The sequence below is a fragment of the Labeo rohita genome, chromosome 7, assembly GCF_022985175.1.
Source record: "Labeo rohita strain BAU-BD-2019 chromosome 7, IGBB_LRoh.1.0, whole genome shotgun sequence".
NCBI classification, from domain to species: Eukaryota; Metazoa; Chordata; class Actinopteri; order Cypriniformes; family Cyprinidae; genus Labeo; species Labeo rohita.
Genome location: NC_066875.1, coordinates 19,147,405 through 19,208,352, shown reverse-complemented (window position 1 = coordinate 19,208,352; position 60,948 = coordinate 19,147,405). Strand labels below are relative to the sequence as shown.

Genomic DNA, 60,948 nt, shown 5'->3' with positions numbered 1-60,948 from the left:
GATACAATTCTAAATAATTCTAATTAGGTTTTGAAGAAGGTGTTTGAACTAAAGCAATATTACGTTGCATTATTCAGAAGGGAACATTACATCATGTAAATATAGGAAAAGGGTTCCGTTGTTCCGTCCGATGATGTTTTATGCTCAAAACGGATCAAGAGTACTGTCGACATAAATATCGTCAGGATTTGCGCATGTTAACCGCAAAAGTTTTGGAGGCTCTGTGTATAGCCATACAAATTACATCATACGTGGAAATTTTATGTGCGCCTTTACTCCACCTCTTATTCCCTAGCCCACCTTCCAGCTCCTGTTCGGTTAAAGTATTTCCCCTGTGAGGAGAGTTTCTTTCTGCATCTCAGTCTCCTGCCAGAAGCGCCTCTGAACTTTACTGCACACTCGACACTTTTATTACGGGTTTGGATTGAGAGACGCGTGTGCCATCAGAGAGCTGAAAACATCTGCAATCAAGGACTATAAGACATTCAGAGGGACACTGCATCATACAGGTGATGTACAGTTTGAATTTATGTTGTGTTTTCGCTGGCTATACAGGTGAGCACTGTCACAGCATCTCTGGCTCAATTATGTGAATCCAAATGTTCAGGGCAGATTTATTTGTTAAAGTATCGTTAAAGTATTGTGAGATTGCAAAATTCAAGCTAAAGGTTGTGAACTCATTCACTCATTCTCTCACACTGTGCTGATATTAGACATTTATATGTCTGTCAGTGTTACAGGAGCGTATATTTTAGCTTATTGTGGTCACAGGATGTTGATAAGAATGTGAAAAATCGTAATACATATATCTAGTAACTTATATTCTGGATAATTACTCAGAGTGGTTTTGTAATAAGACAGATACTTTTGACTTAGGTTGAGATGAATTGAAGATAATTTTGTTGCTCTTACATATCAATTAACTGATTATATTTACATTAATGTGTTATGATGCTGATGTTTTTATTTCCAATCTTCCTAACCTAAAGTCATAAATGCCTAAACTCAGACCTGTTTGTTCAGGTCAGAAAGCTCATAGTCAATACAGTTCCTTTACTAATGTGTTACTTTTACTGAAATGTACACTTTAGGCACTAATAAGTACCATTTGGGTGTAAATAAGGTGCAAAGATGTACCTTTTGTACCTTTGGGTACTGTTCTAGTGACAGCTTTGTACCTTTTTTCCTGAGAGTGTTCTTGTGCCTATACAAGGATCCCCACTTAAACTTTTTTCTTTTACTGTTATTCAAACGTTTGCTACTGTTGTAACATTGCAGATGAATTACACCTTATCAGCTATTTTTTTCTTTTCTTTCTGACTTGAGCCATTTTCAGCATGTGTATCAAAAGATGCTTTTTCATTTCCGTTGACTCCTGTAATATTGCTGGCTATGTAAAATGATTACATGAGATGCATCAAAATGTGCTATTTTTTGTACAATGCTCACAAACTGTAAGTGATCAGGCACATAGTAAAATATTGCACACTATAGTGACAACTTAGTTTGTTCATACTGTATACTTACGGAGGATTAATTGTCCTATCAGAGCATTTTTCAAGTTAGTTTGTCTGTAATTAATTTGCATTACAAACTAGGGTTATTATGTTGGACTTGATAATTGCAAGACCTTAAACTTTAGTTTAGTTGTTGACCCTTTGTCATCCACATGATGGCACATGTTGTCCAATTGTTACTTATTATTCACTAGCTTGTTTCTGTATGAGGGGATTACATTGAGATTAACTGTTGCAAAATTAAGTGATTCTCTCATTTAACTCAAAGTTGTATCTGCACCATACAGTACGCTTATTATTAAAATAATGCCATTTTTAATCCCTGTTTTACATGCAGTCCACTGAGTTTGACACAAACAGAACACAAACAGCTTCTAATATTTCACATTTGGTTATACACGCAGTGGTTATTATTTTCATCGGTCTTTTATCTTTCCATGTTTTCTAAATCTTGAATGATTTCCATTTAGGCTTAAACTGGGAGAAACACTGTGCTTAGAAGGACTTAAAAGGAAAAAATTAAGACCAACACATAAGCCACTAAGCCTTTTTCCCATGAAACCAACTTTGGCATCTGATTTTATCTTATCAGTCTTTTCCCTTCTGCATTCTCTAAACACAGTCCAGAACACTATAACACTGCACACTGCACACATTTTCCAAATAGCTTAATTGTTTTACTGTGCTTTATATAAAATGACATATTATTTCTAAATAGCTTCACCTAATTTGTTTTACTATAATAATTTTAGGGACCTCATACATTAAAAAAAGACCTGTTTAGAGGTCAGAGAGTGTTGGCATGTTTGCATGCTTTCTCGGATATTTTTATGTTGTTTGCTTTATAAGATTAGATTTGGATTGGACTAGAAGGAGTGGTGGGTGAGGACAAACTCGATATGGAATAGTGTATAAAAAGCTCTAGTTTAACTAGCTATGAATAAGTGGCTTTCTGCCCTAGCAGTATGTGTAGATAAGTCTGTAAAGGAAGCACTGTTGAATGCTTTGCAGCAAGTCAAATAAATATAGCGTCACTCCTTAAAGCTGGCCAACACTGGCAGAGATTTATAAATGTTGTATGTTTGTCAAGTAACAGCAAACCTTTTAAGCTCTTTCCCCCAAAAACTCAGTGAACAGCACATCTCTCTCTATCCATGCATGGCAGACATTGAGTAATTAATGGTAAGTTAATTCCCAAACCGCCCGGTACAGATATGACCAGCTTATACTGGCATGAAAACTGTACTGTTCCTGTGGTAAATTTGGGAACGGAAAATTACATGTTGGTTTTTCTCTCTCAAAAGCCTCTTATTTTACCAAACTTTTGTTATGAAATCCACATTTTGTCCATTTGGTCCAAGTCATGAGCAAGGCACATTATATACACTGGCATGCGAAAGTTCAGAAACCCCTTGCAGAATCTGTGAAAATGTGAATAATTTTAACAAAATAAGAGAGATCATACAAACTGCTGAACTCCAAAAATCATTTCAAAATCATCTTACATCACTGCAGAAGTACTGAACCAGTCTTTGCAAAGTGAACATGCAAAGAAGCTCAAACACCCTTAACAAAAAAGGTAAAACAGCGATATAGGACGATTTTAAAGTTGAGGGAGAACATGAGATGAGAGTTTTTTTGACGTACCCTAACTGTCATGAACCAGAAAAAAAACAGTCCAGGCAGAGTAACACAAGATGAGCGTTTGACATTAAAAAGTATATAAATTTGTTCGTTCGATCGTTTCGCTAGGGGAGAAAAAAGCTGAAATGTTTTCCTCAAAAAAACATAATTGCTTTATGACTGAAGAAAGAAACACATGAACATCTTGGATGACAAGGGGGTGAGCACGTTATCTGTAAATCTTTGTTCTGGAAGTGGACTTCTCATTTAAGATCCAAGGGTTCCCAAACATTTGAAGGGGGTTATTTAAAAAATTTCAGCTATTTTTTGTCTTGTAGACTATATGTAAACATTTTCACAGATTCTGCAAGGGGTTCCCAAACTTTCGCATACCACTGTAAGTAAAAAGAGAAAATTCTAGTTGTCGCTGAATATATGTGCAAATGTGATGGTAATAACTTTCTTTTTAACCTGTAGGTGAACGATGCTGTCCTTGCTTTTGCTGAGCATGTGCTTCTGGGTTTTCTCAGCCACAGCGTCTTTCGATTATTTTTACAGTGGTGCGTATTCATTGTGTAAAATGCATATTCAAATTGTTAGTCTTCTTGAAAACCTCCTTAACCTGTACATGTCATTACAGAGCCTGAAAGCATACTGAGTGTCAGCATACCCAATGAACTTCCTCTCCAGCCTCTGATGGGTGACACATTAGTTCTGCCCTGCTACTTCCTGGACAACACAATCAATGACCCTGGTGCCCCCACCATTGCCCCTCTGTCTCACCGGATCAAATGGAGTCTGGTCACCAAAGAAAAGACCACAAACATTTTAGTGGCATCTGAAGGAGTAGTTAGCATTGACAAAAGGTATCTTGATAGAGTCACCATGGTTGGATACCCAATGACACCCACAGACGCTTCCATAAAGATCTCTGAGCTCCATTCCAATGACTCGGGAGTGTACCGCTGTGAGGTCATGCATGGGATAGAGGACGGTCATGATATCGTTCACGTTCAAGTTCAAGGTACTGCTACTAGAAAATAGTTCATCATGACTGTATATGTGTGTTTTTTTCTTGCAGAAATATGAAATACATGTGCTTATTTTGTTTAGGTATTGTTTTCCACTATCGTGCAATCACCACGCGATATACCCTTAATTTTGAGAAGGCCAAGGCAGCCTGTATTCAAAACAGTGCAGTGATTGCTACTCCAGAGCAACTTCAAGCAGCGTACGATGAGGGATTTCACCAGTGTGATGCTGGCTGGCTTGCAGATCAGACCGTCAGGTCAGTTACCTTCTATGTAAAAAAATAACCAAACCCATAAGACCTTTGTTCATCTTCGGTTTTTCCACAAATTAAGGTATTTTTAATGAAATCCAAGAGCTTTTTTGACCCTGCATAGACAGCAACACAACTACAGTTTTCAATGTGAGTTCACAAGAGTACCACAACACCAGTACGAGCTTCATAAAATTACGGCCAAACCACTGATGTCACATGGACTATTTTAACGATGTCCTTACTACCTTTCTGTGCCTTAAACGTGTCGGTTGCGTTGCTGTCTATGGAGGGCCAGAAAGCTCTCGGATTTCATCAAAAATATCTTAATTTGTGTTCTGAAGATGAATGAAGGTCTTATGGGTTAGAAACAATATGAATGTATATAATTAATGACGGAATTTACATTTTTGGGTGAACTATAAAAAAATATGACACATGTTGATAATAATAACAGAAAATGTAACAAAACACTGTAGTTTACATGACTGATAATAACATAAAAGGAAGCAAATTCATGTAAAATATAATGTTAATAAATACTAAATATAATTGTTATGTGTGATGCAGGTTCTTCTGGGAATGTCCTTTTACTGTTTTTCTCTAAATTATACTGTCATGGTTTTTTACTTTTAAAAATTCTAAATTTTACAGTAAAATGACATTAAATGACACATAATTCACAGTTTTTTACCATATACTGTATAGCATAGTAATTTAGAGTTAAAAAATGAACAGCTTTACTGTAGCTTTTTTATTAGTTAATGCTTCATAGTTCTGTTTGAAAATATAATGGAAATATCTGTTTTTGTAAAAAAGGTACCCTATTCATGATCCTCGCGAGGCGTGCTATGGAGACAAGTACGAGTTTCCTGGAGTGAGGACATACGGAGTAAGAGACGTAAATGAGACGTATGATGTCTACTGCTTTGCTGAGAAAATGACAGGTACGTGTTTGAGATGGCAATAAACTAAATGCCTTCTTTGAAAAACATTGAAATGCTAAAAAAACATTCTGTTTCGTCTTACAGGGAAAGTGTACCACACTACTTCCCCTAACAAATTCACTTTTGAGGAGGCAGAAGCTGAGTGTGCAAAGCTGGGTGCCAAGTTGGCCACCACAGGACAGCTGTACCTGGCATGGAAGGGTGGTATGGATGTTTGTAATGCAGGCTGGTTGGCAGACCGGAGTGTCCGCTATCCCATCAACATCGCCCGACCGCAGTGTGGGGGTGGCCTGCTGGGAGTGCGTACCGTCTATCGGTTTCTCAATCAGACTGGCTACCCTCTCCCAGACTCCCGCTATGATGCATTTTGCTACTCTGGTACAAAATTCACTTATTTCGCTATTCCTTCTTTATCATTTATGATTGTCTATACACCTGTTTTTGTGATTGATCCATTAATCCTCAATGATGCAAATTAATTAGGTACTGACAGGTGTATTGTTCATATATTTTTTCATTTAGAAACGGGTGAGGAGGGTTCCGGCTTATTTCCATTTGACCCAGAGGTTGGAAGTGGTGTCCTGAGTGTGCACACAGTCACAGTTACCCCCCAGGTCTTTTTAAATCCCACCTCCACAAACAGTGAAGGGAAGGGAGAAGTTGTAACATACAAACCCTCAGTGACCACTAGTGTCGAGTTCCCACATACTGCACTAAATATTTCCCAGCAGCCCCTTTCACCACCTCCCAGCTCTACTGAGGTGGTTACAGACATTGATCTTGGGTCTGATTTTTCCCGTTTGAATGAAACCGATGCTATCATGTCTGCCACAGGTATGTATCAATAGAAATATACAGTAAAAAAGTATGTGTTAAGCATTGTTATATTGTTCTCAGTTAAGTGTTTCAGTTTTATAGCTCTGCTAGTTCAATAAATCTGTTGACAGTCATTATTACTAATTCCCTCCACAGGGATGGTCTTCCATTATCGTGCAAGCTCTGGTCGTTATGCCTTTGACTTTGTCGAGGCTCAGCTGGCATGTCAAAGCATCAGTGCAGTCATTGCCAGTGCAAGGCAACTGCAGGCAGCCTATGAGTCTGGTTATCATCATTGTGATGCTGGTTGGCTGTCAGATCAGACTGTCAGGTATGATTCGTTGCAGTGTTGTAACATTATGATAAACTCTTCAATTTTCTTTAAACTGTTTGTGTGTCTAGTTTTATTTCTACTTCATAAATGATAATGTTTATATATTATATTTACTTAAGTAAATATAAGTCTTAAGTAACATGGGAATATTTTTAGCAATAACCAACAATACATTGTATGGGTCAAAATGAGTTTTCTTTTATGCCAAAAATCATTAGGATATTAAGTAAGGATCATGTTCAATGAAGATATTTTGTAAATTTCCTATTGTAAACCGTTTGATTAGTAATATGCATTGGTAAGAACCTGATTTGGACAACTTTAAAGGCGATTTTCTCAATATTTAGATTTTTTTGCACCCTCAGATTCCAGATTTTCATATAGTTGTATCTTGGCCAAATGTTGTTCTATCCTAACAATGTATAATGATGACGATGTATAAATGGCAGGGTTGATGGCAATTCTAGAATGATCTGCCTCATACTGTAAGAATATATATTTACAAATGTGTGTAAATGTTGGTTATGCAGATATCCCATTGTGTCTCCACGTGAGAAATGCTCTGGTGATTTGGAGCATGTTCCTGGTGTGAGATCTTATGGACTGCGTTCCACCGATGAACGCTATGATGTATACTGCTATGTGGATAAATTACGGGGTAAGAGAGTGTACATGAAAATATAAAAGTTGTTATGTGGACAGTGGGTAGGTATATAAGTATAAATGACCTGAGACTGAAACAAAGCAAAATTTTAAAAAGCTAGATTCTCTTGTGGGATACAGAATTACTCTCTGAATCATGCTGTGTAGCTTGAGTTTTAAAGTGAATGTTCACATTTTCAGGGGAAGTTTTCCATGGAAGTTCATTTGAGGGATTCACTTATGATGAGGCAGTGGCTTACTGCCAGGGCAAGAATGCCTCTTTGGCTTCTACAGGAGACCTGTATGCCGCTTGGAAGCGAGGCTTTGATAAGTGCCGTGCTGGCTGGCTTCTTGACCGCACTGTACGTTACTCCATCAATAAGCCTCGGCAGCAGTGTGGCGGAGGGAATGCTGGAGTTCACACAGTTTACAAGTTTCCTAACCAGACTGGCTCTCCTGACCTGCACTCTAAATTTGATGCATACTGCATCAAGGGTAAGTACATCTACAGTATAGTTAAATACAGACCATAAATTGTAGATGTTTTTAAATGTAAAGCATTGATTCTGTTAAGTGTTAATATAACATACATTATTCTTTACATGTTTGTCATTTTTATATTTATAGTGGGTCTGGATCTGTCTCTGAATGAAAGTGAACCAAATATGACGGTGACAGAGGAAGAGATAATGAGCGTGACATCGCTCCCTTCTCTTCTCAAACCTGGTATATTGTATTTCAGAATAAATTGTAAATTGTTTAAAATGTACAACATTAAGTCTGTTGAGTGTTTACACAACATGTGTTATTCTTTACATATTTGTCTTTTTTATATATAGTGGATCTGGATCAGTCTCTGAATGAAAGTGAACCGAATATGACAGTGACGGAGGAAAATATAGTGAGCGTGACATCGCTCCCTGCTCTTCTCAAACCTGGTAATATATTGTATCTCAGAATACGTAAATAAGTCGGTGACCAAAAAAATAAAGAAATATGCACAAATCATACATAAATTATGTCTCTAAATAATTGTTTTAAAAATAAATTCATGCATATGATTAGGTTTTGAGGAATCACATCCTGTGACATTTTACAACCTAAATTAGTGTTGCCTTACGATAAAAAGTGAAATAAAAGTCAAATTGTCTGATCAGTGAACACTTATTGACCTTGAAACACAATTGATAAGGATCTGCAGGGGTCCTCTCATTTACTGTTTAAGTGAAAATATGAAATATGAAAACATTTCTTTTATCATTTACTCTCATCTGATACCCTCATCTGATTCCAAGTCTGTATGACACACAAAAAAAAGATATTTTGAAGAACGTTAGTAACTAGTAACTTCCATTTCATGTCCATCTTTTGGCATTAAAATAGTAACGTCAGGATTTACTAAAGATGCGCAGTGAAGAATTAGCGCTGAAAAGGCATGAACACAGTTATTTTTGTGGCTGCATATTGAATATGCATTTGTAGGAGTATCTCTTTCAGACGCAAAATTTATGGGAGGACAGTATTAAAATGAATCAAGCAACACTGTTTGCTTATATTTACGCTTGTCAAATTACTGGTATTTATGCCATTACTTAACGGCCAAAAAAAGCATGTCTTAAATTAGGCGGTAATTTCCGCTGCTCTTGGTAGATTGTGCTGGTCATTATGGAAATTATCTGTCTGCGTCTGTGTTCCTTAATATGCGCATTGTCAGTAAATCACACGCAGAATTTTTCCCTCCCATCGGCACTTTTCTGGAATTGCACTCTAACACTGATTTGCCCTGTTTAGTAAATCTGGCCCTTAATGTATTTAATGCGTGATGAGAGTTAACTTTAGTGCAGTACCTTAGATTCTGTGTGTGTCTGTGTATCCTCAGAAGGAACTACTCCTACTGCTAGCCCTATGGAACCTACTGGATCTGGCACATCTGGAGCTAGTGGCACTGATGATCTGTTGAGTGGGAGTGGGGATCAGCCGAGTGGATCACCTGTTTCAAGTGGAGAAACTTCTGGGGCTAGTGGCACCGATGATCTGTCAAGCAGTGGAAGTGGGGATCAGCCAAGTGGATCACCTGTTTCAAGTGGAGACTCTTCTGGGGCCAGTGGCACAGATGAACTGTCATTCAGTGGAAGCGGGGATCAGCTGAGTGGGTCACCTGTTTCAAGTGGAGACTCTTCTGGTGCCAGTGGCACAGATGATCTGTCAAGCAGTGGAAGTGGGGATCAGCCGAGTGGGTCTTTTTCAAGTGGAGACTTTTCTGGAGCCAGTGGCACTGACAGTCTGTTGGGCAGTGGGAGCGGGGATCAGCAGAGTGGATCATTTTTGTCAAGTGGAGACTACTCTGGGGCCAGTGAGAGCAGGGATCTGCCAAGCGGGTCTGGAGGCTCTTCAGGATCTGGCAGTGGCTTAGATATCCAAGTGACCTTTTCAGGAAGTGTCTCTGTTTTATCAGAATTTGAATCAGCTTCAAGGACGACCCCAGGAGGCAGGCACACAGATCCTCACCTTCCCCTTTGGTCAAGGTTCAGGCCTCTTCGGAATGGACACCTCTGGATCGGGATCAGGGAGTGGATCAGGGTATAGCTCTGAAGAGAGTGGATCTACCTCAGACTTTTCCAGCAGCTCAGGAGAAAGCGACGAGAGTGGAGACCTTTCTGGCATCTCCTCAGGATCAGGTTCCAGTGAGGAGTCCTCAGGATTCAGTGGTTCCGCATCAGGAATTTTTCCCTCTGGAGGATCTAGTGGCATTTCATTCATTGATGGCAGTGATGTCATCATGGTGGATAGCCCCTGGGTGAAGGCGTCTACTGTTCCACATTTAACAAAACAAGAGCTGGGTGGAAGCCATGTGGAGTTCAGCGGATCAGGACATATCTCAGGGTCTGGGATGAGTGGTGATATCTCTGGGATGAGTGGTGATATCCTTGAAATAAGCGGTGATATCTCTGGGATGAGTGGTGATACCTCTGGGATGAGTGGTGATATATCTGGAGTTAGTGGTGTCCACAGTGGCTCTGGGAGTGGTTCGGAGTTTTCTGGTATGACATTTTTGGGGTCGGCATCTATTGATCTCACAGAACAACCTCGTGAGCAGGAAGTTTCCGGACTTTTGATATTCGGGTCTGGTGAGAGAAGTGGATTTACATCTGGAGGCTATGCCACTGAATCAGGAGAAAGATCACGGGAATCAGCTAGCGGTGATATCATCTTCTTCTCCAATAATGCAATGGAAATGCCCAAAACGCCCATCCAAGGCATGGAGTTAGGAAGGGGGGAGGTGGAGTACAGTGGTACTGACAGGTTCTCCTCAGGAAGTGGAGACGACCAAAGTGCCTATGCTAGTGAAAGATCAGGGGAATCAGCTAGCGGTGATATTATCGTCTTCTCCAATAATGCCATGGTGGAAAAATCCAACACGCCTATCAAAGGCATGGAGCTGGGAAGGGGGGAGGTGGAGTACAGTGGCACCGTCAGGTTGTCCTCAGGGAGTGGAGACGACCAAAGTGCCTATGCTAGTGGAGAAGAATGGATCCCAGTCACTGAGGATCACCCCACACCAACAGTGAACTCCAGCGATGCTCCCTCAGCTGCTCAAGGGCCATCTGGCCTGTACAGTGATGCTGCAGGACCTCCAGTGCCTTATTCAGAACCAGAGGGGATCACAAGTAAACCTGACACTGTTACTTCAGCAGCTTTGTCTTCTACCACAGAACCTACATCTTTACAGAGCCCTTCAGTCACGGAAGGACTTGTTGGGAATGGTGAGATTCTTTTCAATTTGTGTAAATTTGTCTAAATATCGAATAGAGATACATGACATATCAGTATCTGTCACTGGCAAGTATTAAAGGATTAGTTCACTTCCATAATAAAAATGTACTTACCCCATTGTCATCCAAGATGTTAATGTCTTTTAGTCAAAAAGAAATTAAGGTTTTTGAGGAAAACATTTCAGGATTTTTCTCCATATGGCGGACTTCATTGAGGATCAGCAAGTTGAAGGTCCAAATTGCAATTTCGATGCAGCTTCAAAGGCCTCTACACAATCCAAACCGAGAAATAAGGATTGTATGTAGCAAAGTAGATTGGTCTTTTTTTACTTTTAAACACAAATGCTAGTATTGCACAAAACAAGACCCTTATTTCTTGGCTGGGATCGTGTAGAGCTCTTTGAAGCTGCATTGAAACTGCAATTTAGACTTTCAACCCATTGGCCACCATTGAAGTTCTCTATATAGAGGAAAATCCTCAAATGTTTACCTTAAAAATAATGGCTAGTTCTTTAGTGCATCATAATATGGAAATCTATTTCTTCTCACTGCTTGAGACAAAACTGCTCCTTTTCATCATGTTTTTTTCATCATTTGTTGCTCTTTTCATAGCTTCTCTTGACCCATGTGAACCAAACCCGTGTGGAGCTGGGGTGTGTTCGGTGAAGGATGGGGTAGGCATTTGTCAGTGCCCACCTGGACTGCATGGAGACAAGTGCCAGTTTGGTGAGTCGGACCGAATTGACTCAGCTATTGAATCCGTCACGTAAATTACGGTTACTTTTATTTTGGACATAAACATTTTTATTTCGAACAGCCGTCCCGTTTGTCTTTAACAGCTATTGTTTTTTTCAGGCTGATATTTGTGTTCAGATGAATCAGATGATTGTCTCTAAGTGCCTCCGTTTTGTGAATTAACTTCTGTTCAGTTTGCTCTTGCCTGATTCATGTCCTCACAGTCCATTTTACAGGTTATGTGGCATGTGTGTGTGGTTAAGTACTTACTCAGCTCTTGTGTCCAGATGTCTTTTCAGTGACTGTTCACCTGTGTTGTTTTTGCTCAGCTGTGCCTTTGCTGCAGTCTGGTTTAATCAGCACGCCTGCTAACACCTGGTACATGCTTATACTTCTCGTCCATCTTCATATGAATCTGAACTCTAAAATTCTGCTTCTGTTTCTGGGACTGTAAGAGTGCTGATCTGCTCTCCTCACCTCACGAGAGGCACAAAAACAGATCCCAGGTCAGCCCTCTTACGGTAACTACAACTGACTCTGATCTCTCCTTCAATTTACCACAATTCAGCTTTTCAGCTTGTCAGAATATTGATGGTATAATTATTCAAGAGATTTGTTTAGAAGCAACTCCAAGAGTTCTGATTCAATGATGCTCTCTGCTAAGCTTGGCCTTCCTTAGGGCTTCTTCATAGTAGTTGGCTTTAATCGCTAAACCTTTATTTGCAGAGGTTGATGTTTGCCATTCAAATCCTTGCGCCAATGGAGCCACCTGTGTGGAGGTGGAGGACAGTTTCAAATGCTTATGTCTGCCCAGCTACGAAGGAGACCGCTGTGAGATTGGTATGAGGCTGCTTCAGCTAATTCTACTAACGGTCTTTCAAAAACAACCTTAAAGGTGACACACAACTCTAGATGTTGCTGTAGTGGAATGAAAGTCCTGGAAACAGGGCGTATTTGTGTGTCAAGTAGGGATTGGTGAGTGAGGTTTGCCTGTCCATTTATGGAAATCTGTTGCCGTTAAACATCAGTGATGCAATTGCAGGTACTGTAAAATATAGCAAGAAACTACAACCCTTTTAGTAACTCAGACAGGAAGGTCCTAAGGTAAACAGAAAGTGTCCAGTTCATATTTTCCATCTGAGCAGCAACTAGAAATATCTCATTAGTTCATTTTCAGCTGGATGTTTCTCTTGGCTTGATATATGGAATTTAATCGTCAGTCTTCTGGAGTACTTACGATTGTGGAAAATCACTTTATCTGATAAGCTGATATTATGCCATGTTAAAGGCATCTGTCGCTTATTTAAAACACTGGTTTTAAACACTGAAAGATAAAGTGACTTTATCCGAATCCCTCAGCACATTCCATTACATGTTTGACATTTGTTTCTCATTTGCATGTACAGCAAGTATTAAAGGGATAGTTCACCCAAAAATGAACTATCATCATTTACTCACCCTCATCTTGTCCTAATCCCATAAGATTTTTGTTCATCTTTGAAACACAAATTAACATATTTTTAATGAAATCTGAGAGAATTCTGTGAAGGTTGAGCTTCTGTTGATAAGTATTTACACAGTATTTATACAGTTGAAGTCAAAAGTTTAAATACACCTTGCAGATTCTGCAAAAAGTTAATTATTTTACCAAAATGCATGTAATTTTTTATTTAGTACTGACCTTAATAAGATATTTCACATAAAAGATATTTAAATATAGTCCACAAGAGAAAACAATAGTTGAATGTATAAAAATGACCCTGTTCAAATTCTTAATACTGTGTTGTTCATGAGTACCTTGTTTGCCCTGAACAGTTCAACTACCCGCTGACTTCAGAAAAGTCTTTCAGGTCCCACAGATTCTTTGTTTTTTTTAGCATTTTTGTGAATTTTAACTCTTTTCAACGACTGTATGATTTTGAGATCCATCTTTTCACACTGAGGACAACTGAGAGACTCATATGCAACTATTACAAAAGGTTCAAATGCTTACTGATGCTTCAGAAGGAAAAATTATGCATTAAGAGCCAGGGACGAAATGAGAATGTGTACATTTTTCTTATTTTGCCTAAATATCCTATTTTTTTCATTTAGTACTGTCCTTCAGAAGCTACAGAAGTTACTTCCCAGAAGACAAAATAAGTTACATTTACCTTGATCTTCAAATTTCAAAAGTTTTCACCCCCCGGCTCTTAATGCATTGTTGTTGTTTTTTTCATTTTGGCCCATCAGTAAGCGTTTAAACCTTCTGTAATAGTTGCATATGAGTCCCTCAGTTGTCCTCATTGTGAAAAGATGGATCTCAAAATCATACAGTCATTAAACTAAATCTGTTCATCAAACAAAGCAATTGTGTCTCTTCAGAAGACTTGGTTTAGTTTAGTTTGATGGTATGGACACAACTCTCTCTTTGTGTTTCAGTGAACAAAAACTTACAGGTTTAGGATAAGTAAATGAAGGCAATTTTTTCATTTTGGGGTGAACTAACCCTTTAAGCCTCATCTTGTACCTTAAATACATCTTGCGATAAAGGTCTAAGAGGATATTTGGTGAACCTATGGTAAATATGCCATGTGATGTTGCTTCAGATGTGCACAGCTGTGAGGAGGGCTGGTCTAAGTTTCAGGGCAACTGCTACTTGCATTTCTCGGCGAGAGAGACCTGGCTTGATGCGGAGCAGCACTGTCGAAACTTAAACGCTCACCTGGTGAGCATTATCACTCCGGAGGAGCAAGCCTTCATTAACTGTGAGTGTGTGTCTTTGTACATGTATTTAAGCTTTTAGGTATCTGTGTTGTTTTTCTGATTACAAACAATTGCCCTTTTGTAACAGCATACGCACAGGACTATCAGTGGATTGGACTGAATGATAAAACGGTGGAAAATGACTTCCGCTGGTCAGATGGGACTCCGCTGGTAGGCTTGACCCTTGCTGAGAAGCTGAAAAGCTATTTGATTGAGATACAATACAATGCTTGATTTTTCTTTTCCTATCCTTAGCAATATGAGAACTGGAGGCCTAACCAACCCGACAATTATTTTAACTCTGGTGAAGACTGTGTTGTAATGATCTGGCATGAAAATGGCCAATGGAATGACGTGCCCTGCAACTACCACTTGCCTTTCACATGCAAAACAGGTCCAGGTATGTACACCACCAAACACAAACAAATGTCTTCACTAGTGATTCGGTTTCAATTTGACTTCCCCCTTTTTCAGTGACATGCGACCAGCCTCCTAAAGTGGAGAATGCCAGGATGTTTGGAAACAAGAAAGATCGTTACCTAGTGAATTCGATAGTCAGATACCAGTGCAGTGAAAACTTCACACAGCGCCACCAACCTGTGATCCGCTGCATGCCAGATGGACAGTGGGAGAAGCCGCAAGTGCAGTGCATAGCCAGTAAGCTACTCAAGCATTACCAAAAACAATAGCATTACACCTTTACAGTAATTATACAGTATTTGAAACAACTGCTTTCTATTTTCATATACACTGTCGTTCAAAAGTTTGGGATTGGTAAAATACGTTTTATGTTTTTTAAAGTTTCTTATGCTCATCAAGGCTGCATTTATTTGATCAAAAATCCAGAAAAAAACTCTAATATCATGAAATATTTTTTCAATGTAAAATAACTGTTTTCTATGTGAATATATTTAGAACTGTAATTTATTCCTGTGATGCAAAGCTGAGTTTTCAGCAATGATTTTCCAGTCTTCAGAGTCACGTGATCCTTTAGAAATCATTATAATATGCTGATTTATTATCAGTGTTGGAAACAGTTGTGCAGCTTAGTATTTATTTGGAAACTGTGATACTTTTTTCAGGATTCTGAAGTCAGAAGTTCAAAAGAACAGCGTTTATTTAAAACTGAATGTTTATAACAATATAAACAACCATTTAAAAGTTTGCGATCGGTAAATTTTTATTCTCTTTTTTTGAAAAAAAAAAACAAACAAAAAAAAACTTTAATTCAGCAAGGATGTGTTAAGCTGATAAAAAGTGATAGCAAAGACTTGTAAAAAATATTTTAAAAAGATTTTTTATTTTGAATGAATAAATGTTCTTTTTAACTTTTTATTCATCAAAGAATCCTGAAAGGATTAAAATTAATAAATCAGCATATTAGAATGATTTCTGAAGGAACATGTGACACTGAAGACTGGAGTAACAGCTGATGAAAATTCAGCTTTGCATCGTATGAATAAATTATATTTTTAAATATATTAAAATAGAAAACCATTATTTTACACTGTAATAATATTTAATGATATTACTGTGTTGTCTGTATTTTTGATAAAGTAAATGCAGCCTTGATAAGCATAAGAGAATTTATTAAAAAACATTACAAATCTTTCTGTCGCTTGTGATCAATTTTAATGTGTCATGGATAGCAACATATTAAAATATATTTCTAAAAATATTTCTATAAAATATCTGTAAAATTTTATAAAATATCTATTTCTAAAAAATATAAAACTTATTTCTAAAAAAAGTACTGATCCCAAACATTTTAATATATATGATGTCATATTTCAATTATATAAGATTTCTTTGTATATGTTTTAAACATGTATTTCATACACTACTATGTAAAAGGTACTGACATGATTTTTTTTTTCTTTTTTTTTTCTAGAGTTCAAATCTGGACTGCATAAGGAATCTCCTGTTCATCACTCTCATAAACCTAGTACAACAACATCAGAGAAGCATCTCTAAGGAGATCTGAAGCGCTAGAGATTTGTTTTTAAATCAGTACGAGTTTTATATTTATTTTCCAAGACACTGAATTAAGAAGCATTTGTGATTAAAAAGTGTAATTTTCAAGATAAGTGCCCATCTTGTATATTGCTGCCCCTTATACATCAGTAACTGGCCATCAGCCATGATGCAGTGATTCATCTCATCCCTGCAGCGAAAGATCAGAGACCAAAAGATCAAAGACCAGCAGCATTCTTAAAGATGTCTGTAAATATTTGCAGAAGGTTTTCCTTTTAAACCAGCTAGTGTTTTATGTTAAAAGTTACGGAGCGAAGAGCTAGATGTACCTAAAGTTTTTCCTCTGTGAAGGACACAAAAACGTTTTTGTCTTTCTCTGCCAGCAAGCCAAACTGTAGGTACATGCACAACGTAAATGATGTGATGAAATGTGAAGTATTATTTTCATCTAGTTCATGGAGAGGAGATGTAAACCTAGAAACGTTTATAGCCATAAAAGACGTTTACAAAAAATCTTATTTATTTCTAATACCTAACCAGACAGATTAAGAAAGCAACTTGCACAAGGATGTCATTAATTTGTTATGTCTGAGTTGAACAACATAATGTGAAATGAGATCTATTTATTGATTTCTCACAGCATAACGCATAGTACATCCATCTTTGACTGGGTGTGTCTGTCTATTTCCTCACAAAAGCCATATATAATTAAAGGAAGAGCTCACTCAAAAACGAAAAATTGCTGAAAATGTCCTAACCCTTCAGCCGTTCAAGATGTACATGAGTTTGTTTCTTCATCAGAACAGATTTGGATAAATTTACCATTGCAGTGAATGGGTGCCGTCAGATTGAGAGTCCAAACTGCTGATAAAAACATGACAATAATCCACAGACACGACTCCAGTCCATCAATTAATGTTTTGTGAAGTGAAAAGCTGTGTATTCGTAAGAAACAAATCCATTATTAAGAGGTTTTAACTTTAAAGATATGCGTCTAGCCACAATACCAGTCTATAATCCACTACCTGTTGTCTTTTCATATTAAAATCCACCAATTAGTTTATTTATAACTGTTTTGGACTGCTTTCGCTTATAAGCAGTGCTTGATCTGTGCATATTTCTCTCCTGATTCAGACACAATGATGGATTGAGGACTTAAAAAGACCTTAAAGATGGTTTTGTTATTACGAATACACCGCTTTTCACTTCACAAGATGTTCTTGAGCTGTGTGAATTATTGTTAAGTTTTTAACAGCTGTTTGAACTCTCATTCTGACGGCACCCATTCACTGCAAAGGATCTATTGGTGAGCAAGTGATACAGTTTCTACAAATCTACATCTCAGATGGCCTGGAAGTGAGCGAATTTCTTTTTTAAGTGAACTGTTTCTTTAAACAAACATCAGACAGAGATGGCCAAATCCAGTCAGATTATGAATGTAAACCCAACAATGAAAATGTACTTGTTTGTTAGTTGTTACCTGTCGCCCAAGACTGTGCAGGGCATAGTACTACATGGGGACAAGAATGACCCTGGATCAGCTAACAGCTTTTATTTTATACCAGTAGTTCAGATAGAACTGTTAATGACAAGTGCCTTGTGAATATTTTACATTTTGCCTGTTTCTGTGATGAGACTGCTTACTTAGTACAAGAGGCTGTGCCTCTTTTCTCCCAAAGGCAGCGGGAGCTCTCTTTTATACAGCATAGCTTTATTTTCATCTGATACAGCTGAAATGACGAATGCAGCATGAACTGCAGAAGATGCACAAACGTTCTTGAAAAGCATTTTTTTTCTCATGAATTGCAAGCAGTTTGATACTCTATGGCATAGAAACCCTATCATTTCTTTAATTGAGATGTATGAGTGTCCAGAGTCAGCAGTGAAAACGTGGGAAAATATGAGACGATACTGTCGTTGTGATAATCTGTTGTCTTCTAAAGTAGGAGAATTGAAATTTTTCCAGGAATGTCTTCAGATGAACTTTGTTTTTGAATAACTGTATTACAGCAAATGCAACAACGTGCCATTAAAACATTCCATACGTCATGTTTAATACAGGACTGATTTGTGTGTTGGAATGAAGCAAGTACTCAGAGAGGTTATTTACAATGTACAGGTAATGGAAAGGAAACAGTTTTTACCTCACCCAGCCTAGTCTAGAAATGTATTTTAAAACAGATAATGTTTGCCCAATTGGGTTGAGTGGAAGGAATGAACTTCCCTGTGACTGAAAGGACCCCTTTTTAGGCTGTTTGTGATGCCCTAACCTGTTTCTCCCATGTCGCCTAGAGAGCCTTGTTGTAGAGGCTGAAGTGTGGAGGCTAATGCCTACTGCCATCTTCTGGTTGGTTTAAAGCATGACATTTTCTCTGGTAGATCTGTGTTTTTAACAAATGGCAGAATAAATCATTTACATATGGAAATCAGCACTTCACATTAAAATGTACAAATGATTTGTGACCCTGGACCACAAAACCAGTCTTGAGTAGCACGGGTATATTTGTCGCAATAGCCAGCAATACATGGTATGGGTCAAAATGATCGATTTTTCATTTATGCCAAAAATCATTAGGATATTAAGTAAAGATCATGTTCCATGAAGATATTTGTAAATTTCCTACTGTAAATATACCAAAACTTGGTATATTTTCTCAGTATTGATTTTCTCAGTATTTTCCCTTTTTTTTTTTTTTTTGCACCTTCAGATTCCAGTTTTTCAAATAGTTGTATCTCGACCAAATAGTGTCCTAATAAACCATACATCAATGGAAAGCTTATTTATTCAACTTTTAGATGATGTTTAAATCTCTGCTTCAAAAATTGACCCTTTTGACTGGTTTTGTGGTCCGGTGTCACATTTATGTCACGTGCGTTAAACAATATAATATACTAACTAAAAATACATTTATTTAAATTCTTTTCATAATACTACTGAAGCTGTGCTCCCATTTCTGTCAGGTTTTTACAAGATTACAAGACTAATCACCTAGACTCACACACTTTCTTATTTTGGACAAAGCACACTGAATTTCTGCTTCGATTTAATCCGCATGTAAGGAAAAGCACAAATTTTTAACATGTTTATTAATATTGTTAAAGACAATGTGTTTTACAAAAGATAAAAATATTCAATATTTGCACAATTGTACAATTCTGTTTGAATTCGGTTGTTTGTATTGACTCAAATGCAAAAACTGAGTTATAAAATATATAAACTGTAGTATAAAGTGTAGAGCAACTGCAGTGCAAACAGGTCAACAGATTCGAGCACCTCTACCATGCTTATTTTAAACCTTTACAGTGAGAACAAAGATTTCCCTGGAGGATAATAGTTTTTTTATTTTATTTCTAATTTACAGCACTGTTTCTGACTGATGATTATTAAAGGGAAAAAAGAGAGACTTTTTTCCATTACAAATCAGTGCTGTACATGTGCTAGAAGGCAGACAGGTTGAATCACAGATTGGTCACCAAAGATGAGGAATAACATTAAAAGAGTTTGTATATTTCATTGTAAACTAGGACATGCATTTTGAAATACAAAGAATGGTCAGTGGTTATGAGATTTACAATTTTAGTAAGAATTAGAATTAGTCTATTTTTTCCTTACAGGTTAACGATTCTTCAAATTTTGTAATATTCTCTGAAACCTACACTGCCCTCCAAAAGTTTGGAAACGCCCTAGAAAAGTGGGGTTTTGGACAATATTGGCATGAATCCTTTTTAATTTGTGATAATTTTGCACTGATAAGGGACAACACAAACTACGAAAACATTACATAAACAGTTTATACATAGAAAAAAACATAATTTTTTAATTCATCAAAATATCCACCATTAGCAGCTATTACAGCTCTGCATAATCTGGGTCTAATTGTATTCTAAACTTAATTGGCAATCAATTGTTGAAGCTATTAAGGTGTACTGACCCAAAAATCTTTTAAAAACCTGGGCCAAGTTTAAACCAGTAACCAGGCATCACAGCTGGCAAAGCGGCATGTCTGATTTTTTCATGTATATATTGCCATTATTATGTAATCAAAATTAAAATTATTATTGCTGGTCTTCAATGATAATGTCAAGTTACTTAAATGTATTTGCTCCAAAAAATGATAAGGATTTATGCTGATATCGTCCAAAACCACACTTTTCAAACTTTTGGAGGGCAGTGTATTTAAAGGGATAGTTCACCCAAAAATGAAAATTCTGTATTAGTTTCTTTCAGTTGTTGAGCACAAAAGAAGATATTTTAAAGAATGTTCGTAACCAAACAGTTTGTGGTAGTCGCTGACTTCCATAGTATGGAAACAAATATTATGAAAGTCGATGGCTACCTTCAGCTGTGCATTCTTCAAAATATTTTCTTTTTGTGTGACCTATCCATCTTACTTTTCCTGTAAGAGCAGGTGCAGCTATTTGTACATTTTCTGGGTCTGGCTTCCAGTCTCATCTGTGTCCAGCCATTTTTAGTTGTATGAAACAGCTCATTTTTCTGCTTGATACTGAAATTGGTATGTCTTACCATATTATTTTAATGGGTTATCTTAATTAAGAACACACTGGTTTGTAGTGCAAACAGTTTTACTGTTTGCTGCACGTTTTATATTCTTGTTATTTCCCTATAGTGGCTAAGGAACCGGAAGTCTTGCCCATAGGTTTACTTCCACATTGAAGAATAAGGTCGATACCTTTAAAGGGTGATTTCATAAAGTCATAACTTTGCCCAAAGGCTTTGAAAATTCGATCAACTGAGCCTTTCAAAGTACATCAAAATAATGGCATTGATACAATAAAATACAAAGCAATGCAGATGAAGCTAATGGACACACTGAAACAAAATATCACCTACAACCAGCAGACACACTTCAGGTGAAACCAGTGCAGAGAGAGGCAGTGTGCAGCCTTCAGCGCGTCCGTCCACTAGTCATCACAGCCCAGCAGCTCCATGCGTACAGTTATCCGCTCATGCCACTCCCAGGGCAGAAACCGCACAAATCGAGCGTAGAAGGGGAGCTCGAACAAATTCTTTTTGTGTGTGTTGTTGTCTTTGTTGCCTTGAAAAATCTGCAGGAAGAAAGCATTTCAGTTAGTCAGATGAAATGACTATAAACTTAGTGTAAGATCTATGTGCTTTGAGGGTTTTGTTATATATAAATAACTAAAGCTGAGTTATTAGATTATTATTCTTTAATTTCCTCTGAGTGTTACACAGAGAGATTTACTGTACCAAGTAAACAAAACCATGTGATATTGCACCCTACACCCAACTCAAAACACTAAGAAAAAAAAAAAAACCATTCAAACGTTTGGGGACATTTGCTCTTTTTTTTTTTTTTTTTTTAAAGAAATTAACAATTTCATTCAGCAAGGATAAGTTGATCCTTTCAAATTGTTAGAAAAATATATATTTCAAATAAATACTGTCCTTTTGAACCTTCTTTTCAGCAAATAATCCTCAAAACATTTATCTTAGTTTACACAAAACTATTAAGCAGCACAGTTTTGAAAACTTTTCAAACTGATTATAATCAGCACCAAATCAGCATGATTGAAGCTTGATTCAGAATGATTTCCGAAAGATCATGTGACACATGTGACGTTTAAAAAAGTGCTCAGGACTTTTTTGAAAACACGGTTTACTCCATAGGATTATAATGTAAAACAGACACTGGCAGTTTCAAAAAAGACGCCAAGTGTGAACATAGCCTAACTTTCTCCAGCTTAATGAGGACAAATCAGAAATAATTGCTTTTGGCCCTCCAAAATTGAGCAGTGGTCTCATTAAGGAGCTGGGAAATCATTTCCCCTCAATTTCCTCCCAAGTTAGAAACCCTGGTATCATCACCCTGGAGAATTATGTTAACCCAAACAAATCAATTCTGTTGTTAAGAACAGTTTTTATTAACTGCTGATTATTTCTAAAATTAAACTGTTTTTGCATTTTCAAGACCTGCAGAAACAGCGTTGCCAAGTCTGCGGTTTTCCCGTGGAATTGGGCTACTTTAACACGGTTGACGCAGGGTGTTTTTCACTTCTGCGGGTTGAAGCAACCCCAAAAATTTAATATTTAGCCCCTGGAATGGTGATTTTACCAAGGGAACACCAACAAAAGGTTAATTTTACACCCTGGAATGCGATTTTTAAGGGGTGGGGGGGGTGGAATTGGGCTACTTTTGGGCTAGTTTTGAGTAGCAATTGGGCGGGTTTTGCTGTGAAAGCCTGGCAACTCTGTGGAGAAGGTTATTCATGTTTTTATTACCTCAAGTTTAGAAGTTGTAATTCATTGTATTTGGCTCATTGTTGCTTACAAGCCTCCAGATGGTAAAATGCAGCTGCAAAGCTGTTGACCAAGGTGAAGAAATATGACCATGTCACCTCAATTTTAGCTTTGCTTCATTGGCTCCCAGTCAGAACTCAGTTTAAAATCTTGTTTGTTTTTAAAGCTCTTAATGATCAAGCTCTAGCCTATCTTAAAGACCTTCTTACTTCTCTGTCATCTACTAGACTTTTAAGATCTTCTGATAGTGCTCTTTTATCGGTCCCTCGTTCATGTTTAACTGAGTCTATGCTTTTTCTGTTGCCGCCCGTGTCTGTGGATCCAACTGCCTCTGAACATCTGTTAAACAAACTTGACATTGTTTTATTGCCTGTTTTGTTTGGTTTTACTCTGTCTTTATTTAACTTTAGATAGCTTTGTTTTGTTTAAAAGTGCTGCGTACTTACTTACTAAAACAGTCTTAAAACCCCAACCTTTTGAACAGAAGTGTATATTTAAAATAAAGATATTTTATAAATAAAGTTGTCATTGCTGTAACCTTATCTGTTCTTGTTATTTGATCCTTCACAATGCTCCAAGATTGTCCATCATCACTGTATGCAATCTTAAAGGCTGAAACAAACTGCACAACTCCAAAGTCTTTTGCTCCTTGAGTGATGATGCCTGTGATTCTTTTAGGTTTCTCCAAATCCAGCTGTGATGTGAGAAAAAACACATTAAAACATCAGAGACAAACCTCAGACTGCAGTCCAAAATTACCAAAATAAAAAAAAACAGGATGATGTATACTACTAATTTTAATACGTTATTATTGTCTTTAGATTGATCTACTGTATGCATGTCATGTTATGATGGGTTTATAGCATAACTGAATTATTATGATTTAAAGACCAATTTTTGAGAACTTTGTAAAAAAAAAATAGACACAGCGTCTCACAGTCTCACCTGGAGCCACTCTGAGCGGTTGTTGTGTGCTGCCGCCCAAGCATTAGTCTTGCCTTGTTTGTCCAGGCGAGCGTAGAAGGGGTACCAGGTCAAGGCATCTATACCCCAGGTGCGGAAGCTGCTAGATGCTGTAAGCTGCACGTCAGAGATGAGACGGGACTTCATGCCCAGCGGATCAGTGCAACCGATTGTGCTGGAGTGCACTGTCATGTTAAAAAAATGAGAGTGCTAAATGGCTAAGAATGATTTAAAAAAAGTTTTAATATAAATATAATGATTCATAGTTAATTCAACTGAAATTACCATTAAGTTCACACCCCACAAGTTCCATGCGGAGAGTACACGCTTTACGGCACACCACGGGAATGATGCGAATATACTGGCCCACAATGGGAGGGTCAAACATGTTTGTCTTAGTTCCATCGTTATCTGTATTTCCTGCAAACATCTGAATAATAAGAGTCATAAGTATAAACATAATGCTTTTAGCATATGACGAAAGTTTTAACACATACGGAGGACAAGATTTGTAATGTTTCTTACTTTGTCTTTTCTCTGGCCATCCGCTTTGTACACCGAGTATGATTTACCATCAAAGCTGGAAGCCACCTTGAAAGCCTTGACAAATTCTGCTGTCCCCATGCGGCTAGCTCCTTGGGTGATGATTCCAGTGAGACGCATCTTCTTTTGCATGTTAACCTAAAATGAGAAAATCATGGATAGGAAGTGTAAACATCTGAATCACTTTGTCCTATTTTGTTGATAATTACTTGTCTACAACCACTCACACCAAAGATGATAACAATAACTATAAGTTTTAAGAATCTTTCCAAAATTATGAGAATAGGAAAGTTCACACCACAACTATAACAATAATGGCACAGAGGGATGATAGTAATCACTTTCAGAACATTGACAACCAAACCGATACAGTGTTAAGGAGCTTGAGTATTTAAAGCAGCAGACGACATAACTGTAGCACGCACTTATAATAAACAGAACATTATTATCCGTTAGCGTGGCTGTGTAAGTTGAAATAGTTATCTTTATAGTTACTGTTCTTGGTGTGAAATGGCCCATACTGTACACATACATGATGGCAATAAAATCGAGTGATTACTTTAAAAATTACAATAAAAGCATCTTTTTAAAATACTTTTTTCTGGTATGATGCACCTTTAAAAACATCCACAACTCAAACATTTTAAAACACTTACAGTGAAGAGTTTCTTGTTTGTTATGGGGAATTGTTTTACTTACGTTTAAAGTGTGTGGCACTTGAACGGATATGAATTTAGTAAATATAGATGCAACACTGCAGCCTCTATCGAGAATAACAGTGCCTTGCGAAAACATTAGCTTTAGCTAAGTACTGAGTTAAGGGTATGAATACTTATGGAATATACTTATTTCAGTTTTTTTATTTTTAATAAATTTATAAAGTTGTAACAATTCTGTTTTTGGTTCGTCATGGTGTATGGAGTGTAGATGTGGGGAAAAATGTCATTTAAACCAGTTTAACATAAGGCTGCAACATAACAAAACATAAAATAATGAAGGGGTATGAATATCTTCGCAAGGCACTGTATATATCTTATGTTTGTTTTTGTATTATCCTTTATCAAGTATCAACCTTGTTTTTAAAATTTTCTTGAAGGGATAATTCACCCAAAATTGAAAATTACACCATGTTTTAATCACCCTCAAGCTATCTTTGGTGTATATGACTTTCTTCTTTCAGACGAACACAAATGGTCTACATTTTGAAGCAAAATAAAGTGTGTCCATCCACCATAGGAAGGACTCCACATGGCTCCAGGGGGGTTAAAAAGGCCTTCTGAAGTGAATCAATGCGCTTGTTTAACTTTATAAACCATAATCTTGAGAGAGTGGAGTTACAGCAGATGGCACACACACACATACTGTTAGACTTAAATCTGTGCATGTAACATGAGTTGATCTGTGGAATGCGTAGTGAATGTTTTGACTGACTGTGTTTTTTTCACAGGCTTTTGGCTGCTTTATTTTTTACTAACCTGTTTTCGACACACACGCAAAGCTTCAAATCTTTTCCCGAAACAGTCAGAGGAAAATGTCAGTGCTTCACGAGGCTTCATTTGCTCATCACTACTGTCAACTGTTGAATGAATGACTGTCATGTCCTGCTTGTTTACTTTGAATCGGACGACACTCCCACTTTTGACGCAAGGCCTCATGGGGTGTAGAAAACTTGTGGATGAAGCTTGGAAGAGCCAGAACGTTTTTTAAAATAACTCCGGTTGTATTCGTATGTGAGAAGGTGGTCACACACCTAAGATGGCTTGAGGGTGAGCAAATCATGGGGTAATTTTAATTTTGGGGTGTGTTTTTACCATCAAAGTTTCAATTCTCAGACAAATATTTCAAAAGGATTTTCAAAACCATTTTTTTCGGATTATTTTCTCGTAATAAAGTGGTCCATTTTATGAAATAACATTCAGTAAATGGGCTGACTGGCAAACCTCAATCCAGGGGTTCTTGTCTTGGGGTGCGGAGCTCCAGGCGTTAACAAGGCCCTGGTTGTTGAGGCGTGCGAGCTCCGGTCCCCAGTGCTGCAGCCCTAGAATGCCAGAGTGTACAGAGGAAGCCGAGATCTGGGACTCTACGATTCCACCTTCCTCCATCCCCAACAGAGATGTACAGCCTGCACCATAATATAGTGTGAGTATGATTTAATAGGGCATAAAGTCTACATTATATTGTCTTGCCCAGCTTACTGCTACTTGGTTTATTACAGTCGTTAAGCAGTTGTACACTCAACACTTAAAGGAGTAGTTCACTTCCAAAACAAAAATTTAAAGATAATGTACTCACCCCCTCGTCATTTAAAATATTCATGTCTTTCTTTCTTCAGTCGTAAAGAAATGTTTTTTGATTAAAACATTTCAGGATTTTTCTCCATATAATGAACTGACATGATAAGTTTGAACTTCCAAAATGCAGTTTAAATGCAGCTTCAAAGGGATCTAAGTTGAAGTTGGAGGAGAAAACGAGAGGTTTCAGAGTTTTTTGACATACCCTAACAGTATTGAACCAGAATACACAGAGTTCACGCAGAGCATGGAGAGAAAACCTGAAAAGTTTTCCTCAAAAACATAATTTCTTTATGACTGAAGAAAGAAAGACGTGAGCATCTTGGATGACAAGGGGGTGAGTACATTATCTGTAAACTTTTGTTCTGGTAGTGAACTATTCCTTTAATATTTAGGGTCATCATTAAAGCATCTTAAAATGTACATTATAGCAAGTAAAACTGAGGCTAAATTATAAAGTGTCACCAGGAAACCACTGGCTGTATATAAAAACTCACGTAGCTGGCATTGCTTTCCAACGTATGGAGAAGGGCACTGGCAGGTGTAGTCCCCATCCAGATCACGACACAGGCCTCCGTTCTTACAAGGCTGGTTTGCACAGTCATTTACATCTGTGTAAGAACACCAAAAATAATACAGTAAGTATACAGTAATTTGGAAATGTTGTAATGGGACACTTCCCTGCAGAGGAAGGGAGATGTCATGTAACTGCAGCTGAAGTATGTATAATTATAAGTGTGGTGACTGAGGTGTGGGGTGGCACAATGCTCTGCCTGTGCGCTCACTCAGGTGGCTACAGGATCTCTAAATTTCCTCAAAAGGGACAGAGAGTTCTGTGTGGAGCACGGGGTGGGATGGTCTGCATTTCCAGTAAACTGCTGCAAACTGCATGTACAGCACATTTACAAGATGTTTGCTTGTACAATTTTTTTAACTATTAAAGATAATTTTTAAATTAAAATTAAAACTGACTTACTGCAGTTATTATAAATCTTCACTAGGGGGCAAACTTCTCAGAAATATATGGTATATAGATGATATAAAATGTAAGAGGAATATAATTCTTTACTTTATACACTAGCATTCAAAGATTTGGGGTCAGTAATTTTATTCATTTATTTATAATTAACTATTATTAATAATTAATTTATATTTTATTTTATAATTAATTTATGAATTTGTAATTAATACATTTGTTCAGCAATGATGCATTAAATTTCTCTTTGAATTTTACATTTACTAAAGAATGCTGAAAAAAAAAGTATTACAGAAGTACAATTGCTTTCAACATTGTTATTAACAAGAAATGTTTCTTGAGGACCAAATCAGCATATTAGAATGATTTCTGAAGGACCATGTGACACTGAAAACTGGAGTAATGATGCTTTAAAATGTAACTTTCAGCATCACAGGAACAAATTACATGATATAAAATATCATGTAAAATCATGTTAAACTATACTCAAATAGAAACCAGTTATTTTAAATTATAATAGCATTTCACAATATTACCGCTTTTACAGTATTTTGAAAAAAAGAAATAAAATAATTAAAAAGAGAACTTTTCAGTGGGCTGCTTCTTACCCTGTTTGTTCCAGTAAAAGTACTAACAGCCTAATAACTCTTGCTGATACATGCAGATCCACTGTTTTTATCCTTTTGTTCAGAAAATAACACAGAAAGGCTATAACAGAAAAGAAAACACCATATTCACGTCCCAACAACAGAACAGAAGTTGTTTTGCTCCTAAACTGTTAAGAGGATTGAAGAACACAAAGAAACATCATTCTGCTTAAGGCCTGGATTCACACATGGCACACAAGCACACGCACATGCATTTACACAAGCAAACATCTAGGTCAGATGTGCTGCTGAAGAAACTGTCATGAGTCAAAGTTTTTTGGGAGCTGTGAACTTATATAATATTAGAGCATCATCTATTCTGAACTAAATACTAAATGACTTGGAAAGAAGGATTCAATTCAAAAGCAACTTCACAGTCTGCCGAATAATTCAAACTAAACATGTAAAATACCAAATTAAATTTAATTTTAGTGTCAGTTGCTTTGCTTTTCAACTTTTAATGAGTGTTTGAATTGGGCCAGGACATTAGATGGAAATGTTTTGCCCACAGGCTGGTTGGTACTGTTCTTCTTAAGTTTAAAACCTCTTAGGCTTGATTAAGGCTTGCCTAATTGTACTGAAGCTGTCTGTCAGGAATGTTCCTGGCTGCATTCGAAGGCCTTTCAGTGCCAATGCTAGTCTAATATCTGTAAAATCAGTATTTTTTACTTTGGATTTCATCCGCTTAGACGTATGAATTATTAAATACCAAACATTTTTTCCCTAATGCTTCTTTTTACTTCAAAACAAGAACATAAATATTCCCAGTATCCTTTTTAATTTTATAAAATTATGTATTATGCATTGGTCCACTGCAATTTCAGATGTGTGTGGTGAATCACACTTTCATAAGACGTTTTGAATTAGTCCCAACCACAATGCCATATAAAGAGAACAGTTGCTGTGTTCACGCCATGTCGTAATTATCATAATTACTAGATTAGACTATGAATTATGCATTTCTATGGCAACACTGTAAACTATTAACTACAACAACAAGTAACAGTTGTTTGTTTAGCTTTATTTAACTCATAGCTACTTTTGTTTATTTTCAGATAAATCCTACATTAAGATATTACCAACATTATACCAACCACTTAACTACATTTTATGGGTTAAATCCGCTGCTATTTTTGAACATTTCCACATGACGCTGCCATGGTCAGTTTTAATACAAGTCAGAATCTTTATTACGGTAATTCTGGCATAGAATGAACGCACCTAGTTATGTAAAATTACAAATATGGATTCTTTGAACCAGCCATGGTGTTCTGGATATAACATCATTATCTGAACAGTTAAAAATGGCATTACTACATGTGTCCACTATAGAGGACCTCAGGCAGCAGAGAGTTAAATCATACATGGTGAGACTTGTGTGGACTGGAAAATTTTAACAAAGCCTATTTAAAACTCACTATGGTTACAGCTCTTTTTAACCACTACTGACTGCTCAACATCCTGGGTGTGTCTGGTGTTTACACCAGTGCCATTGTATGTACAGTACATTTATCAGCATGGATCAATGAAACAAAGTGGAACAACTGATACAGCATGAAGTAACTAAAATCTAGTCTCTTTTCAAAGGGCCTGCAGCCACAAGATGATTCGTCATATAGGAGAAAAGTTAACCACAAAATGCATCATAGGAACTCCATGTATTTCACAACAGGGTACAAATGAGTCTCAGTTTGTGCGTAAGCAGTTAAAAACTGGGACAAAGAACTAGTGTTATTGTATATTTACAAAGAACTTTGTTCTTCTACTTTTTATGAATAAGGCCCAATGTGTGTGCTTGTTCAGTTTTGATCAAATTTAAGTTTTCCTTTTAATACAAACATCCCTCTAAACACGTTATTTGGCCCTGTTGGAGCGATTTTAATGGAGTTTTAATTAGTGCGACAGGTACTGACGGTCTGATGTAAATGTGAAATAAGAGGTTCAAAACTTACTGATATGGCAGTGTGCACCTTCGAACCCAGATTGGCATTTGCACACATATTCATTAAAGACATCTCCTCTTCTGGAGTTAGAGATCACCTCACATGTGCCATCATTTTTACAAGGGTTTGGACTGCAAGGACCTGCAGTGAAAAAACAGTTAAAAGTTCTGATGTTAGTATCACAATAAAAAAAAATTATATATATATATTTTGCATGTGAGATGTGGCCTGGTTCTATGGTGGTGCCACCCTCAGACGAATGCAATATCACCCTCAGTTGAAGCTGTAATAATAGGATATTGGCAAAATGTAGTGCGTATTTGTGTTTGCATCAAAAGTTTCTATTTCTAATGTGTTTTTGCAGTGTCGAGTAATGTAGCTAATCACACACTATGGCTTGGCAATAATGCAGAAATTAAAATCTCAATTTTTTCAGAACATTTGACAGATTTTTTTTTTTTTTTTTTTTTTTTTTTTTACGATTTTTTAACTAGTCAACTTGAAAACGTAAATTGAAAATGAAAATGTATAAGAAATAATACGAAGAAAATGCTTTTTTAAAAAAATCTAAAAAGTCAAGGTAATTCAAATTCAAAATGACTTAAGGTATAACACCAGTCAACTAATATATATATATATATATATAATGATTAAAAACATGAAAAATGAGACATACAGTAGTAGCTCTTCACAGGTATTTCATTCGATTACTCTGCTTTTCCACTGTTAACATGGACGTGTCTGACTGTTGCACTTGCGTCGCTTGCAGCATCTTATGCATCATGTGCGCTGACGTGCGGTTGGATCGTTCTTTTCTCTTTACTGTTATCATTGGCATATTGTCAGTGTCTAATCCTAACGGTTGGATCGTTCTTTTCTCTTTACTGTTATCATTGGCATATTGTCAGTGTCTAATCCTAACGTTTGGTAATACTTCTATTCAAAATCGTGATTCTTTGATTTCTAAACAATAAAATTGTGGCAAAACATTAAATTCGAATTAATCAATAAAATTGGAAAAATCACCCAGCACTAAAACACACATATCTGCTGATTTTTTTAACTCAATGGTCAATCAGAGGTGTTTAAGTCAGATAGAATCCTGCTCAAAATGTTATGCATGCTCATGAATCATCTCATTGTAACAAACAAAGTGTTAACCTGATGTAAATAAGATATTCCCTTTCACATAGTAACAGCAGTAAAACTACTGGAACGACTTTACCGGTAAATACAAAAATGTGCTGTTCACACAGGCAATGACATTCAGTCTTTTTACCGGTAAAGCACCATTCATCAGTTTTAAAACATCAGTTTTAAAATACCAGTAAATTCTGTGACATCATTTGTAACCATGGAGGGGTATACGCAGTCAGTATTTTTGTTGACATTTTAATTTTTGTTATGATTGGCCAAGAGTAGACGTCAGCGCGTTTTAAACTCATGTGCTCATACTGGTAACCTCATTCTGAATTCACACAGAGCACATTACATAATTTACTAGTAATGTTACAACTTCTCATACCGGTAAATTTCCAGAACAAATGTACCGTTATTTCTGAAAAGGTCTGGTTCACACATTATCTCTTAATGGTAATTTTCCGGTAATTTATATTATGTGTTAAAGGGGCTAGAACTGTGCAGTCGAGAGAGCTCCATTAATTATAATGGAATTCTTTGTGAGATCACAGTAAACTAAGATGAGTGTCAACTTTTTTGTGATTATAAGGGGGTGCTCTTTGCGCACTTTCTAGACTACATATAATAAAATCATAATTTAAATTTAAAGTTTTGTTCTTCATGCTGCTAACAGGACCAATGGCCTCACTGCAGAGTTTCAGGTGTGACATCCACATATAAATAAAGGATTCACTCATAATTGCAAGTAACATAGCAATGAATGGGACAAAAATACAATGTCAGAAAAGATCTTCATTAAGGCTAGAGAACCCTCACTAATTTTAGAAGCACCCTCAGTGATTTGTTTCTGGATCCTTCCCTACTTGAGATCTTTTGAATTGTTCTTCCTAGATGGCAATGAGATTTAAAGGAAATCAAATAGAAGCTAATTCCCACGTGTCTCATATTTTTCTTTAAACAAAAGAATAATCTGAAGTGTCTCCTTGTTTCAGAAGAGATCTCAGCAAGGTTTTAAACTGTGTTCATATGCACACCAAAGTCTGCAATCGAAAATCAGATTTAAGCATTTTTGCCAACTCTATGCTATGCTACCCGCATTATTATTTTTTCAAATTTTATTTGAACCAACATTAATTATCAAATTAAATAACTGAGAGCCTCATTAAATAAGCAATGAAAGAGCATTCAATAAGGTTTTCCACAGGGAACAGGGTGATCCATGTAAACCTAATCTAAAATTTAAATGAGCGTTAAATTGGGAAAATGCAAACAAACAAGATTTCTGACCATTCTCAGTGGCATTGCAAGTATCTCCAGCAAATCCTTCAGCACAGATGCAGAAGAAGGGCTCTTCTCCAATGCCAGTCACACACGTCCCTCCATTATGACACAGGTTCACCTTGCAGTAATCTCCTATACAGACACACATAAGCAGGAGTGAATGGAATTACAAAGATTAGACTGGAATTAGATCTTATGTTATAATTCGGCAATGGACAGAGTGGTCCTGCATATTAAGCTTCACGAGATACAAAGGAGCAAAAAGGGAAGGAACGCTTTTCACACTTCTCAACAGGATCAGGAGAGCACAAAAGATAAGAGATGTGAGCAGCATAGCCAATGCACATGGTGAACTTTCGAAAGCAGATGTATACTTTTCGAAGGTAGGAAAGGTTCTGTGATATTTCTAGATAAGTGAACAAGAAAAAGAGCTTATATTGTGTTATCGTAAATAAAGGCATCACAAAATATACCAGAAATTTCGCAAATAACACAAAACAGACACCTAATTAAATGCTGCTCATGTTTTGTTTGAGAAGCATCAGCATTCACTGCGCTTCATTCATTCCAACATGACAGAAAAGGCATGAACAGAATGTAAGAACATCAAATGCTCTTAGGCGCACATTTCTAAGATGAGTGAAACGTTACACAACGTGCTTTCTATAAAGCTGGGAGATTTGTGCCGTGTTTACCCTCTGAGCTCCTTAAGATTACATGTAGAGTTCTCACATTTAGGTTCTTTGACTATGCTTTAGCAAGAAATTAAAGGCACTTTCCCATACAACTTTGCACTAATTTGCTTTCCAGAATTTTGTAATGAGTCATATTATCCAGTAGAGTGCAAATCTCTTTCCCTTTCCCTGGACTAAATTTGTTTTGTCCTCACAATGGTCCAGACATCTCTGTATCATCTTACTGAGATCCACTATATATTAAATCCATCTGCATTTCATTTAACAGGATAACCTAATTATTTGGATAAAATAAAAAAAGATACAATGAATGATACCATTAATTTATGTAATTATTTTTACTGTTAACAGTATGCTAATTTAACAATACAAACACAGATGACTTTACTTCATCAAAACTCAGTCCTACTTTGAAATGAACAGTAAGACACTATTTTGAACTAATACAAGATAGTCTAAACTACACTGAGGGGAAAAAAGACACACTAAATAAAGTACTAATCTGTGAAATGTTCATTAACCACAAATAAAGTCCTTCCCACAGTAATAAAAATTCACTATTTAAGTACTGTAATACTTAAAGCATAATTTCCTTGTGTTTTCTATAACAGATGTCAATAACATAAAAAAAAAATCAAAAGCTCAAAACTAGTTTTACCACAGTGAAGCAGTGACAAACAGTACTTTTATGAAGGTTCAACTGGAAAAAGCATTAAAAAATAACTACTTAGAATTTAAGATGTTACTCACCATTCACTGTACAAATACTGCAAATGATTAAACTGACAAAAACTATTACACAGGACCGAGTGAGGCTCCGGGTCTTCATATTGGTACTCTACTGTCTGTTTGTCTCTAAAGTCCCTGAGCGTTTTCTGTACCGCTAGGTCTCCTGACGTCATCCTCAAACGTGGAGCAGCTAGACGCTCTCCAGCACAAGGCGCGCGCACTGTTCGCGTGCACGGCTCGGCTATTTCAAGATCTGTAACGAATCAATACTATTGATAGCCTAGGCTTTAAAAAAATTACTAACGGTATTATGTAATTAGAGGTGTTTTCCGCATGTGGCGTTTAACTGAAATGTATCTGCACTACGCATCATTTTTGGGTAGTCAGTATCAGCTGCATTAGAATTCTTCTAATATTGACCAGTTCAGTAATCCTATTAACGTTACCTATTGAAAGTCATCAGTAAAACGCTGTGGGAGTGTTGTAAACATGCTTTGTTTTTGTGGTCGTATTGTCTCATTGTAAAGAAATTTATACAGCAGGCAGAACGTCCACTCAGCCTTCACTTCCGTGCTCCGCACGCGGTGAATCACGTGTTCCTTTTATGTTCTCCGATTGGTTGCTTCCGACATTTCTCAAAAGATCCACTTGGAAGATGAAGGTCAAACCCTAATCTCTAATAATAATAATCTAAGGTATCTGATAATAATATTAAATAAATAACCCATTTGCACGCAATTTCGACATTTTGTAAGTACAGCGTTTAGCTAAATGTTCAGAGAAGAGTGGACAAGCTATATTTGTCTAGTGGTCTGTTGTTAAAGTAACAGTTGGTGAGGAAAAATCTAGCAAGATAAACGTTGTTATCCTGACTTGGATTTACGGCGCTATTTTATCGAATGTATGCCGGATTGTACAGTTAATTTGATCAAGTTTGCAGGTCTGACAAGGAGAATAAATAATCAAAAGACGGTAAGTCTAGCATATGGCGGTTTGACATGACAAATTCGTCATCGCGGACGTAAATAACAGTCCACCCGGTTAGCCTTAGCTCACTATGTAAACACACACATATAGATAACACATCCAGATCGTGTTTGTATTCAGCAGAGCCCGGTTCAGAGGATTTTGCGAGCCATTTACGTTACGATTATATTGTCTCTTTGCCTGTATTAAATCACGTGATTTAGTGCTTGATAGATACATAAAGAAACAGACAGGCACCTCATCAGGTCAGTATGCATCGCTATGTGCAATTACATCTGCAACTTTCTATATAAATAGTTGTTTTTAAAAACTCTGCATTGTCGAACTAGTCTTCTTAATATGTAATAAGCCGGTGTGATTTGAATATGAACTTGAATGGGTCAGCCAATGATGTAGTTTTCAGCCATGTCAGCTTTAGAAATATTAATGACTTTATTAAGATTTGGAAGTTAGAGTATTGTGCTTGTATGAGTTAAAAATGAAGCTAAGCAAGTAATTAAGTATCAGTTGGTCTTTGGTTGTCATTTATTAGCAGCTGAAATATGGTTTATGTATGTTGCTATAATTTGTACTTTAAGTCACTTCATGTATCTTGTATTGAAGAGTGTTGTTATTTACAGAATTATTAGCTGTGATCCAGTATGGCAGAAGCTCATCAGGCTGTGGCCTTCCAGTTCACTGTTGGCCCTGATGGCATTGACCTTCAGCTCAGTCATGAGGCTCTTCGGCAGGTCTACCTCTCTGGACTTCACTCCTGGAAGAAGAAATTCATTCGCTTTAAGGTACTAGGATTGTGTTTCCTACACTTTCTCTGGAAGTGTCCTTTTCAAGATAATTTGCATAATTAATATGATTTTTTTATTGTGCCCACAGAATGGGATTTTGAATGGGGTTTACCCAGGGAGCGCACCAGGGTTTGTGCTGGTGTTGGCAGGGTACTTGGGAAGAGCACATTATTTAAAAGTGGACCCTTCCCTAGGCCTGCTCGTCAAACTAGGCAAACATGTCCCAGTCGGGTATGTCTGATTTATTATATCTGCTGTGTATTATTCCATAATGCAATAAAGTGCCTGTGGAATGATATTTTTAATTACGTTAGTGTGCATCAGAGGTTTTTCTCAGTAAGGCTCCTCTGAATACACTACACTACTTTTGTGCAGTGTTGTATGTATAAGCAGTGTATGATTGCTTCCAGTAGAGGTACATCAAACATGTTTAATATTTTGAAGTGATTTTGAACAGGTTGCAAGTCTGGTAGTGTGTGATTTACTGTATGATGTGCAGGTTTTCTCTGGAACCATTTATAAAGTCGGCAAGTGTATGATTCCTTGTGTTCTTAAAGTCGTGTTGTTTATTCTAGTCTGTATGCTTCTCTTTTTGCAGTAGGTACATGTCTGGACAGAACCAGATGTTAGTTGGGGGAGTCATGGTGGGCACAGGTCTGTGGATTGCCATCATATTCAGCATGAGGACTGTCCTGAAGGGTCTTCTGTCCTGGCACGGCTGGATGTTTGCTCCCCATGGCAAAATGACCTGGCAAATTCGCCTATGGCTGGTGTGTATTTGTGATAACACTTTGGAACGGTTTATGCTTACTAATCCATTCTTGGTTGTTTGGACCTCTTCTGTTTGTTCTCTGACGTTGCAGGTGCTAGTGAAGATATTTTCTGGCATGCAAACACCAATGCTATACAGCTTCCAGAACTCTCTCCCTCAATTACCTGTGCCATCTGTGAAGGACACCATGAAAAGAGTAAGTTATTCATCTTTTTACAACAACCAGATCAAAACTCTTCTTCAGTTTAATACTGTTTTTATTTGAGCTGTTTTCTAAATGTTTGATTGGTAAGCCAGGAATAGGTGTACTTCATTTAGTTTTTTTCAATGTGAATTTTGGTCACTTGTTTTCAGAGCTAACTTGCTCAGGTGATTATCTACTGATTTTGCAGGTAGGTAGCACAGCGTGGATGAAGTGAGTTAACGTACTAAAACATGCACGCTGTTCAGAATGGTACTAGAAATACAAAACTAGCTTAGTCTTGATTTGTACTTATAAAGCATCAGTTGCTGGCATTCATTATGAATATGCTTGGATTTAAGTTGATACTAATGTTTTTTTGACAGCCTAGCAAGTGAGATTTTGCTTTTAGATGTGAATTTTAGCTGTGCTTTCTTGTTTTCTTGAAATGTTGGATCTGTAGTATCTTGAATCAGTTCAGCCACTGCTGAGCGATGAGGAACACCAAAGAATGCAGAGCCTTGCCCTTGATTTTGAGAAGAACCTTGGGCCAAAACTTCAGTGGTACCTCAAACTGAAGTCTTGGTGGGCCACCAATTATGTAAGTAAAACGTTACATTTCTAATATCAGTGACTTTTCAATGAAGAACTGCAGCAAGAGTTTATGATCTTGCATTTTGTTGTGTTATATGCATCACGTTTCAGCAAAGTTTGTAAATACTGACAAAATATTTCAGGATTTTAAAATTTGACAAATTTCATGTGATTTGTGCATATCTGAGTAGTTCATTCTAATTTACAACTATGTTATAATATATAATATAATACATTTTCCATCTTTAAAATGGCAATTTTACTGTTTTAAAAATAGATATGACCATTTTATTAAATACCAAATGTCAAATTGGACATTTAAGACTCACTCATTCATATTTATTGAAAGGGGCAGAGAAACCAGTTTGTGACTTCTGAACAAATTTTTTGAGTATAAAACATTTTAATAGAATGTCCAATTTAAATGATTTTAGACAAGGTTTTTTTTAACTCAGAAAATATACTAAAAGACATTTTATCTCCAGGATGAATGTTAAAATTTGTATCATTGAGTAAAGTGAAAGATTGTTACTTGTATGTTCTTATATAGTGATTGCTTCTTAAGAAAATGTTACATTATTGTAAATGATGTATTGAAATGATACTGATAATGTTGCCATAAATATAGCCATTGTTGCTGATATCGCATTAAAACAAACAAACATGCATACATACATTAAATTAAAAAAACAAACAAAACAAAACAAATGGCAATCTTCATCTTTTATTCTATATACTAAGACACACATTACTATTCAAAAGCTTAAGGTCAGTATTTGTATTTTATTTTATTATTATTTTTTTTTTCATAGAGTGACAGTAAAGACATTTACATTGTTACACATATATATTTATTAAATAAATGCTGTTCTTTTGAACTTTCTATCTTTAAAGAATCCTGAAAAAAATGATTGTGGTTTGCACAAAAAATATATTGAGCAGGATAGCTGTTTTTAGGTGTGGTGATATTTGTGACCCTGGACCACAAAGCCAGTCTTATATAGCACAGGTATAGTTCTATTGTATAGGTCAAAATTATTATTATAATTTTATTTATTTTTTTTTTTTCTATTTTATGCCAAATATCATTAGGATATTATGGTCATGTTCCATAACGATATTTTGTAAATTTCCTACTGTAAATATATCAATACTTAATTTTTGATTAGTGAAATGCATTGCTAAGAACTTAATTTTGACAATTTTAAAAGCAATTTCCTCAATTTTTTTTTTTTTTTTTTTTTTTTTTTGGCACCCGCAGATTCCATATTTTCAAATAGTTGTATCTCGGAAATATTATGCTATCCTAACAAACCATACATCAATAGAAAGCTTAATAATTCAGCTTTCAGATGATGTATAAATTTCAGTTTCAAAAAATGGACTCTTATGACTGGTTTTGTGGTCCAGGGTCGCATTGAATTTTTAAGCTTTAGATTTTAAAGTAATTGGGTTACACTTTATTTTAAGTGTCATTGTTAGTTTTAGTACCGAGTAACATTAACTACCATCTCTCTATAAGGTTAGGGTTAGAAAAAGGGTTTGGTCTAAGGTTAGTTGCATGTAATTATGCATAATTGACTGTTATTACTATAGTAAGTAATGTAACATTTATCAAGGTCACTGTAAAACAGTGGGTCGCAACTCCAGTCCGGGGGATTTACTGCTCTGCACATTTTGTATGTCAGCCTTAATTAACACAAATGATTTAGCTTGTTAGGAAAAAGCTAAGTGTCTCTGATAAAAGAGACATACAAAGAAAAGTAAATCTTAACTGAGCTTCAGCGTTAGAACGGCGGCGTACATGGTACTCACACATTTATTAGGCAAACTCAAACTTTTATTTTGTATGCGATTAATCACGATTAATAGTTTGACAGCCCTAGTGGGGTCCTGGAAATTTATCATCCTTTTCATCTGAGTTTGCATCGCTGTGTGTGTTTCAGGTCAGTGACTGGTGGGAAGAATACATCTACTTGAGAGGGCGTGGGCCAATCATGGTTAACAGCAACTATTATGTGATGGTAAATAGTACTTGCCAGCTTCACATGCACATGCAGCCACAAGGTGCAATATAGCACCTAGATATATATAATCCACTAATCCACAACTTAGGTCACATTCTAGCAGTATGCAGAGTGTGGCTAGATCATAATTTAGTTTGATCTCAGATTATACATGTATTCTCAGTTTCTAAAACCTTTTTCCTTTGAACAGGACTTTCTTAATGCCTTTCCTACACATCTGCAAGCAGCAAGAGCCGGCAACGTCATTCATGCAATCATGCTTTACAGGAGGAAGCTGGACCGGGCTCAAATCAAGCCGGTTAGACAAGCTACCATATTTTTACAACATCTTTACTGTAAAATAAATTGTTCTACAGACTTTATTTGCCATTTTGTCTCATAATCAAGAAGTAAAAGAAGAGTTTTAGACTTCTAATGGCCCAACACTGTAATACTTTTGCTTCACAAACGTATGATTAGTCCTATATAACCTTAGGCCTGTTGTATGGAGATTGATCCCTTTATTTAATGCTGTGAATGTTTCTATATTTCATGCCTCCTGATCATATGGTCAAAATGGTGCAGCTTTTTGCACTATTGAACAGCGTTCCACTCTGTTCTGCCCAGTGGGAGCGGCTATTTAATACAAGCCGCATCCCAGGCCAGGAGACGGGTAAGAATAGCCAGTCTGTGCACCATAGACCAGCTTCTGCCTACTCCCCTGGCCATGTGTCATCAGTTCATTTTGATTAGCAGTATAGTAGACATGTTCATTGGCAGTTCCATTGACAGTTTGTTCTTATGCACAAAAATTGAATGACTTGAATGAATCTAATGACAAGCTGGTGACACAGGGCTGTGCTGCTTAAAATCCCTCTCCATTCATTCCATTCCTTTCCATTGGTTTTATAACAATTTTTCCAACTAGGACCCCAGTCAGTCTTCTTATATCCTAATGATTGTGTCATTCTCTCTCCAGAGTGTCCAGTAGTGATTTGTGACTTATTTCTCACCCTGAAGTGTTGTTTATCACTAGTTTCACCCTCCATCTTTTATTTGACCTCTTCCTCTCTGCTTCACAGCTTATGCTTCAAAGCACCATCCCTATGTGCTCATCCCAGTATGAACGCATGTTCAACACCAGTCGCATCCCAGGCATAGAAACAGGTACTGAACACTGACACAGTCTTTGCGCAGATAATTCATCTTTGTGCCAAATTCAAATTATAGGGCAAAGTACTTCCAATCCCGCTTTCCATTGCACACACAGTTAAATCTGCAAGTTTATGATTGCTGATGGAAATACTCCAAAGGCATGGATTAGTTATTTTGGAAACATGTTGTTGCGTAATATATTAGGTTACGAGTGTAATATGCCATAGTACGTTTTCAGTTGATGAAAACAAAGCCCCTTTTGTCCCCCTTTATTTTAAAGAATTGTATGTGACAAAACACTCCATGAGAAATTCAGTGATGGATTTACATTCAACATCATGCATGAGTTTTACCACACTCACATCTTTATTTTGTGTTTGTTTATGTCAGCTACATTGCAACAGTTAATCATTTATTATACTGAGATGCAGGTCTTGATCTAATACACACCACTTTTCCTGCACTGTGGCTTTCAGTAGAAGACTATTTTTAAAGGTGATGTGTGTAATTTTTTTTTTTATACTAAAGTACAGTTTAGTGAGCAGAGACATATGTCATATGTCATTTGTAAGTTGATTTCCCAGAACAGAAAAGTGTAAACAGTGGGTCTGTCTGGCTAACTAGTAGTGGAAGACGTGTTCAGGAAACCCATTTTAAAATTTTGACTCTAGTGGTGCAGAAATTACACACTTCACTTTTAACTTTCACCTAACGAGGGTTTGATCCTTTACACCCCATTTGTATTATGTTTTTTACATTTATAATAGTTTTATACTACTGTTAAAGGAGAAGTCTACTTCCAGAAAAAAATGTACAGGTAATGTACTCACCCCCTGGTCATCCAAGATTTGTCTTATCATGCTCTACATGAACTCTGTGTATTCTGGCTCAAGACAGTTAGAGTATGTTGAAAAACTCCAATCGTATTTTCTTCCTCAACTTCAAAAATCACTTTAAAATCATCTTACATCGCTGCAGAAGTACTGACCCAGTCTTTGCAAAGTGAACATGCAAGGAAGATCAAACACCCTTAACAAAAAAAGTAAAACAACGATATAGGGCTTGGATGACAAAGGGGTGAGTACATTATATGTAAATCTTTGTTTTGGAAGTGGACTTCTCCTTTAAGAAATTGGGGGTCAGAAAGGTTTTAATTTTTTTTTTTAATTGGTGTTTTTGAAAAAGTCACTTGTGCTCATCCAGACAGTATTTATTTAAGTAAACATATAGTAAAATGTAATATTGTTGTCAATGTTAATATATTTTAAAATTTTATTTATTTCTGTGATGACAAAGCAGAATTTATAGCAACTATTAGTCCCGTCAGTGCCACATGATCCTTAACAAATCAAGAAGTAGTTAGTGGAATTAGTATCGTTATTATTACCAGTGTTAGTACTGCCAAATATTTCTATACAAACAGTTGTAGAGTGAAAACTGTTACTTTCAATTTATTTATCAATTTTAATGCATTAAATTTAACACACACACACACACAAAAATCTTACTGACCCCGAACATTCAGACAGTATTGTGCATGTGCGGTGTTCATTATAACGTTATAAATGTTTGGCTCACTGCCTACCAGAAAACCATTTAATACCTTAACCTTTTAAAGTGGACATCGGATGGAAAATTCACTTTTACATTGTGTTGTCATATAAATGTGTCTTAGCAGTGTGTGGACACAACCATCTTACAATGATTAAAATCCTTTCACTCCTTTTTTTTTAATCCCCAAAAAAACTTAAAAAAACATTTTTAATCCCCAAAAAACCTTAACAGTTTCAATTATCGGCTGTTTTGATTTTCTTAGGCCCCGCACATGACCGGTGAAAGACTGTCTAGTATTAGCAACCTCAGACAGTTGTACACTGTTTGCCATTTTCTCCACACTCCAGCGACTGTATTGACAACGTCTTATAAGTAGGGCCGTCAAGTAAGTACATGATGTGTTGGTTAGTTAACCTAATTAATCACAAGTTACATTTGGCTGTGAAATTACCCCCTAAGTATTATTTAAACTTATTTTTGTTAAACAAGAAAGTATTAAATTGACATTACAAATAGTAGCATTTAGAAAGAAATGTTTTATTTGATTGAACATAAAATTTATTGCACAGAAACGTTAGGCTACAATGGCCCAACATAAATTATGGAACATAAAAGAAGATAATTTGAGAAACATTTTTTTTTCATTCATGCAATGAAAGTCATTGGTAACCAAAACAGCTTTGTTACCAACAGTCTTCAAAAAACCTTCTTTTATGTTCCACAACATAACAATGAAAGAAAGTCATTCAGATTTAAGTAAATGTTGACTTACCCCCTTGTCATCCAAGATGTTCTTTCTTTCTTCAGTCGTAAAGGAATTATGTTTTTGAGGGAAACATTTCAGCATTTTTCTCCATATAATGGGCTGATATGGTGCCCCAAGTTTGAATTTCCAAAATGTAGTTTAAATGCGGCTTCAAACGACCCCAGATGTAGTTGTAAATGATCCCAGCCGAGGAGGAAGGGTTTTATCCAGCAAAACAATCGGTTATTTTCATAAAAATATTACAATTTCTATACTTTTAAATGTCAAACGCTCGTCTTGTCAAGGGTTTTTTTTTGTTAAGGGTTCTGTGCATGTTCACTTTGCAAAGACTGGGTCGGAACTTCTGCGGCGATGTTGGGTGATTTTTAAATGATTTTTGAAGTTGAGGGAGAAAATATAAGTTTTTGACATACCCTAACTGTCTTGAGCCAGAATACACAGAGTTCAGGGAGAGCAAGACAAGACGAGCGTTTGAAATTAAAAAGTATTTACGTTGTATTTTTTTTTAATGAAAATCATTTCGCTAGATAAGACCCTTCGGCTGGGATCGTTTACAATCGCATTTGAGATTGTTTGAAGCTGGATTTAAACTACATTTTGTAAGTTAAAACTGAGGGCACCATAGCAGTCCATTATATGGAGAAAAATACTGAAATGTTTTCCTCAAAAAACAATTTTTTTAACGACTGAAGAAAGAAAGACATGAACATCTTGGATGACAAGGGGGTGAGTACATTATCTGTAAATTGTTGTTCTGGAAGTGGACTTCTCCTTTAATAATCTAAATAAGAAACTAAAACTGCCAGCAGGTGGCGGTGAATGTGTTTGAGTCATTCATTTGATTCATTCAGTTAATTTGATTTGTTCAGATGGTTGATTCATTCAGGAATTCAATAAACGGCTCTGTTTATGAATGGGCTTTTGAATCATTGATTCACCCAATTTTTTTAAAACGTGGATTCATTCAAAAACAAAACACCACTGTTGGAGACAGTGGAGACACTGGTGGAGATGCACAACAATTCTGCTGTGGCTTTAAAGGGAATATTTTTGTTGGCAAAACAGACAATATTGTGTTTAAAATATAATATAACATTAACTTTTTATTTACTGAACTGTTGTATACAATCTCATTTACACTCGTTATATTCGGGACAAACAGCTTTCATACGATATTGCTCTCGTTGCTCGTGTGATATGATATGACTTATCATATGATACAAATATCAAAAGAGACATGCATCGAAATGGGTCGCTGTGACCAATGCTGTTTTTGACAAGGTAAAAAGTGTTGCTTTACATGACCATTGAGGAATTTTAACCAAAGCATGTTGCAGACATTTCATGAAGAGCCTAAAGAATCAAATGAACTTGTGGAAACTGAGCATCCGATGTCCCCTTTTAATACCTCAATGTAAAAATGTAGCATAGCATTTGACTCTCTTTGTTTGTTTGTTGGTTTCTTTCTTTCTACCTCCATCTGATTGTAGACACAGTTCAGCACATGTCTGACAGCAGGCATATTGTGGTGTATCACCGAGGCCGTTACTTTAAAGTATGGATGTTTTATGATGGGCGGTTGCTGTTGCCACGGGAGATAGAGCAGCAGATGGAGAGGATCCTGGCCGACACGTCGGAGCCGCAGCCTGGAGAGGAAACCCTGGCCGCCCTCACTGCAGGGGACAGGTATTCACAACACGCCCAACAGCAGGAGTCGCTACCATTTTCCTGTCATTCACTTTTCTGATCTCTTGTAACAACTGTAAAGTTTCAGTGGGATATCAGCTTGAAATGAGGTCCTTTTTGTTTCAACTTCCTTTTTTTTTTCTTCTTTTTCACTGTTAGTTGGCATTTTTTTTTACCTAAGAATCAAAACTATTCTAGACTGAGTAAAAGCTTGTCCGTATTTGTCTTTCTTAGAGTGCCTTGGGCGTGTGCCCGTAATGCCTACCTCAGACACGGCAAGAACAAGAAGTCTCTGGATGCTGTGGAGAAGGCCGCTTTCTTTGTTACACTGGATGACATGGAGCAGCGCTATGATCCAGCAAATCCTGTGGAGTCCCTGGACCGTTACGCTAAATCGCTGCTCCATGGGAAGTGTTATGACAGGTGAGGAAGAAATCATAGCATGTGTTAAAAGAAAGAACACTTCCTTCCATGCTGTTTTAAAAGGGTTTTTGTGAGTCTCTAGGTACCAGTACTGTAAGTCAGAGTAGCTTTTTATATAACATGTACATTTTAATGTTTTTTTTAACCTTAGGTGGTTTGATAAGTCCATAAACTTGATTGTCTTCAAGAATGGAACTATGGGCCTTAATGCAGAACATAGCTGGGCGGATGCTCCTATCGTTGGCCACCTCTGGGAGGTACACATGCATGCATACACTACCATTCAAAAGTTTAAGGTCAGTTAGATTTATTGTGTCATTTTATTCAGCAATTTAATTGATTACATTGTTCCCTTTTTTGTCAAAAAAATGTTCTTTTGAACTTTCTATTTATTAAATTGTACTGATTGTTTTGATTTAATTTAGAATAAAAAAATCAGCACATTAGAATGATTTTTGAAGAATCATGTGACAATGAAGACCGTTATGCCTGCAGAAAATGCAGCTTTGCCATTACAGGAATAAATTGCATTTTAATATTAATAATAAAATGAAAAACGGTTATTTTAAGTTGTACTAATATTTTAAAATGTACTGTTTCTGCTGTAATTTTGATCAGATATAAGCAGGTGAGCATAAGAGGCTATTTTCAAAAACAAAAACTTACCAACCCCAAACTTCTCTTGCTTACATCAGTTGTATTTCACTTCTAGTTCATATGTATCAGGCACAATATGCGCTGCTAATGTAAATTTTGTTGGCATTTTTCATAAAGCAAGTGCTCTCGATGGACCCTGTTAAGCTGGGCTACACAGCAGCTGGCCACTGTAAAGGAGAACCTCACCCTAATCTTCCTGGACCTCAAAGACTCCAGTGGAATATCCCACCTGAGGTTTGTGTTTGTAGTAAAAATGCTGATAATAGCTCAATTCTTCTCATCTTGCTTGTGTGTGTGTGTGTGTGTGTGTATGAAAGAGCCAAGACGTTAATTTGTTTCATGTTCTGTTTGTTGTGCTTTATATTTCATTGCAGTGCCAAACAATGATTGCCAACTCTCTGTCTGTGGCCGTGGCTTTGGCTGATGATGTCGACTCTCACATCATCCCCTTCAGTGACTTCGGAAAAGGCCGGATCAAGAAGTGCAAGACCAGTCCTGATGCCTTCATCCAGCTCGCACTGCAACTGGCCCATTATAAGGTGAACCATCTTATTACAGAACATCTGAAATGTAACAAAATACGCCTGGTTGTAGCTCATTTGATATGATGTCAATGTTTTTTCTTTGTACAGGACAAAGGAAAGTTCTGCTTGACTTACGAGGCATCCATGACACGTTTGTTCAGAGAAGGGCGTACAGAAACTGTGCGCTCCTGCACCATAGAATCCTGTGCTTTTGTCCGTGCCATGATCAGCAACAAAACGGTACCATACCAAAAATAAACCATGGGGGAGGGCAATTTACCTGTGTTTTAGTAGTCAAGATTAGATACAACTAGACTGGGATTCAAGTCTATCTCAAGTCTGAGTCCAAGACCATGTTTTCTTTGCCTAGTCAGAAAACAGCTAAGTTTAATGTAGGCGGCGTCCAAAAATATGATCATAACACAATGTATAAAATACAAGTATGACACAATACAAACACAAAACACAAAAATACAAGTATAACACAATACAAGTAAGCACAATAGCAGTATATTTTTATTTTTATTGCTGTAACCAGTGTTGGTGGTAACGTATTACAAGCAACGCATGTTTTGCAATCAGATTACGTTTTCCTAGTAACTAGTAAAGTAATGCATTAGTTTTAAATTTACAAGAAAATACCCAGTTTATTCACTGACACCTCTCCTATTTCTGTGTAGGGAGTAATTTCGAGTGAGGTGCCAGAGGCACTTCCTTCAGTTTGAGGCTTATTAATTTCACTTTTGGTATGAAAGGGGCTTTACAGTTTCCAAAAGTATATAACTTTTGTGTTTTTTGTTTTTAAAAATAAATAAGCAAGCTCAGGTGACAAAAAGTAATGCAAACGTATTGTAATGCATTACTTTCCATAAATAGTAACTAAGTATTGCAGTTAGTTTTTTTTTTTTAATGGATTAATGAAATTTTGTAATACATTACTTTTAGCGCTGTCAATTTATCGCGAAGAACTGAGTCATTGAGCTTATGAGTCATTGTTTTACTGTTGCCATTACTGAAAATGAATTTTCTGTTGTTGTTTTTTTTATAGAGAGAAGAGAAACTTTGTTTACTAAAACAGGCTGCTGAGAAACACCAGCAGATGTATAGACTGGCAATGACTGGTCAGGGCATTGACCGCCATCTCTTTTGCCTCTACGTAGTGTCTAAGTACCTTGGACAGGATTCCCCATTCCTCCAGGAGGTGGGTTTTATCTTTTATGTGGTTCAGAAATTAAGAATTCAAAGGAATATAATCTGAAAAACCATACCTTATGAGAATTAACAGTGTCCTTAATAATATTAATAATATTATTATTATTATTATTGTTATGACAAATTAATGATAAAGGATATTTCTTCCTTTGCCTTGCTTAGGACAATTAATGCACAATTAATCGAATTTCTAATTGTGATTACAAATACAGATGCCACAATTATGTAATCATTCAAAGGCACAAATACAAAAAAAATAAAAAATCCACTTACATTATTCTGCTTTCTTAAGATGTGTGGGTGTGTGTGTGTAAGAGAGACAGAAAGTGTGTATATTTTTCCTACAGGTTATCTTAAGTGTTTTTTTTTTGTTTTTTTTAACAACATTGTTTTCATTTTTAAATATTTACTTTTTTTATATTTAAGGAAGAAACTATATAAAATATATACAAATGTAGCATGCAGTTGCTTCAAACAATGGTATAAAGCTATTCAAAACATTCAATGTAAATTGTGATAATTGTCATTTAATAATCACAATTTCAAGAGAATAATCAACAATTATGATTTTTGTCATAATCGTGCAGCCCTGTTAGGAGTAATGTAGCTTATATTCTTTAACAAAATTCATTTGATTGCCCCACTTCAGGTGTTGTCAGAGCCTTGGAGACTCTCCACTAGTCAGACTCCTATGCAGCAGGGGGAGCTGTTTGATCTAGTGAATCACCCAGAGTATGTGACCACTGGAGGAGGCTTTGGACCGGTGAGTCCTCCAAAGATTCAAATCCAGTATCGGATCACTGAAACTGAATCTTTTCGAAAACTCCTGCCAGGGAGAAGATTTTCAGAAACTTGAGATTTTGGCTTGTGATGTCAAGAGTGTGCATTTTTTCCAGGCTTCTGATTGGCCAGCATGGTTTTACTCTTAGGGTTACATCGCTACTTGTTGGTTTGGCATGCTCCTGACAGTGCTTAATTAAACTTAATTAAAATAACCATGTGGGTGTGGACTAGGCCTTGGTGTAAGGATCCAATGTAACTTTTTTTTTTTTTTTTGTGGTAGGTTGCAGATGACGGCTATGGTGTGGCCTATGTGATTATCGGTGAAAAACTAATCAATTTCCACATCTCTTCCAAGCATTCCAGTCCAGAGACGGTAAGAACATGCACAACCAGAGAATCGGTCAAAATACACAAATGCTGCTGCTTTTTCATTGTGAGTGATGGTGTGTGTTTCATGCAATGGAATGTGAATTTTGGAGTATTAATTTAAAAAAAACCTGGGCGCATAAAATCTTAAAATGCACATTATAATACATGTGCTCAAAAACGTCAATTTTTATTATTGGTACCTTGCACCAGTTTCCCAGGAAGTGACCTTTGGTGATTTGATCACTGGAAACTGCTTCATTCTCAAATGTTTTAATGCGATGTTCCATTCCTTTGGAAGAATACATGGCTAGTGTTGTTCTTAGAATGTTTGGGTGATTTCTTTCTTTTTGTTTTTTTTTTATCTCCCGTCTTTAGGACTCTCATCGCTTTGGAAACAATATCAGACAAGCAATGCTTGATATCCTGGATCTGTTTCAGCTTGATGAAAAGGATCTTAAGTAATTTGATTGGTAAATGGATTATGCTTTTAATGAATCAGGTCACCTTAATTATATCAGCAGTGTTGAGACATGCTTGGTTTTTTTTTTTTTTTTTTTTTTTTTGGCTTGTGTCGTCTTATTTGTTTGCATGTGTCTGTGAGATGCAGCGTATGAAGAAGAGAAGTAGGCAGGAAGTGTGAGAATCTCGTTCTGTTGTTACATGTGCTGGTGCCTTAACATGTGTCTTGACTGAACAGTTAAGTGCAGGTGATCTAAAGTAAAACTGCATTTCATTACCAAGACTGCTTTCACGTTCAGCTTTCAGTATATTTTACTGAGATGTACAGTTTCACAGATACTTCAGTACTTAAGTAGATGGCATTATCTTGACAAGATGTCAAGGGGCATAATAATCGCTTGGCTAAAGTGTTGAGCTTACAATTTAAGCAATATGCAGTTTTCCATATGTGTTTTCACTTTGCATTCTGACAGTTTTTCAAATTCAGTATTACGTAATGAAGAAAAAGTTGAGATTATGCAGATAAGTTTCTGAATATACCAAGTGTTCACTCGTTTATTATGGATATTGTTCACATTTTGCTCTCTAACCTTATTCTAAGGGTTAGTATCATGTTGACTCAGCATTGAAAGGTCACCACATTTTAATGTGGGATATGTTAAATGCTTATCAGTGGCTTAATCCCATTAACTGTATGTTCATTTTTATTAGATTTCATTTTTTTCCATCATATGTTCCGTTTTGAGGGTTATATACTGTAATAATTTTAAAAAACATTGTCATTGATTTAAGTTTTGGGGAAAAAAAATTGTAATGTATTCTGAAGTCTAAACTATTTATTTTGTACTCATAATAATAATAATGAGTGTCCTCTCAAAGTACATGTACTTTGAAAATTCAGAATAAGCATTAAACATACCACAAACATTAATCATGTGATTAATGGAAGCAGTTTCTTTCTCAGTTATTTATGCCTGGTCTGTAATAAAATAGTGTTGACTATTTAAAAAGATTGTTCTCATAAATACAAGTAAGATGCTTCACTAAAAAGAGACTCTGGACAATCTTAAACAATCTGCTTTCACATTAGAATTTTATTGTATTTGTTTGTAATTTCATTGCATTTCCTATTTTCCAGTGATACACTCTTAAAAATTGGGTTGTCAAAAGGTCCCGGTTCGGTACTGAAATTTTTAAAACGTCCATTTCCCGCTCATCGCTGTTGAGACGATTTTTAAACATCGCTGATTGGCCATAGAGTTCACGCGCTCAACAAACAATCAGACATGACTGTGATTGGCTACAATGACAAGTGCTTGACGCTCCTCACCGAGGGCTCACACATAAGCACAACGGGAGCGTTTGAAAGCCGCGTCTGTCAGCGGATTCGTCTATATGCAGATGTATTAGGGATCTGCTAACACATGGCTTTCGAACGCTCTAGTTGTGCGTATGTGTGAGCCCTCAGTGAGGAGCATGAAGCGCTTATCATCGTAGCCAATCACAGTCATGTCTGATTGTTTGTTGAGCGCGTGAACTCTATGGCCAATCAGCGATGTTTAAAAATCGTGAAAATGGACATTTTTTAAAATTTCAGTACTGAAAGTACCGAACCCCATACCTTTTGACAACTCTACTTAAAAATAAAGTTGCTTTAAAAGGTTCTTCACAGCCATAGAAGAACCATGTTTGGTTCCACAAAGAACCATTCTGTCAAAGATTCTTTAAAGAACCATCTCTTTCTTACCTTTTTATAATCTGAAGAACCTTCTTTCGCCTCAAAGATCCTTTTGTGAAATAGAAATGTTCTTCAGATGTTAAAGGTTCTTTATGGAACCATTTAGACAAAGAAAGGTTCTTCTATGGCATCGTGAAGCACCTTTATTTTTAAAGGAGAACTCCACTTCCAGAACAACAATTCACAAATAATTTACTCACCCCCTTGTCATCCAAGATGTTCATGTCTTTCTGTCTTCAGTTGTGAAAAAATTTTGGTTTTTGAGGAAAGGATTTCAGCTTCCAAAAAGTAGTGTAAATGCAGCTTCAAAGGGCTCTAAACGATCCCAGCCGAGGAAGGGCCTTATCGAGTGAAACGATCTGTTTTTTTTTTTTTCAAAAAAAAAAAATTTTTTTTGTTGTTGTTGGGGTTTTTTTTTTATATATATACTTTTTAAGCACAAAAGCTCGTGTAGCACAGGCTCTGGGATGCGCGTTCACGATGCTACATACTATTGAATCGCGTCGAAAGGTCACACGGAATGTAAGTGGAAGGCGGTAGGTGTTTACAAAGCGAACGCGCAAAGACTAAGAAAGTGCAAGTAAGTTTGTAAACGCTGTTTACAAACAAAAAGGTACAACGATGTCGGACGATTCTGAAGCTATAGGAGAAAATAAGATTTTTTCACCATACTCCGTACACAGACGATGAACTTACATGGGTTTGAGTCGTTTGTTCATCATGTGACAGCCCCATAAGATGAATGAACAACTCGAAAAACCCAAAGACTTGAAAGAGGTGAACTAATTCCAGTACAGAACCTAATAGGATGTTGCGCATACGCGACTGAGTAAATTACTCCCCGAGATGACTCGTTCTTCCCGTGTCACATTAAAGATTCGTTCAAAATGAAAGAATCATTCAAGAATGACCCATCACTAATTCGTAGCATTGTGGACGCGTATCCCAGAGCCTGTGCTACACAAGTTTTTGTGCTTAAGTATACAAAAAAAAAAAAAAAAAACTAATCGTTTTGCTAGATAAGACCCTTCTTCATTTAGAACCATTTGAAGCTGTATTTTAACTGCATTTTGGAAGTTCAAAATCGGGGCACCATAGCAGTCCATTATATGGAGAAAAACCTTGAAATGCTTTCCTCAAAAACCATAATTTCTTTACGACTGAAGACAGAAAGACATGAACATCTTGGATGACAAGGGGGTGAGTGAATTATTTGTAAATTGTTGTTCTGGAAGTGGACTTCTCCTTTAAGAGTGTATATTCAAAGCTGGATGCATCACTATGGTGTTTTTTTTTTTTTTATAGGCCAGAGTGAAGACACTGACCTATTAAAGCTACTGCTTCTAAGTGGGCTGCATGAATTAAACTGTGTTTCTGTGTAAACAGTCTGACATCATCCTGAAACAGAGAGAAATGTGGTTAAGCCTTCACCTTTTCTCTAAAAAGTTTTCCTCTTCAAAAAAAAAAATCAGTGGAACTTTGGAACAGTTTTTCTGTTACGAGTGCTGTGTTCTAAAACTACTCATTTAATTGTTCACACTTTATATTAGGTGTCTTTAACTACAACCTACTTGTGTCATAAAATGTGTAGATATAAGGGGTAGGGTCAACAGTGTATTTGTGAATATAATTACAGAAATTAATTACAGATGTAATATAGTATTTATAACAAATATAACATTAACAGATGTACATATAGTATTTCTTGAAAACTTGTATACACAATAAGTACATTGTATGAAATGATTAAATTAGTAGTTAAAATTGTAATATAAAGTGGGGCAAAGTACTCAATTTAAAACAGCAAGAAACAGCATACACTATTTTAGTCGAAAATGTATGATCCTTGTGAAATTGCATCAGTCATCTATAAGACATCCACAATACATTGTTAAAAAATGCTGACCTTTCATTACTTTACTTCAGTATAACCTTACACCAGGTTTTTTTTTTGTTTTTTTTGGCTTCTGTTTCCGTGATTTGCTTTAAGCATTGAATGTATGTCAAGTTCAATCTAAGTCTTTTTTGCCACAAAAAAGGTTTAGTATGCATTTCTGTATGCATTTCTTCACAGCAATTATCAAGGCCTGGGTTGCATTTTAATGCCATTGTACTTAGTAAAAGAAATGTTTGTATAGTGTTTCAAATATTTTTCATAACAGTTGTTTATTTTTTATTTTTTTTGCTTTGCTTTTTGAGCTCTTTTATTTTTCACAATGCAACATTTTTACTATGCTTTGCACGTGCTGCATAATGAAAAATTAAAAAAAATAAGAAACAGGAGTGCTGATTTTCCAGATATTTCTTTAAAAAAAAAAAAGAAAAAAACACACACACTTTTTACAACTCTACATGCATTGCAAAGCAAAATCACTGCATTTTCAGAGGTTGTTTTAAAAACACACCCTGTCTTTACTGCCGTGGAGGTGTATGGAAAGATAAGACTAAGAGAAATTAAACTGCTTTCAACCAACAGACAACTGCTTGTCAGTGTCTGGTGGTTCATCTGTTAGCCTTCTAATGCCAAGAGGTACATTTATTTTAACCGATTTGGATTGGGGTGCGTTCTTATCATTTGAGTCGCCTCTTATTTGTCAAAGTAAACAATTTGTATATATGGATGTTCAACTAAAATTAGTTATCCATCTATTTGTCTAAAATTAAGACAATAACATATTTTCTCTTTATTAAAGAGCTCAGTGGCTGCCCATTTTCCAAGTTGAGTGAACATAGACGGATATATGTAGATCAGGAGGTGCATTCCCTTCACAAACAAATGTAATCCACTGCATCTTCAGCGGCTCAGATGTCGGGAGTAAATGACAATCACTATGTTCATTATTAAATCCAGCAACACAACACCTCAATCAGAGATATTCTTGTCTAACTTACATCCCTGCTACGGCATCAAAACAATGGAGGTCTGACTGTTACAGCTGATCTGAGGTAAGATGCTCATGTCAATCAACTATTGTGGGAGTGGCCTCTGTCGGTGTGACAGGCATCTGATAATGGCTCGATTTGGAAAAGGGGATATTATTTTTACAGATTAATGAAAAACCACTGCATGGATTTTTATAATTATAGGGTAGATTTGTACATACACTAACAATACACATTAATGTTCAAACAACATGTAAAAGTGAACTTTGCATCCAATGATCCCTTTAAGATTTATACTATGATGTTACTCTGCCATGTTGTGAATTGTGGTTTTAAGGTTTTAAGTGATTCAGTAAAGCATAGTGTAAACAAGGGCATGGCACAGGTGCTGGATTGGTGACTGACTCTAAATTGAATGGTTGGAAGTGGAGCTACAGAGACATTGGAGGCCATCTGTAGTATTTCTTGATGCGCACAAACTTCCTTCCCTTCTGATATGGTGCTATTGCAGACATAAAAGCTATTCATGCTATTATCAGGGTTGTTGTTAGATTATGGTACCCGGGGCCAGTGCAGGTTGTTCCTGTGATATCTTGTCTCTGTGTTTACCAGTATTTTCAAGAAAGAACTGGTGTTTGATAGACAGAAAATATTACAGGACCTTCACAACTTTTTTACTTCTTATTCATCATGAATAATCTTTAACTTTTTCCAAGTTAAAAATGTTTGCATTAGAAGCAAAATTATAGTTATTTATTTACGTTTTTTTTTTTTTTTTTACATTTGCAGCTGTAACTATTACATATGTTTCTATACCTGAGTTATCTTAGTTGAGGCGAACAGGGAAGTTTTTTTTATTTATTTATTTTTTTTTTTTTTTTTGTGGTAAAAAACTCTAAGCATTAATAATAACATATACTTTGTTGAGATGACACTATTTATTATACAGAAATGCTCTTCATTCATCAAGATCAATATGTAGCACCATCTAAATCAATGGAAGGCGAATGTGCAAGAAAAGGGCATGAATTTTGAAATATGTAACCTTAAATGTATGCAATATAGGGTCCTGCATGTGTGTGTGAAGATTATTAATTAAAAAAAGGGAATTTCAGAGAAAAAATTAAAAAATAACTTCAAAATATAATGCAGTCTGATGCAATAAATTGTTCAGGTCCTTTCGGCTATTGTATTAAATATTGCCTGAAAAACACTGCTTTGTTTGGTCAGTTTTAATTCACTTTAAATTCACTCACTGTAAAATGGCTCATTCATAATAGATTACAATATATTTGTTGCACATTTTGCAGAAAAATAGATGCATGTGCAATTTAATCAGGTAACCATAGCAACTGTGATCCGCTTTAGTACTTTTCAGGCATTTCAGATCATTATATCAGACAAAACAAATACTCTAGTTATTTTATCATTACACATTTGAATATCACAAATATCATTAAAAATGAGAAGAAATAATATCACATCATGTGACGCTCTAGGTGATGAGGCAGGCCTGGCTCCAGAAATGAGATGAAGGGTGGGCCAAGTGATATTCGAGGTGGGCCCGGGGGTCGGGGGTAAGTGGGTAGTGGTAAATACATACATTATTTTAATACATAGTGTGTTAAAAGCACATTTTAGTTTACAGGGCCTATTAATGGTGTCTCAAAATAGCGCAGCTGAGTACGCTATAGATGTTCTTAAGACTATCTTACTAAAGAATGATTTTTAGTATATTAAGTACAAAATTAGTGTGTGAAAATAGAGCACTATACATTATGGAACTGCACATTTTTTTCACCTGGAGTAGTTGGTGTTACACAGTGCATGGTCACCGGCTTCACTGATGTTTAGCATTTTATCCACCTTATTTTTTAATGTGGAAGTAAGCTGTTTTCTGGTAATGTGTTAGATGTCCGGTTCATAATCCGCCATAGGGAAATAACGAGAAGAATCTCGAAGTGCAGTAAACGGTAAAACAGTTTGAACTACAAACCAGTGTTTTCATAATTAAGAGAATACATTAAAATAATATGGTAAGACACACCAGTTTGCAATATCAAGCAGCAAAACGAGCTTTTTGTACAGCTAAAAATAACTGGAAGTGGATGAGACCAGAAGCCAGACACAAAAAATTGCAAATTGCTGCACCCACTCTTATAGGACAAATAAGGTGGATAGGAATACAAATCATTTAGTTCGGTGGGAAAACGTACGCTACAATTCTAAACTGAGAGCATCTGTACCAACATGATCTCATTATAATTCGTATGTATTCCCTGGTGAAAAAAACAGTATATGCTGGTAGGTATGTTTTGATGCTGGGATGCTGGTTAGGTAGGTTTTGATGCTGGTTTAAGCTGGTCCTTTGCTGGTTTATGCTGGTCCTTAGCTGGTTTAAGCTGGTCCTTTGCTGGTCATGTTGCTGGTCAAGGACCAGCATAAACCAGCAAAGAACCAGCTTAAACCAGCATCAAACCCTACTTCACCAGCATCCCAGCATCAAAACATACCTACCAGCATATGCTGTTTTTTTCACCTGGGTTTTATGTAAAAAGTAGTTATATAAAACGTACATTTACTTAACGTTTTTCCAGACACTAAAACGTGCAATACTGACGTATTTACAGCATCTAAACGTACAAATACTTACGCATTTTCAACATTTAAACATACAATACTTACCTATTGACGACACCTAAAAACGAATCCTTATGAATATTAAAATCGTATTAATTTCATTATTAAATTCATTATTGTTTTTAGCTGTCATATCAATGGCCTTATGTAATTTCATTATTGCATTAATCGTTACTCAATATGAAATTATAATATTTTGTTCTGTTCTGTGTGATTCCTGCTGCCAGCTTGTTTACAAGATGCATGATGTTAAACAAGACTACACTTTAAACCCTTAATAAATAACATCGTTTAACCATTCATGTAATATTTACTTTGTTTGCCGTGGTGGGACACAAAAGGCGTTTTCTCCGACATGCTGTGATTAACAATAGAACCATACAATAAACCAAAACGCAACATAATTACAAAATTAAGCGATTTCATTTGTGCGCTGTGTTTTAACAAATAATGCTACCTGTCAGATTGTGCTACCAGCACTGTGTTTTTCATACTGTAATGTTATGTTTAGGGTTGGGGTAGGTGTACACGTTAATAAAGCCTCACACAATATTAATATCATGCTGGAAGCAAAATCTGATAGGTAGCATTTTTCGCTGTCGAATTATGCTACCATCTGTTTTAATGGGAAGTAGCAAAATCTGACAGGGTAGCACAAATTGTCAGAACACGCTGTACTCCAGATCTTCAAAATTCATACGACTGCGAGGAACGGAACGGACCCAAATTCAAGCCTCAGGTTTTACGGCAGGAAAATCGAACGTTCATTGCCTCTCGCCTGCATTCGTCACAGATTACGCCATGCAGTGTTTCTGGTGATGCGCGCGCGCCTTCACGGAATTGATAGGGAAGTAATCTGGATAATATTTTCAGCGATTAACAATTTAAATTCTGGTCTTCACCTCACAAACATACTGTATCCAGCCAGAGAGGACTGCGGCTGCAACGCATTTGGACTGCTTTTGGTACTGCTTTTTACATTTTTGCAATAAATAAATGATTGTGATTGCAATCTGTCTGTCATGTTTTTCTTTATTACAGTACAGAGAGAGTTCTGGTCACGTTTAGAGGCAAGAGTGGGATTAACGACTATAAAAATATTTTTATGCTATATTGTTACTAAAATGGTAATTTCCCTGCATATTTTGGTCAGTTACGTTTTATATTAGCTATAAAATGGGTATAGGTTTAGGTTTGGGAGTAGGTTAAAGGGGAACTCCACTTTCACAATAACAATTTACAAATAATGTTCTCACCCCCTTGTCATCCAAGATGTTCATGTCTTTCTTTCTTCAGTCGTAAAGGAATTATGTTTTTTGAGGAAAACATTTCAGCATTTTTCTCCATATAATGGACTGATATGGTGCCCCCGATTTTGAACTTCCAAAATGTAGTTTAAATGCAGCTTCAAACAATCCCAAATGCAGTTGTAAACGAACGCAGCCGAGAAAGAAGGGTCTTATCTAGCGTAGCGATCGGTTATTTTCATAAAAATAATACAATTTATATACTCGTATTATATGCTCGTCTTGTCTTACTCTGCCTGGACTGTTTTTGTTCTGGTTCATGACAGTTAGGGTATGTCAAAAAACTCTCATCTCATGTTCTCCCTCAACTTCAAAATCGTCCGATATCACTGTTTTACCTTTTTTGTTGAGGGTGTTTGATCTTCTTTGCATGTTCACTTTGCAAAGACTGTGTCGGTACTTCTGCAGCGATGTAGGATGATTTTGAAATGATTTTTGAAGTTGAGGGAGAAAATACGGTTGGAGTTTTTCGACATACCCTAACTGTCTTGAGTCAGAATACACAGAGTTCAGGGAGAGACAGGCAAGACGAGCGTTTGAGATTAAAAAGTATTTAAATTGTATTTTTTTAATGAAAATAACTGATCGTTTTGCTAGATAAGACCCTTCTTCCTCGGCTGGGATAGTTTACAACCTATTTGTGATCGTTTGAAGCCGCATTTAAACTGCATTATGGAGGTTCAAAATTGGGGCACCATAGCAGTCCATTATATGGAGAAAAAATCCTGAAATGTTTTCCTCAAAAAACATAATTTCTTTATGACTGAAGACATGATCAAGGGGGTGAGTAAATTATATGTGAATCTTTGTTTTGGAAGTGGACTTAAGGGGTCTAAAAATCTAAATCGCTTATTGATAAAATAAAAAAAGGAGAGATGACTGACAGACCATGCTGGAGGATTTGTTGCTCAGTCTTGTGCTCAGTGACAAACATCCTTTACACAGAGTGTGCATTAATCACAAAAGCAGAAGTGAAAGTAACCAGCGCAAAAGTGATTTCAATGCCCTGCATATTGATAGCACAAAAACTATATACAATATTAAAAGTTTTCGTGGTGCAAGCAGTAAGAAAAAAAAAGGGACAAATTAAAATCTAGCTCAACTGAATATCGCTACAATTTTGTGATTGGCTGTTAGGCTATGTAGTGTGGGGCCACAGTGGGCCAAGCTTCTGATTGGAGCCATGCCTGTGATGAGGAATACTTGCTTTTACCCTGTTTAGCTTAAAAGAATTACCCCTTGCAGTATTAACTTATGAAGAAGAGGTCTCATATGCAAAAACACATAGAGTAAAACCAAGGCATTCAGGGATTAAGACAAATCCTTTAACTAGTCATGGCTAAATGTGTATGTGTATACTGTGGCTGATAAGCCTTCATCAGGGTGTGGAAAACAGACATACTTAAGGTCCTCTTATACTGAAGTCTCTTATGGCGTTTAACACTTCTTAGTCACTCTTTCAAGCGGTTCTAGGATAGGAGACAATTTTGCCACATTGTGTAAACTTTGCTTAAATTGTTTTAGATTACGTCATGTGACGTCATATTTATTACATGGGACATTTTATCAATGACAAGCAACATGTGCCTATACACACAATATATGACAGAGTGGGGCCTTTCAGTCACACTTTATTTTCAAGTCCAATTCTCACTATTAACAAACCATTAACTACAACATTTGCCTCTAAACTCCTAATTTGCTGCTCATTAGTAGTAAGGTAGTTGGTAATTTTAGGTACTAGGTAGGACTAAGGATGTAGAATATGGTCATTCAGAATATAAACTTACTAATAAATAGCTAATATGTTAATAATAGGCTTGATAATAAGCAACTTAATATTGAGAATTTGCTCCTATACTAAAGTGTTACCGTTTAGGAGGTGTAACGTTAACATGCATTGACTTGTCTACTTCTTTGAGCACAGAATTACAAACTTCCATGCAAATTAAGGTAATGGTTTTATTGCACAGGTAAACATTGCTGTTCTAATAATAAGCCAGTGAGTGTAAGAGGGTGTTTGGTGTAAGGATTAGAGAGGGACTGAGTTACATGCAAATGTAACTCAAATACAATGCAAATAGAGGCCTGAACAGTTACTGGCTGGCAGAGAGTGCCAAACGTCAAAAACAAATAGCCCAGTGGGTCACTGTATTCCGTGGATCAGATTGCCATACTGTAATTATAATACCAATAGTACACTCATAACATTAAGATACTATCTAGAAACATTTATTTGAAGAAAGATTATTAATTAATGTAATCCAATCATTATTCAATTAATCACTTCTGCACTTCAACCAAAATAAGCTAAAATATCACTCAGGTAAGGTCATTTTACACTGGCCTTTTCACTTTGGACCACTAGAGCGTGCTATAGTGTACTTGTTATGATGTCATGATATTCACACAGTATATTGAACAGTAACATTAAGTTTACATAAACCATTTTCCTTTGTGGACATTGCCTCTTATCTAATACAGCATAACAGGTTGTTTAATGAGAAGTGTTAGGACTGGCTATTTGTAAAAACAACATCTTATGAATTTAAGTGTAGACTTGACTAATAAAATTACATGTTTATTTTTTGTCCTATATCATTGATTGGTATTAATGTCCAATTCAGGCCATTTCCGTTTTTAGGGGAAGGCAAAATGAGCACATTTTGCCTAACACTGACTGATGTTTCAGGCTGACAATGATCGTGTTTTTACTAAAGTACCATTATGTCCAGTCTGAGGCATGTCAGGACATGTTGATGGTTCATTCATTTCCATGTAGCACTTTATTTATTGTACTTTTCTAGACTGGGATTTATTTTATGTACATTTTTTATGCTAAATAGCATAGTTGTTTCACTGTATTGAATACTGGGTCGTAATCAGCGTATAAAACGGATTGAGTTGCTTTTAAATCCTTTTAGGTTTTCGCGTGAGATGGCGCGCGCGCACAAAGGGTCAACACTGTTGTCGTGTGAGAGTGAAATTTCAGCACGGTGTCTGTCTGCATTCACTGGAATGCGATTGCAACCCCCTTTGTTATGGTGAGAAGCTGGAAGAATGTTCCTCAATTAAAATTCCTCAGGCTGACCTGTTGCCAAAAGGTATTTTAAAGCGGGGGCTATTTGACTAAGAATGCGTCTCGTCATCGGTGAGCAGGTACTCCATCAGCTGAGTGTGCATTCAAACATAAACCAGTAGTGAGCGCTGCACTTTCACAATATTTTTGCATCAACACCTTCTGTATAAAAATGGTTAATGAGACTGATGTGTCTTTAATTTGTGTTTTAGATGCCCGAATCAGACGAGCAGAAAACGTGTGACGATATTTTATAAGGTGGGAACAATAGAAACAATTCGGGTGGGAAAAATTATACAAAAATAAATAAGTAGACTCAGCTAAATATGAAGTTTGAACATTTTTCCTTTTTGGGTTACGGACAATGTTGGCTGCAGTAGGAATAGCCTACTTCTTATTGGATTCAAATTGCTTATGATTAACTGGAAAGCATTCCAGTCAACATCCACACAGCGAGCGGGTTGGCTGTAGTAACTGGAAAATCATTTCCGCGAATCGGATCTTTTGTACAG

General features: G+C 36.4%; 3 protein-coding genes across 5 annotated transcripts; 2 read left to right on the top strand and 1 right to left on the bottom strand.

The window, feature by feature from the left end:
- Positions 1–227: 227 nt before the first annotated feature.
- On the top strand, positions 228–18,444 carry acana (aggrecan a). The gene is given in 21 exon segments (XM_051115372.1): positions 228–509; positions 3,618–3,700; positions 3,781–4,164; positions 4,254–4,428; positions 5,242–5,369; positions 5,454–5,747; positions 5,892–6,203; positions 6,342–6,516; positions 7,050–7,177; positions 7,363–7,656; positions 7,789–7,887; positions 8,001–8,099; positions 9,041–9,633; positions 9,635–10,925; positions 11,547–11,660; positions 12,396–12,509; positions 14,258–14,416; positions 14,503–14,585; positions 14,670–14,814; positions 14,889–15,071; positions 16,306–18,444. Coding segments are annotated over 20 exon segments (4,929 nt in total). The 5' UTR covers positions 228–509; positions 3,618–3,624; the 3' UTR covers positions 16,389–18,444.
- Positions 18,445–19,458: 1,014 nt separating this feature from the next.
- On the bottom strand, positions 19,459–34,114 carry mfge8a (milk fat globule EGF and factor V/VIII domain containing a). The gene is made up of 10 exons (XM_051115383.1): positions 33,898–34,114; positions 32,459–32,584; positions 30,041–30,172; positions 26,963–27,076; positions 26,115–26,296; positions 24,157–24,312; positions 23,917–24,061; positions 23,614–23,816; positions 23,207–23,362; positions 19,459–21,455 (listed from the first exon to the last, which is right to left on the bottom strand). The coding sequence occupies exons 1-10, from the start codon at positions 33,974–33,976 to the stop codon at positions 21,312–21,314; spliced, it is 1,437 nt and encodes a 478-aa protein (XP_050971340.1). The 5' UTR covers positions 33,977–34,114; the 3' UTR covers positions 19,459–21,311.
- A 373-nt stretch (positions 34,115–34,487) lies between these two features.
- cpt1aa (carnitine palmitoyltransferase 1Aa (liver)) lies at positions 34,488–49,737 on the top strand. 3 transcript variants are annotated; one of them, XM_051115376.1, is made up of 19 exons: positions 34,488–34,571; positions 35,484–35,645; positions 35,737–35,879; positions 36,247–36,418; positions 36,512–36,616; positions 37,065–37,202; positions 39,142–39,219; positions 39,413–39,520; positions 40,284–40,368; positions 44,167–44,362; positions 44,597–44,785; positions 44,937–45,042; positions 45,560–45,676; positions 45,817–45,981; positions 46,075–46,206; positions 47,015–47,167; positions 47,828–47,941; positions 48,242–48,334; positions 48,706–49,737. In XM_051115376.1, exons 2-19 carry the CDS (start codon positions 35,505–35,507, stop codon positions 48,790–48,792), a joined length of 2,322 nt encoding a protein of 773 aa, XP_050971333.1. In that variant the 5' UTR covers positions 34,488–34,571; positions 35,484–35,504; the 3' UTR covers positions 48,793–49,737. The 3 variants fall into 3 exon arrangements, with proteins under 3 accessions (XP_050971333.1, XP_050971331.1, XP_050971332.1); XM_051115374.1 differs by lacking the exon at positions 34,488–34,571 and adding an exon at positions 34,589–34,848; XM_051115375.1 differs by lacking the exon at positions 34,488–34,571 and adding an exon at positions 34,877–35,108.
- The last annotated feature ends 11,211 nt before the right edge of the window (positions 49,738–60,948 follow it).

Bases quoted from the DNA above. Each gene is read 5' to 3' on its own strand.
- mfge8a (XM_051115383.1), bottom strand. From the start codon at position 33,976: ATGAAGACCCGGAGCCTCACTCGGTCCTGTGTAATAGTTTTTGTCAGT. The intron at 24,313-26,114 runs GTTTGCCAGTCA...TTCTCATTTTAG, and splicing joins ACAAGAACCCCTGGATTGAG to GTTAACATGCAAAAGAAGAT. The intron at 21,456-23,206 runs GTTACAGCAATG...TTCTTCCTGCAG, and splicing joins AAATAACAAGAACAGATAAG to ATTTTTCAAGGCAACAAAGA.
- cpt1aa (XM_051115376.1), top strand. From the start codon at position 35,505: ATGGCAGAAGCTCATCAGGCTGTGGCCTTCCAGTTCACTGTTGGCCCT. The intron at 47,168-47,827 runs GTGGGTTTTATC...GCCCCACTTCAG, and splicing joins ATTCCCCATTCCTCCAGGAG to GTGTTGTCAGAGCCTTGGAG. The intron at 47,942-48,241 runs GTGAGTCCTCCA...TTTTTGTGGTAG, and splicing joins CTGGAGGAGGCTTTGGACCG to GTTGCAGATGACGGCTATGG.